This window comes from Triticum aestivum, chromosome 5B (genome assembly GCF_018294505.1).
Source record: "Triticum aestivum cultivar Chinese Spring chromosome 5B, IWGSC CS RefSeq v2.1, whole genome shotgun sequence".
Classification (NCBI taxonomy): domain Eukaryota; kingdom Viridiplantae; phylum Streptophyta; class Magnoliopsida; order Poales; family Poaceae; genus Triticum; species Triticum aestivum.
This window is the reverse complement of record NC_057807.1, coordinates 510,724,511-510,796,599: the sequence shown is the minus strand read 5'-3', so window position 1 is coordinate 510,796,599 and position 72,089 is coordinate 510,724,511. Positions and strand designations below refer to the sequence as shown.

At 43.9% G+C, this 72,089-nt stretch overlaps 1 protein-coding gene across 1 annotated transcript; it reads right to left on the bottom strand.

Moving 5' to 3' along the window:
• Nucleotides 1-21,270: 21,270 nt before the first annotated feature.
• Nucleotides 21,271-22,505, bottom strand: LOC123112836 (chlorophyll a-b binding protein, chloroplastic). The gene is made up of 2 exons (XM_044533939.1): nt 22,243-22,505; nt 21,271-22,141 (listed from the first exon to the last, which is right to left on the bottom strand). Exons 1-2 carry the CDS (start codon nt 22,380-22,382, stop codon nt 21,490-21,492), a joined length of 792 nt encoding a protein of 263 aa, XP_044389874.1. The 5' UTR covers nt 22,383-22,505; the 3' UTR covers nt 21,271-21,489.
• Between the last annotated feature and the right edge of the window lie 49,584 nt (nt 22,506-72,089).

Genomic DNA, 72,089 nt, shown 5'->3' with positions numbered 1-72,089 from the left:
AGTTGTGTCTGGGTTAGCAAGTAGCCCAAGCTTGTGTCTAAACCCAAGTTGGGGGCTGTGTCTTGTTGAGCACAATTGCATGTTGAGTTGGACGTGAAGTCGGTCTTTAAGAGTATAATGTATATTTTAAGAAATGATCAACAAAAGATGCACATTGTGCCTCAAAACATATGTGTGTTCTCAACATGGTTCTTCCATTGACTATAGAATGCGGAATGAAATTGAACATGGAGAAGATGGTGTGATCATTGTTTTGAGCTCTTTGACCTTGAGCTCAGTCGTGGTGTTCAGGTTGTCATCGAGGCGAAGTTGGTCGAAGGTGCCTCCCGGGTAGACCTTGTAGAGGCCCTTGCCGATAGTGTTCCCACCAATGTTATAACCCTCGATGAAGCCTATCAGCATCAAACTTGAGACCCACTTCAGGAAAGACCTATTTTTGTTACTCGAATATTTTAAGCAAGACAAGCGGGTAATCCAGCTATCCCTGGATGTTAAAATCACCCCCTTAAACCCACAAAATGCCCCCCTCACCCTTTTAAATCTCTAGATCACGAGCAGTGCCTTGCCAACTCGAAGATGCCTTCTAGGGAACACGGCTTCCAACAATGAGCGGGAGGAAAATATTTAGCTTTTAACAATAGCTCCATGCACAGTTAATAAAAAATCTCCATGCATGTTGTCTAACCATGCATAATTAACCATTCTCAGATCCTGAAAACATTTTTTTCTCTATGACCATTGGTTTAGCGGTCTTGTCCCATTGCCCGCCAATGAGATTTACAACATTCATTTTCAACCCCCGCCAGAAATTACGAATCAAATGAATCAAATTCTAAAGAACCCCACTAACACATGTGGTCAGATTTGTCATGTTATTAGACTTAACATACATTGATACATAGCTACAAACTTGACTTCAACAACAAAAGAAGTGTCTGCCTAACTAGTTCTCATGAAAATTCACTCATGAGACCGAAATTTGTCATTCATACAAAGCACAAGTATGCATGTGATGCAAGGTGATTGTCGGTGTGAAAACCAGCGGATCTCGGGTAGGGGGTCCCGAACTGTGCGTCTAGGCGGATGGTAACAGGAGACAAGGGACACAATGTTTTTACCCAGGTTCGGGCCCTCTCGATGGAGATAAAACCCTACTCCTGCTTGATTAATATTGATGATATGGGTAGTACAAGAGTTGATCTACCACGAGATCAGAGAGGCTAAACCCTAGAAGCTAGTCTATGGTATGATTGTTGTTCTTCCTACGGACTAAAACTCTCCGGTTTATATAGACACCGGAGAGGGCTAGGGTTACACAGAGTCGGTTATAATGGGAGGAGATCTTCATATCATATCGCCAAGCTTGCCTTCCACGCCAAGGAAAGTCCTATCCGGACACGGGACGGAGTCTTCAATCTTGTATCTTCATAGTCCGCGAGTCCGGCCAAAGGTCATAGTCCGGCCATCCGGACACCCCCTAATCCAGGACTCCCTCAGTAGCCCCTGAACCAGGCTTCAATGACGACGAGTCCGGCACGCAAATTGTCTTCGGCATTGCAAGGCGGGTTTCTCCTCCGAATACTTCATAGAAGATTATGAACACAAGGATAGTGTCCGGCTCTGCAAAATAAGTTCCACATACCACTGTAGAGAGAATAATATCTACACCAATCTAATCTGCTGACGTATTCCGCAGTGTGACATCACGCCACGGCCAAGCCTTTATTCGAATCGTCTTACTGTTCCACCTCAGCCCGTTTAGCGAGGCGGTTTCCTTGGCACGTCTTGTCAAAGCAGAGATCGTGTCCCCTTATTCCGGGATTCTCATCAATACGAGCGTGGGTAACCCAACCGTGCCTTTAGTATGACTCCCTAATTGAAAGCGAGTCCCAAACGGTTACGAGGAGGGCTCTTGGTATTCGACCTCTTTATAAAGAGACCAAGGCTCGACTCCTTTCTTTTCAATTCAATCGAATCCGCCCCTCCCCTCGAGTTCCAACACCCAAAGCTCCAGTTTTAGGCGCTTCAGACCTTCGATGATGTTCGGCTCCGACCTTCAAGGCCGGTGGATGCCTTCCTCCGTTACGGAAGAAGACGTGCGAAAGCTGAGAGATGCCAGGTATCTAACCGGCGAAATCTCGCATAGGCTGCCTGCTCAAGGGTAGGCCATTCCCATTCCCCAGCCCGGTGAGAGCGTGGTGTTCACATCTCACTTTCTTCGGGGGCTAGGCTTCCCGATGTGATCCCTTCGTGAGGGGGCTACTGTTTTATTACGGGCTGGAATTCCACGACTTAGCTCCGAAGTCCATCCTCCAAATCTCATCATTCATTGTCGTGTGTGAGGCCTTCCTCCATATTACTCCTCATTTCGGATTGTGGCTAAGAACCTTCAAGGTGGAACCGAAGATGATCAAGGGGCAGCACGCTGAGTGCGGAGGAGCTATCATAAGCAAGGTGGTCGACGCTCCATGGCCCGAGGGCTCTTTCCAAGAGGAGTTCGGCTTATGGCAACGGGACTGGTTTTACATCACAGCCCCCAGGGGCACCAAATGGGTGGCGCCTCCTGTTTTTCGCTTGGGTCCCCCACCACGGCGAGCATCATGGGTCAATGAAGGGCTTATCTGGGGGCCGTCCAAAGACGTGCCCCTACTGTAGGACCGCATTCGAGATCTCCTAGAAAGAGATATTAACTTGACCGTAGTGGCGCAAGTTATGCTGATTCGCCGCATGCTGCCCTGCAAACGCTGCCCTCTCCGCCTGTGGGAATTTAATCCGGAGGGACCGCGAGTCCTCCAACATTTTATGGGCGCGACGCCCGTGGAGATGTACAAATTGTTCTTCGGATCACAAGCAAGGTGTCCAGACTTGTCCGAGGACGCGGGTCTGAGCTGCAATCGCCCGGATGCTCAAGTAAGTAGCCCCGTATTTGGACACGCCATCCGTATTTTCATCGTAAAATTTCCCTTTAACAGAGCTATCCTCTGAACAGTAGTGGATAGCGAAGGCAAAGCTTATCAGGTGTCCAGCCCCCCTGCCCGAGACCGTGTCGGATCCCGTGTTAACCAGGATGCTGGAGATTATGCTTTCGGCAGAGGGCGAAGAGGGGAACCAAGGAGCTACCGCCTCCGCGAAGGAGGCTGTCAGGAAGGGAGGAATCGAGAATTCCGCCAACCTGGGAAAGAAAAGGACTGCCTCTGAAGACCCGGAGGGGATGGCCTCGAAACGGGGGAAGAAATCTTTGCCAGAGGATCCGGCGCCGGAGAATGCCCCGGCTGATTGCGCCATCAAGGGGATCAGCTCTCCTCCGAGCCGTAAGTAAAGAAAGGGTTATAAAATGAGTGGCATCCCTATTTTATTTCTGAGGAAGATAACCGAAATATTACCTTGCAGTTCGGATCTCAACCCTTCTCAGCAGAGCTCATCTTCAGGGGATCTTCATCCGGATATGATGGAGAGTGAAACGCCTCCCCTAGCTGCACCGTCTTACGAGGCAGGCGACCCCGAGGTGTCGTCCCGGAGGGTTTTTCCAAGTCCAGACCCTGAAAAAGGTCGTCAGGCTAGTCCGGCACCCTCTGGTGCGCAGTCGGAGGGGCTGAGGGATCTGCTCGGGCGAGCGTCCATCTCAGAAGAACACTGTATGTTGATGAACACGGTGATAGGAAGGATTTGATCCGCGGAAAGCGGATTGTACGAGGCCGCCAGGAGTTTACTGACAGGCTTTGAGGTACGTGAAAAAGTGTACCTTTTGGTAGAGCCGCATATAAAATGTGCCCTGTATAAATAGTAGCCCCTGAGACTCTGTGTGTCGTCAAAAGTGACGGCGCACAGAGGATCATAACCCCAGGTGTAATATGTCACCTTTTTATGAAGGTGGCGAGGCGTTCGGTGGCTAGCCGGACTGATGAATCTGCCGAGCTAAAGCGGCAACTTGACGTGGCGGATGCCGACATCGCGCTTGTAAATAAGCGGCTAGACGAGGCACAAGGTATGCTCCACAGACATCTGATAAGAGGAGTTCGATGCTCGTGCCTTATAAGATATGTGCTTAATGTAGATGGTGCTGCTGCTGTGGAGAACCTTCGGGCGGAACTTGCCCGAGCCAAGGAGCAAGCAAGGAAAAGTGATGTGGCTGCCGTTAAAGCGGCTGAAGAGCTAAAAGCCGAACAGGCTGCTCACTGCCAGAGCAAGAAAGTAATAGCCGAGATGGCTATAAAATTGAAGGATGCTGCCGACCACTGTAAATTTCTTGAACAAGAAGATAGGGCGGCTCAGAAGGACCTTGAAAAGAGGAGGCCAAGGATACTTGCTCTGCAATGAGAGCTATGAAGGAGGAGTTGCGCCAGGCCGGAGATGTCACGGCTGGAAAGCCCTATATGCTGCGGATGAAGTTCGGGGATCCTAAGTATGCTCCGTTAGACCGGCAGTGGAGTGCGGAAAACACTTATCTGGATTTGGCAGTGAGTGCGGCAGACGCGACCGAACACTTCCGGGGTCGAGGTGACCATGAATTGGAAGAACTTTTTTGGTCACAGTTCCACAATCCAGAACGCCCACTTTCGGTATCCGACCGTTTGGCCGCCTGGGCGGAGCTGAACAGGTTATCTGGACTCGCCATGAGGTATGTTGCGAGTCGTTTGTGGCCGGAAGGGCCAGCGCCGAAGAGTTATTTTAGGTTGGTGCAGCAGTTCCTTGGTTCGGTGCCGCATGTTGATGCAATGAAGAGGTCGGCATGCATAGAGGGTGCACAAATGGCTCTTGCCCGTGTCAAAACATACTGGGCGGATATGAAGGCCAGTGTTGTTGCATCCCAGGATTCGGACGAAAGCCGAGTACCTGCTAAGCACTACTTTGAGGAAGTTCTTCCGGGCGCTTGTTTAATAGAGGCGCAGTGCTCGAAGGATGTTGTGTACGAATAGCATGTGCTATTGTAAAAGGAATATTTTGATAGAATATAAAATCTTTCTATAGTTGTGCTTGCAAGAATTATAACACCTCATGTGCGGCCGTTAATGTATATGTGTATATGACCTGAAAGATGGTAGTCGTTGGCTTCAACCCCCACGCATATAATGCAGGGGTGTTCGTAAAAGGCGCCTTTTCACACTTAATCCAACGTCTTGGTCCTACAAAGGAGGTGATAGCGCAGCGAACTAGGCAACCGGACTATAATGCTTTATCACTTTCACTTAGCCATAGGAGTTTGATAGTGGGGCTACTTAATAGCCCCTAGGAGCACCGCGCTCGCCCGAATTTGAGGCGCGTGTGTGCCTGACCGGGAAGCGGCCCTTCGTTAATGCGGAGGAATCTGAAAGATTCCGAGAGTCATCGAGTGGTTGACCAGTCTCTCGCTATATCATGATTGTCAGTTTTCGGCTTTCTCTACTGAGGTGCTCGCCTGGCCGAACCGGGGCACAATCGCACTAGTTCTCCTAGTGCCGCCTTAGCCGATATAGTGGAACATAAGGCAGCAAAACACAGGAGCCGGGCAAACCCAACATTTGACCCAAGACATGATTCGGAGCTGATGCATATAAGGCCAAACTCGCGACGCCGAACACTCCCTAAGGTTTTCGGTCTTTATGAAGACGGGCCGAACCAAGGCCCTTAGTAAAAAAGCCCCTGCTGTCCAGGTACGCGCAAGATTCTGGCGTGGCCACATGCCAAGACGCCAGCCTCCTCCTCGGTTATAGCAAAAACCGGGGGATGTTTATCAACAAGAGACAGTAAAAAAGGTTTACGCAGGGTAATCTGAAAAAAATCCTTAAAACGGGTCCCTACTGCACGTCTGCGCCTGTGTCTCCATTGTGCCGTATCCTGGACGGGCGTAGCACGGTGTTCGTCTGCGAAAGAGAGGAACTTAGTAAAAAATAATCGTGCGAGAAATCTATATTAAAATAAACAAAATATAGTACAAAGACATGAGAAAAATTGAGCCATATTGTCTCCTGTTGTAAACACACGGAGCCCCTTGTATAGGGTTATGCGGCTATTAAGCCTTTGTATGTTTACGCCGGACTCGTCGAGCCGTGTCCGTGATAGTAGGGCTGGATTAGTGTGTGGCTGTCCAGGCGGCCGCACCATTACCCGTACTTTTGGGGATCAATTGATATTTCCCTTTAATGAGATGATGCCTCGTGGACCGGGCATTTTGAGTGTAAGGGATGCATAATGCGGTATTGCGTTAAAGCGAGCGAAAGCTTCACGCCCCAGTAGCGCTTGATAGCGACTTATGAATGGGGCGATGTGGAAGGTTAGCTTTTCACTTTGGAAGTTGTCGGGTGAGCCGAATGTGACTTCTAACGAAAGGGAACCCATACTCTGGGTATCTGGGCCCGGCGTGACTCCTTAAAAGGAAGTGTTGCCATGGCGAATTATTGCTGGATTGACCATCAGTTTGCGGATTGTGTCCTGATATAACAGGTTTAGGTCACTGCCGCCGTCCATAAGGACTTGTGTAAATTGGAGTCCGTCAATAATCGGATCCAAGACCAAGGCAGTCCAGCTTGCGTTCTGGACCCCTCTGGAGTAATCCTGATGATCGAAAGTGATTGGTTGTAACAACCAGTGGCGGTGCTCCTCTGGGGCAGGCCGTATGGCGCGTAGCGCCGTTCTATTTTTCCCTTTTGTCATCTGAAGTGAATTTACTATTTTGACTTCTTGTGGGAACTTCTTTTGTTCTCCAGTGTTCTGCTTGTGGGGTACATCGTCATCCTCGCTTGGTGTGTCGAGCCCCTTGTGTTCGGCGTTGAGTTTGCCGGACTGCTTGAAGACCCAACAATCTCTGTGGGTGTGGTTCGCAGGTCTCCCGGGGGTACTTTGGATTTGACATATTTGTCCAGGATTTTGTTGAGGTTAGATAGCTCGTCCCTGTCATCTTTGGGGGGCGGCTTTTTCTGATTTTGCCTAGAGCTTTTGAATCCGGCATTTACCGTCGTGCTCATCGGGCTGTTATCCTTGATCCGGCGATGTTCTTTGTTACGGCGCGGTTTCTCGTTTCCATCTCTGGGTTCGGATGTTCTCGGGTCGCTGGTGCTGCTTCTTGCCAACCAGCTATCCTCTCTTGCGCAAAAGCGGGTCATGAGGCTTGTTAATGCGGCCATTGTTCTTGGCTTTTCTTGGTCGAGGTGTCTGGCGAGCCATTCGTCTTGGACGCTATGTTTGAAAGCTGCTAGGGCCTCGATGTCCGGACAGTCGACTATCTGATTCTTTTTAGTAAGAAATTTGTTCCAGAGTTTTCGGGCTGACTCTCTGGGCTGCTGAGTTATATGGCTCAGATCATTTGCATCCGGAGGTCGGACATAGGTCCCTTGAAAATTGGCCCGGAAAGCATCCTCGAGCGCTTCCCAACTTCCCATGGTGTTTTGGGGAAGGCTTTTAAGCCAATGTCGGGCTGGCCCTTTGAGCTTAAGGGGTAAGTATTTTACGGCGTGAAGGTCATCTTCTCTGGCCATGTGTATGTGGAGGATATAATCCTCGATCCAGACTCCAGGGTCTGTTGTTCCGTCGTATGCTTCTATGTTTACGGGCTTGAATCCCGCTGGAAATTCATGATCCAGTACCTCATCGGTAAAACATAGGGGATGTGCGGCGCCCCTGTATGTAGGTGTGCCGTGATGTTCGGGTATTTGTTGCGTTGCATTGCTCACTGGAGCTTGCTTTCTTGGCCCATAGATGGATCTGGTTGGACTGGTTTTTTGATGTGAATCCTTGGGTGGATCGCGTGCCGTATTGAGTGCGGCGCCCTTTGTCGCTTGAGATCGATCATGGGGTTGTCTATCCGACCTGGTGGCTTCCTTGTTTTTTGACTGTGGGGGCTCTAAGGCCTCTTCATCAAATTCCGGTAGTAATTTCCGCTTCGGATAGCTCTTTGTGTGATGACTGTTGTCGTACTTGTGTGCGGTATTGAGTACTTTGCCCCATCTGATTCTGAGTGCATCTTCCGCTGTTTTGAGCTTCCGCTTCTGCTTTTTCAGGCTACGTGCAGTGGCAACGAGCCTTTGGTGGAGGTTATGGTGTTCTAGCAACTTGTCCGACGTGAGGTCGTCCGGACTATTATCTTTCCTGGGGACGGATTGTTCGGTTTGTCCGCCCTGTTTGGACGGTTGCTCGATGGCATGTTCGTCTTCCGTTGATTCGCCCTGCTCTATGGCTGGGTCTTTGTCGAGGTGGGGCTTGGCGCGGCGCTTACGCCGCCGCTTTGATTGTTTTTCAAGGGAGCGATCCCTGGTTGCACCCTTTTGATCCTCGTCGTTGTTTCTTTTAGGTGTGTCCACCATGTATACATCGTATGATGGGGTGGCTTTCCAGTGCCCTATAGGTGTTGGTTCTTGGTCGTCTCCTTCATCGGAGTTCATACCGTTGATGTCTTCGGAGTCGAAGTCGAGCATGTCAGTTAAATCGTCGACAGTGGCTACAAAGTGGGTGGTGGGTGGGTTTCGAATTTCTTCGTCGTCTGCATACCAACCGGGCTGGCCATAGTCCGTCCAGGGCTCTCCTGACAAAAAGAGAGAGACTTTAGTGAATTCAGGATATCGCCAAAGGGCGAGTGCTGAAAGACGTCCGCGGCGGTGAACTCCATGATCGGAGCCCAATCGGGTTTGATCGGAAGGGGTGCGGAAGATTCGCAGTCCGGCACGGAGTCCGGCACCTTGGAGTCACGGGCCTTGCAAAGGACTAGGCTGCTATTCGGCTCTATCGCCGTAGAGATTGCGGCTCCTGGGACGGCGTCCAACCGTCCGTCCCCGACTGGCGCAGTCGGCTCCGAGCTAACGGTCAGAGCGGACACATGAGCGACGCTCTGGGCGCTGTCCGGCGGCAGAGCTGGATCATGCCCATCGTGACAGTGCGACGCGCTCGGCCGTGGCTCGAATCCATCGAAGATCAAGTCCCCGTGGACGTCGACCGTGTAGTTTAAGCTTCCAAACCTGACCTGATGGCCAGGGGCGTAGCTTTCGATCTGCTCCAGATGGCCAAGCGAATTGGCCCGCAGTGCGAAGCCGCCGAATATGAAGATCTGTCCGGGGAGGAAAGTCTCACCCTGGACCGCGTCGTGGTTGATGATCGAAGAAGCCATCGGGCCTAAGGGTGACGACATAGAGGAACTCTCAATGAAAACACCAATGTCGGTGTCAAAACCGGCGGATCTCGGGTAGGGGGTCCCGAACTGTGCGTCTAGGCGGATGGTAACAGGAGACAAGGAACACAATGTTTTTATCCAGGTTCGGGCCCTCTCGATGGAGGTAAAACCCTAATCCTGCTTGATTAATATTGATGATATAGGTAGTACAAGAGTTGATCTACCACGAGATCAGAGAGGCTAAACCCTAGAAGCTAGCCTATGGTATGATTGTTGTTCGTCCTACGGACTAAAACTCTCCGGTTTATATAGACACCGGAGAGGGCTAGGGTTACACAGAGTCGGTTACAATGGGAGGAGATCTTTATATCGTATCACCAAGCTTGCCTTCCACGCCAAGGAAAGTCCTATCCGGACACGGGACGAAGTCTTCAATCTTGTATCTTCATAGTCCGGAAGTCCGGCCAAAAGTCATAGTCCGGCCATCCGGGCACCCCCTAATCCAGGACTCCCTCAGTGATTGTTGAACCCACACACATGAAAGGCATATTGTCCATGGAAGAATGATAAATGGGTGATTCAACAATTTAAGGACAACATCCTCAAAAGTATTTTGTAGTATAAGATTTCTATTTAGCGAATTGATTACTAAATCTTTTATTACTTACACCTCATATAGAAAACAGTGCATTCCCGAAACCACTATAAGCTATATAGTTAGGGGAAGTAAAATAGGTTCAAGCACACAAGTATATAGAGATTGGCAGTCTATATAGAGATTGGCGGTTTCATTCTGGGCATCCGGAGTGGGTTCCCCGACTGTCACACCTGTTCAATGTCGGGCACGCGGATGGACGGGCAACCGACTTCAATGCAGTAGGAAGCCGTCCCTCGCCTATTCCGGTCGTGTCGATCTGAGTTGATATTGAACACGGCGCGGCGGCGCTCTCGACCGGCAAGCCCCTTCAATGCTAGCGTGCTATCAAGCTAACTGCAGTTGCCGAATCGAATAACAAACTTGATCATTTATGTGATTGGCTCAAGTTACTTTAATTGAAGTGACCAGTTTTTCCTGAGACAATGTTTTAGTGTGAGGATGCGCCATGGGTGTTCAACACTGGGTATGAGGCAAACAAGGACATCTCCTGCGCCATGGGTGTTCAACATGCAGACCGACGTGTCCGGATTTTTTTTTTTGCCACCCAACGCAGTGCGTAAAACGTCCGCGGATGCGTCCACTTGTTCGAATTCCCGCAAACAGGACAAGGGGGGGGGAGGGGAGGGTTGCCAACTTGCCACCGGCTGGACTCGTACCACGTACACGTCCGACAACGCAGTCGCACTCGAAAAACCTCTCGCATGCCCGCTTCTCTCATGCGCGACTGCTGCAACCGTCGTTCTGAGAAGAGGCGCCACATTCATGCCGGTCCAAAGCGAACACCAATTCAGTCGATTTTGGCCTGGTGATGGTGATGTCGCTGAGGCAGAGGTTGACCATTTTGGGCGAGGGATGGGCCCTCGGTGGCGGAGACGACGCAGAGGGGGGATATGGCAGCGGTGACGGCGAGATGATGTGTGACAGTGAACAGGTTTGTGGGCACCAACCGCATTTTTCTTTTGGCTTTAATTTTGAATCTTTTATACCTTTTGAACCAAAAGTTCAAATACGTTTTGACATGTTTCCATAACGTCAGCAAGTTTCAGCTGCTGATACATAGCATGAACATACGTCAAAGTCATCAAGCTTCACAAACTAAAGCTTAAACCTGTGTGCGGAATGCAACGACTTTACGGATCATGATGCAAACCTGCAGCCGGACTCGGCTAGGCTGGTGCGTGCCCGCGCACCTGCATGCCAGTGGGGATTTCCCTTGCATCAATCAAAACTCACAAAAATTGATCAACTACAAAAATTTTGTTGCTACTACTGCTGCACTTGAAAAAAAATCCACTTAGACAATCGACCAGTTTGGCGACTAATCATGTTTCATTCATAATTAAATCGATGTGCATTACAGTACAATTTTGGACAAAGATTGAGATGGTTTGAAGCGGAAACAAAGAGTGAGATTATTTAGGAGGCGTTTGCGTTCCGGCAGGTTGCTGCGGGTTCAGTTCAGATGCTTCAACATCCTCCAGTAGGCGGAGGACTCCATCTTGTCCACGAACGCCTCCATGTCGGCGCACAACGCGTCCACCATCGCCGCGCGCTCCGTCAGCGCCTCGGCGAGCCCCTGTTCCTCGCCCCCGAAATCCGCCGCCCCTCGCCTGAGCCTCCCGGCAATTTCGGCGAACTCCTCCACGAAGCGCGTGGCCGCGGGGCCCTGGACCTGTGCCTGGGCCCTCGCCGCCGCCATCTGCTCCGCCGGGGACGAGGCGACGTGGGGCATCTCCTTGAACACGTGCTCGATGTAGTCCACCGCCCCCAGGCAGACGATGTCCTCCGTCTCCGCCGTCGCCACCGTCCCGAGGCACGTGTGCCGCAGGCGCCGCGCGCCGGACGCGATCTCCTCGGCCTCGGCGCGCCTGGCGTCGTACCACGCGGCCTGGCCACGCAGGGCGTCTGCCAGCGGCTGCTCGCCGGCGAAGAGGGCGGCGCCGCGCCTGCACTCGTCCCCGTCCGCCGCCAGGAACTTGACGACGTCGAGGGTGCTGTCCTCGAGGCTCTCTGACCAACCCAGCTTCTCGAAGGCGTCGTCGTGGGTCGGAGATTCCATCTCTTCAAGGGTCCTCGTCAGCTCTGAACGGAAGAGGGGTAGCTTCTCCTCGAACTCTCGATCTACACCTTCATCCACCATAGACCTGAAGTGCTCCTCCTCTGTCGCCATCGTCATGCTCCGGATGTTATCCGCCTCCTCCACGATCGATCTCTCTTTCTCCTCTCTGGGACTGGAAGGAAAATATGTACGTACCCAGACTGCTCGAGCTCTCTTTCTCTCGGCAATGTGCCCTGATGGCCTTATATAAAGAAAACAAGGTCCTCTTCTCCGTCTCCCGACTCGACTCGGCCTGCCGGCGCTGAATTCGGATCGGTGTGAGTTTTTTTTTTCTTTGAGAAGATCGGATCGGTGCGGCTGTGGCCGTGTGGCCTGCCCCAGAAAACAAAGCCCACACCTCCAGAAGCTCCATTGCGGCCACTGGCCTTCACGTGCATTGCATTTCTGTAAGCATTTTTGAATTTTAGTTATTTTTTGGGCGTTTTCGGTTTTCGTCTTTTTTGCCATGTTTTCTCTAGGTTTTGGAGAAAAAAAATTACGCAATTATTTTTCTTCCGCAAGGGGCACATATTTACTTCTCGTGGTGGCATATGTTTACTGTTGTGAGAGACAAAAGTGTGTCTCGCCGAAAGGAAAAACACGTTTTCTCTTCCATGATAGGCACAAATTTGCCTCTCGGAAAGGGAAAAATCATGCTTCCTGCTGGGTTTTTTCTGGTTTTTTTCATGAAAAAAAATTCGTCGAAACTTATTAACATGAGATCTAGTTTTGAAGATCTCAATGCGAGAAATCCAACTATGAAAACGGTTCATGATTTAGACATTCTGTTTAAGAGATAAATGCACTACGCGACTTGTCGCAACATAGGAAGATGTGAGTGACCTTTGCAAGGGGCACCCTTAAGTAATGATTTTGCTGCAATTGGAGACCTCGATGGTTGGCGCACACTCGTCACTAACTAATCAGCCAATTTTCACAATTTTTATCTAAAGCACTAAGATTCCATGCTATGCTACAGAACCACTAAAAACAAGAAGGTAGAACATAGCTTACTCAAGTTATGCATGCTCAAAAGCGCAATATCCACAAGTTGAGACATTTTTTCTTTCAAGATCATGATCCATCAGCTTCGCATAAAAAAAGATCATGATCCATCAAGAGGATTGTATCATCATCATATTGAAGGATGGACAAAGTTATCGTCTACTCCGCTGAGGAGTACAATATGAGGCATGACCCCGCTGATGTGACCATCTGCTTCAGCATGTTCAGTGAGTGTTGTCTACATGTTTGCCAAAATATTGAACATGATGGGAGAAAGCGGACCTGTAAAGTAAACCTTTCTTTCTCCAGAAGGAATGACCAACATCATTATTGACTTTTATGGCACTGTGCTTCCTCCGGCAACAAAGCTTTGTATCCACTAACACCACCTCGGCGAGAAACCTTTCATAAGTAGCTAATTCCCAAGGAGCCTTGAATCATGTAGAGCACAAATAGTTGAACGCCTTTGGTCAACACGACACAATGAAGAAGTATTGGCAAAAATTTAAGATATGAGCTACAAACTTGGCCAGTTATCTCATGCTCAGGCGGTATGATCTGCAAAGTGCTTCAATACGTGAAAGGAACGCTCGACTATGGTTGCATCTACACTAAAGGAGAAGATGACCTAAGGCAATATGGCTACTCAGTGACACATAAATGATTTGGATTGTATGATATTCACATCGGGCATGTTGTCTTATACGTTATTGTCTGGAACTCATATAAGCAAAAGGTGGCCCACTTTCATGCTATGAAGTAAATTACATAATTTCATGAACGTCAGCTTGTCAAGTTGTGTGGCCCAGAAGATTGTTAGTTTGTCTCAGGAAGAAGAAGCATAAAAAGCCGGTGATCAAGATAGATTACCAACTCATTACACAAGAACCCAATTCATAACCAAAGAAGCAAACACATTGATATGTATTTTCGTTAATAGGTAGTGCATGGAACAATTGAGGTCCAACGTGTATGGACCAACGACTAGCTTGCGAACTTCCTCACAAACCTCTGCGAGACAGAATTATTGAGATGCAGAACCGGGATTGGATGAGAGAGAGAGGGGGGGGATGCAATGAAGAAGAAGCAAGCTTGGGAAGGAAAAATAAAAAAAAATTGCTGTTCAATGCACAGAAGATCCTAGAAGTAGAATGCATCACACCACGATCCTAAGTTCCATCCATATGATTGTTTGTGGCTAGTTGTTAGATAGTACAAGTAGTTTTTGATTCACGGTTTGAGTTGTGTCTGGGTTAGAAAGTAGCCCGAGTTTGTGTCTAAACCCAAGTTGGGGGTTGTGTCATGTTGGGCACAATTGCATGTTGAGTTGGATGTGAAGTTAGCCTTTAAGAGTATAATGTATATTTAAGAAACAATCAACAAAAGATTCACATTGTGCGTCAAAACATCTGTGTGTTCTGAACAAGGCCCTTCCATTGACTGTAGAATGCAAAATGAAGTTGAACATGGAGAAGATGGTGTGATCGCTGTTCTTGAGAACTTTGACCTTGAGCTCAGCCGCGGTGTTTAGGTCGTCGTCGAGGCCAAGTGGGTCGAAGGCGCCTCCCGAGTAGACCTTGTAGAGGCCCTTTCCAATAGTGTTTCCACCAATTTTATAACCCTTGATGAAGCCTATGAGCATGAAATTAGAGACCCACTTCAGGCAAGACCTACTTTTGTTACCCAGGTATTTTAAGCAAGACAAGCGGGTAATCCGGTAATACCTGGATGTTAAAATCACCCCCTCAAACCCACAAAATGCCCCCTTACCCTTCGAAATCTCTAGATCATGAACAATGCTTTGCCAACTTGAAGATGCCTTCTAGGGAACACCGCTTCCAACAATGATCGAGAGAAAAATATTTAGCCTTTAACAAATTGATTGTGCGACGCAAGAGATTTTTTGTATTTGATTGCGGGGTTGTTTGAGAGAGATTGTCTTCATCGTACACCTCTGACGGACTGATAAACCTTAGGTAATCCACTTGAGGGAAATTTGTTGCTGGCCTACAAAACTCGGCACTTGGAGGCCCAACAGAGTCTACAAGAAGAAAGTTACGTAGTGGACATCAATGTGCTCGATGTAGTCCACCACCCCATAAGAAGAGGATGTCCTACGTTTCCGCCATCAGCACCGTCGTGACGCATCTGCATCGCAGGCACCGGGCCCCCGACGTGATTTCCTCGGCCTCGGTGCGCTTGGCATCGTACCACTCAGCCTAGATACGCATGGCATCTGCCAGCGTATCATCGCGGCTAATAGGCGGTGCCCCGCCTGCACTAGTTCCCGTCCGCTGCATGGATCTTGACAATGTCGATGGTGCAGTCCTCGGGGCTTTCTGACCAGTCAAGGTTTTTAAAGGCGTGCAAATTGTCCTGGTCATAGGCTGGAGATTTCATCTCCTGAAGGGATCTTGTCACCTCTAAAATTAGGGAAAGTTGTGGTGGCACAACTATACCACTACACCACTTATCCTCACTACCCACATGCGCTAAGATTCCTACTGCCAGTCCACCTAGTTTATTAGTCTTTGATTAGCCGGCGGTTCCAGTAGACCTATAACCAAGAAAACAGTAAACATGATAGGGTAGGTCGGCAAAGGCTATTATCCAATTGTCCTTTCTGACTATCATTTTTGTGTTGTTGCATATTTGTTCGGCATGTATCTTTCATCATGTGTATTGAAGGTTGCAAGTATGTATTTAATTTATTATGCCATGTCATTTTTTCAGGAAAATTACACACCCCCATGAAGCTTAGCTACCTAGAGGGATATGGGAGCATGCAGGTACACCACAAATGCGAAAACAAGTTGCAAGGGATTCAAGCTTCTTTACACCAGTGGTGCAAACAGAGTCTACCGCCGTTCCTATCAAGATAAACATACTTACGCACGACCATCCTATCAAATACAGCAGCACGGTGTACTTGTTCAGCTATCATTTTTCTGAAGAATCGAAGAGGTGAACCTCACTGCTACTGGCGTCCTTCTGGAGAATCAAGATGTGAATCAACTAGTCTCTAGACCTGTGGTGGTGGCGGATGTGGAGGTGGATGTGCCATGGGGTGACCATCACAATAATGGGAGAACTTGTTCACCAGGAAGGTAAGCGACAGTCGATTGAGGTTTCCAAGGTGCAGTAAATCGGCAACCTATTACTTGCCATCGAGATGGTTGCGGTCCGCACTGGTCCCCATCTTGCACTACAGCTCAGCAGTGGCAACCTTCAGATTACTATCTTTGAGCACCTTCTTAGGAACGCCTAGTGGGAAAATAGGTGTACATTCTGTCCCTCGCGATCCTCCGGAGCTTCGGACCCCATGGTTTTGCAGTTGCAACCATCCATGCAAAGAAAGACAGTACACGTTCATGACAAAGAATGCCAAATGTGTAATCACCATGCTACAAATTACAATCTATACTTGCACTAGAAAGTGCCTTGTTCATTAGCATGTAATTATATGTATTGTCAGGACCAGTTACAATCCACTTAAATGGAAACATCACACATTGCCGACAACATCAACGCAAATATAGAAGAGTAAAGACAACAATATCCATATAAATCCTACGGTAGCTCGGACAGACCATTCACATTGATGGCAGAGTATTTTATAAAGATAGATGATATATATTCAGGAAGAGTCTGTCTTATTAACATTACAATCACATAACAAAATTAAGATCAAGAAATGGAATTAGTCACCTAAAAATATATATTTTTATACTAAACTTTTATACTTCTAAACATGTTATTTATCAGACTACAATTTAAAAAAGTATGTTGACGTTCTGCACTTAGTGTTAATCACACAACAATATAACTAATATTAATTATTCTATTGTTAACAAAAGTTCATTTTAATTCATATTTTTACAATTGCATAGATTATATAGTGTATATGTCCACATTTTTTGTGCGGGGTGTGTGTGCTTGTGTTTATTTTAATATCATTAAATATCATCATAGAGCTTTGTAAAACATGTTTTCTAACAAAAATCTTTAAAGTGGGTTCTAGTGTATTATTAGGTAAGTATATTTGTAGAAATTTATAGTGTATAAATTGACTAGTTGACAAATGGATCTTTCAAATCAAGTTCAATATTAAATTGACAATATGCGTGTGCTCTTTACTAGATACTTTTTTGCGGGGTTCTTTACTTGATACTACTTGATACTGAAGTAGCAATGCTTATAGTAATCACTTGTGTAAACATAAAAATGACGTCAATTCAATTTGTGCATACTTATTTGATTATTTGATATGCACTATGTAATGTGTTTGGATTTATCTAGTGTAGCTATCGGTCTTTCAAATCAAAAGTTGTGCATTAAATTACATGTATAAATCAACTTAACATAGCGTTCATTACAACTTGAGACACCCATTAGAAAGAGTCTAACTAAACTTGATGTTACCAGTGTTTTGTTTATATGTGGTGCATGCTATTAGTTTGAAGTGTGGACTTTGTTCATCCAAATTGAGAATTTTGCCCCCCCCCCCAATAGTATGATGGTTAGTACTCCCTCCGTCCCACAATATAAGATCGTTTTCAAGCTAACATAGCTTGATAAATGATCTTATATATATTATGGGATTGAGGGAGTGGTATAATTTAGTGTTTGGGGCCATCATCCTTTTAGGGCCTAGGGCAGTTGCCCTATTTACCCGGCCTATGGGTTGGGCCCTGCTCCTACTTCAACGGCGGTGGAGGGATGTCATGTTGCTGCTTCAGAGGCTGTGCAGGGGTTTCCTCCTACTCCCACTCCAGGTTCGGCTGGAGCAAAGTCGCGCTCGTGCAGGCTGTGGCTAGGAGCGCCAATGTGGGAGCACAATGCACGTCTCCACCTTCGTAAACCTTCGGGGTTTGTGCTCCAGCCGCCCCTTCATTGACCGTTGGTCGCCTGCAAAAACAAGCAAAGAAATCAAGAAAAATCTCATGAACACTCTGCAAACGAAACAAAATAGAAACCTCAATTACCAGGTACGAAGTTAGAGGAAGAGCCACCCGCGGGGTCGTGGTGTGTCGTGCTCATGTAGACATGTCCTGTAGGTGGTGGCGTATGTGGAAGAAAACCCGTCAGACCTGATAGAGAATCAATCACCGACAAAAAAAGCACACGGGGAAAACTATCCATGTGATTGTCTTTGGCTAGCTAGATAGTACAAGTTGTTTGTGATTTACAATTTGAGTTATGTCCAAGTTTCCCAAGTTTGAGTATAATATATATATAGTAAACAAACGATAAAAATGCACAAGAAACATCTATGTGTTCTCCACAAGGCCCTTCCGTCGACCGTATCCTGCACAACGAAGTTGAACATGGAGAATATGGTGAGATCGTTGTTCTTGAGCTCTTTGACCTTGAGCTTGGCGACAGTGTTAGGGTCAGCATTGAGGCAAAGTGGATGGAAGGCTCCGTCAGGGTAAACCTTGTGGAGGCCATCACTCACAGTGCACCACCAATGCAGTAACCCTTGATGAAGCCCATGAGCATCAAATTCGAGACAACTTCAAGCAAGACCTATTTTTTTGCCCAAAATTTGTAAGCAAGGCGCATGGGAAATCCAATTATCCCTCTGGATATTAAAATCGTCCCCTAGTAAACTTTCAAAAAATGACACCCCTTTCGAAAGCTCCATACCATGAGGAATGCCTTGCCAACTCGAAGATGCCTTCTAGGGGAACACCGTTTCCAACAAAGAGTGGGAGCAAAATATTTAGCTTTTAAAATAGCTCCATGCATGTTGTCTAACAAGCGGTGCTTGATTAAACATCCTGAGGTCCTGAAAACCAATTTTTTCTATGACCTTTAGTTTAACGATCTTGTCCCATACCCACCAAAGAGCTTTACTACCCCCCTTTCAACCCCCAGCACAAATTACGATCAAATTATCATAGAGACCCATTAATATATGTGGTCAGATTTGTCGTGTTATTAGACATAATATACATTAATACATAGCTAGAAACTTGACTTCAACAACAAAATAAGTGTGTGACTAACTAGTTTCACTACCATTCATTTGTGAGACCGAAATTGGGCGTTCACCCAAAGCACAATGTATGCATGTGATGCAAGCTGATTGTTGAACCCAGGCACAAGAAAGGCATATTTGTCCATGAAAGAAAGAGAAATGAGTAATTCAACAATTTTAGTACAAGATCCTCGATAGTATTTTGTAGTATAAGATTTCCATTTAGCACATTGATTACTATATATTTAATTTACTTACTTCTCATATAGACAACAATGCATTCTCGAAACCTCTATAAGCTATATAGTTAGGGGAAGTAAAATAAGTTCAAGCACATAAGTATATCTCCAATTCATTTGAGTGGCACAAATTAATGTGTGATGACATGCGGTTTCACACGCTTCTTACTTTTCTCTAATATGGAAACCTTTTTGTTTAACGTATGTTTTTTCTAAGTGTTAGTGTCTCATAAATATAAATAACTAATAGCACTTCATTTGCATTATTTGCTTCAAATTACTGCAAGTGAATTTTCTTTAATCAGTGTTAAAGTTACATAATAAAAGTTTAGTGTATCTTAATCTTGTTTGCATTATTACATGGTAATTTTTTCTAACTATAATCAAAGTTGCAGTTGTAAAATTCATATGTCGAGGAAATGTATTTTGTTTACAAGTAAAAAATGTTTAATATAATAAATCATAGTCGTGGATATGACAACATATACGGTTGGAACTGTTTGTCCAAAAATAATAGAAACAATCCCGGTTAAGAAACAAAATGAGATGGGACAAAGAACAATTTCTGAACGAAAATGGAAGACACATGGATAGACTTTTACATATCTATTATGACATATGATACGACGATGGTGGCGGCATGGTACACCATGGCCATGCTAAAGTGTGGTTGGAATTGATAGCAGAACTCTTCTCAAAGGGAGATGCAGAGGTGATGGAGCGATATCCCCCACCAGTGATGGATTATTCAACCTCCAATCTAAAGGAAAACAAGAAGAGGCTGCAATTCAAAAATCGAACAAACAACATGATCATTGCACGAACCTACACGGGCTAGAGATGCATCGACAAGAGATTTATGTTTGTTTGACGTCGGCTCTTCGGATCTTGAGTTAGTCAAGTACTCAAATATGGGGATCTGTTGTGCCAGAACATAGTTCATCACAAAATAAACAAACATATTGGCATGTATTTTCATTAGCATGTGAATAAATGAAAATTTGACGTCCTACACATATGCACCAATGACCATCTTTCAAATGCTGATATTTTTTAAATGCGAGAATACATGCAAGAAAAGAAGTAATGAAGAGGCACCAAGCATGAGTAGGCGAATGTTAAAAACAATCTTGTCGTTGTATGAGCAGAGGATCTGAGAATTTGGAGTGCTTCACGTCGCCAACATGACATCTTCCATCAATAGGATTGTCTGTGGCTGGTTCCTAGATAGGAGAATTATGTTTGATTTAAAGTTTGTGTTAAATTGGGCTCTGAATCCTATTATTGTGTTGAACAGAACAGTGGCTCATGCTAGAAGTAGTGTGACTTGTGTGCAACTTCATGTTGGTACCATACTCATTTTCTTGTCCTTCAAGGACTCTTTGTATTGCCCTCTATATAAGTCATGTACGAAAACCGAAGATTGGAGCCCAAAGCCCCAAAACCGTAAAACCTGAAATAAAAAATGTATTGACTTAAATGTAGAAGACTGAACTAATTTCGATGAGCTAGGTCACTGTTGTTTGTTAACCAGCTTCCCCTAATTAACGGGACAACATGCGTGCATATGGCCCAAAATTAACCAAGGCCCATTTGCTAATGATTCAAAATTTGCCAAGGCCCAAGTGCAAATGATCCCAAACTTGCCAAGGCCCAGTGTATAGTCTACATCGCGAGTTGCTGGAAACCTAGAACTTGGAAGGTTGAATGCCTGAATCTGCACGTAAACATACAGTTCACCGGCTAACCCTAGCCGTTGGCGGGTGGCATGGCGGCACTAGAAAGGGCCACGACAGCTGAAGAACGATGTCATGGAATCCTCATGGGCTCCTGGCTTCTATCTTGCCGCCGGTTGGTGCTCACCTAATCGGTTTGTATGGTCGTGACCGAAAGACCACCTCGAAAAGACCGATGACAAAACAACGAAAAGGTCAAAGACCGAAAATGTTTGTTCATGCGTTTTCGATGACCAAATTTCTAGAAAACTTAATAGACCGCCCCAAACATGCCAGACGTCAGCTTCCCTCCATATATACCTAAGTAGTTGCACTTAAAAACTACTACCTCTCTGTACCTAAATACTTGTAGTTGGGGTTCCCCAACTACAAATATTTAGGTACAGAGGGAGTATACTTGTAGCCTCGTGCTTGTCATCTTCTCTGTTGTAGTGCATATATACCGTATACGCGCGCGCCATGCCAGTTGATGATCTTGAGTAATGACACACGATTCTTCCATCCATTCCCTCGTGCACACGTTGGGCTTAATTAATTTACATTGCGCACAGCCAGAGAGAGGACCTCTCGCTCGCTCGATCATGGTACAAATAAACACACAAAGTACGTGCAGCTACACGTTGATCCACGACGTACAAGTACACATGCATATCTCGTCCGATGGACGGACGGACGGACGGATGGCTAAACACATTTAGCTTCCGGGGGCGAAGTTGGTGGCAAAGGCCCACGCGTTGTTGTTGACCGGGTCAGCGACATGGTCGAAGAGGTTCTCAACGGGTCCCTTTCCGGTGACGATGGCCTGCACGAAGAAGCCGAACATGGAGAACATGGCGAGGCGGCCGTTCTTGAGCTCCTTGACCTTGAGCTCCGCGGCGGTGTCGGGGTCGTCGGCGAGGCCAAGCGGGTCGAAGGCGCCGCCCGGGTAGATGATGTCGAGGCCCTCGCCGAGGGGGCCGCCACCAACACGGTAACCCTCAATGAAGCCCATGAGCACCACCTGAACCGCCCAGATGGCCAGGATGCTCTGCGCGTGCACCAGGTTGGGGTTGCCCAGGTAGTCGAGGCCGCCCTCGGAGAAGATCTGGGCGCCGGCCTTGAACCACACGGCCTCGCCGAACTTGATGCCGTTCTTGGACAGGATCTCCGGGAACACGCAGCCCAGGGCGCCGAGCATCGCCCACCGCGAGTGGATCACCTCCAGCTCCCGGTTCTTGGCGAAGGTCTCTGGGTCAGCCGACAATCCGGCGGTGTCCCATCCGTAGTCGCCGGGGAACTCGCCGGTCAGGTACGACGGGGTCTGCTCGGAGAACGGGCCCAGGTACTTGGGACGGTCAGGGCCGTACCTACACATTCATCCATCCATCAGCAAGGTGCATTAGTCCTGTGATATATGTTCGGCGGGGGGAGAGAGAAGAGAAGCATGGGACATGCTAGCAGTACGTACCAGATGCTCTGGGGCGCGCTCTTGACGGTCCGGCGCATGGTGATGCGGCCGCCGAAGTCGCCGACGCTGCGGACGAGGTCATCGCGCCGCGGGGCGGTGCCGAGGAAGCTGGTCGTCTGGTGCAGCGCCGACGCGGCCATTTCGCTGGTGGCTAGGGCTGCCTGCGAGCTCAGTGAGATGAACTGGTGGATGGTGTGTGTTTGGGTGGAGATGTCCGGTGCGCGAGGTGGATCTTTATACGGCGACTGAGGTGCGCGGGGCACAACTGGTGGATGCGGGGCGCGACACGTCCTCGCGACCCCATTGGCCGCCGTGATGCCTCCGGATATGGGTCGGCATCCAGCGTCCCCAGCGTGGCCAGTCGCCGGCTGCCACCTGGAGGCAAACCGGATTTGCTCACCCACGAAAAATAAGTTAGAGATTTACATGCTCTTCGGTACATACAACATGAAAGTCTATCGTTCCTTCGCTAATGTGCTCATGTCTCATGATAAAAAACACACTAGTCAAAAACACACACGCGCGCGCGCGCACACACACAGAGAGAGAGAGAGAGAGAGAGAGAGAGCACATGGATGCTGGAAGCAACGTTTAGTGCAAGTGCAGATTCGTGTTTGTATGAGGCTATGAGCATATAGTAAAAGGATATAAGTTTTAGGGAGATATAAGGTTATCGTCCACACAGTCAGTGAAAAGGAAATAATATTTGTTACAAGAATGAAATCACATAATGGTTAGCACTAGGAACAATGCTACACATAGGGACGACATCTTAGGGAATCAGCTAACGGGCTTGCCTGGCATTTTTTTGGTTGGAGGGAAATCATGGGAGAGGGTCCTCAGTTAAATTCGGTGGCGGTAATTGGTTAGTGGGAGGTCTCCACAAGTTAATTGCGTAGGTAGCCTGTAAGTGTAGACAACACTTTAGTGAAGACAAGTTATCACAGATAGGGGTGCAACAATGCTCTCCGAGATGGAAGATTTAATAAATCCTAACACATGACAGGGCGATGAGGCTCTTATTCGCGATGTTTTCTCACCTGTTGATGTCTACAAGATCCTACAAATCCGTTTGAATGCTCATATGATAGAAGATTTTATAACTTGGAATTATACACGATCAAGCATTTTTTCTGTACAGTCTGCTTACCATAAGGAGTTCTAGCATCAACACAGAACGCGTGTAATGAGAGCTGATTGTCAAGATAGAGAACAAGTTAACTATGTTTGGAAGGATATGTGGAGGCTGAAAATACTAGGAAAGATTAAGAATTTTGCATGGAAGGTTTTGCACGGCAAATTCCCATGCTTGTGGGTACTAGCAAATCGGCACATTCTCTGCTCACCTCAATGCCCGGTGTGTTCGATCGGAGATGAAGACATCCAACGGCGTTTGTTTAAATGGCGAAGAGAACTAAAAGATTGGGATCAGTTGGGCTTGTTGCAAGTCATTCAGACGGCTGTAATAGAGGATAGATCGGGATCTATTACCATGGAGATTATCTCGAAACTACAAGGCGCTGATGGAGATTTACTAAGGGCGGATCTTGCCGTCATAGCGGCATGGTATATATGGTGGCAACGGCGCAAAATAGTGAGGGGGGTTCAAGTCCAGACGCGTGAGAAAACTGCACTATCTATCAGTGTTTTGGCGATGAATTACCTAAGACCAGTCATACCCAAAGGTCCAACTAGGAAGAGTGATCATATGTGGAAAAACGTTGATGCCTCCTTTCATTATGAAACACTCTCAGGTGCTTGTGGAGCTGTGGCTCGTGACGACCAGGGTGATTTCATAGCCACATCAAGTTGGTTTGTGCCCAATATTCGTGATGTGGATTATGCAGAGCTAATTGCAATAAGGAACAGACTATACTTGGCGGGCCATATCGACTGTTCTAAGGTGGAAATTGAGTCTGATTGTTCCTTTGCCTTTGATACTATCAACCAGAATGAGCACTACTTAGGTCCTAAGGTAGCAACCATCACAGAGTGCAAACAACTGGTTGTGCATTTTACAAAGATATCCTTCAAACATTGTTTCAGAGAGGCAAATCAGGTGGCAGACAAAATAGCAAAGAACTCCTTTTGCAATAGATTTTCAGGTTCATAGGATGATGAAATCCCTGATTTTACTTCTCATTTGCTTGTAAATGACATGTCCATTATTTTAGGAATAAAATCGATTTGATGTAAAAAACACTTTAGTGAAGACAAATTTCCTACCTCACTTTAGATCCTTGTGATATCATATAATTTGCACAAACAACAAAACATAGGGAGCACAACATGCACTTTATCCTTGTGCTATCATAAAGTCTGCACATGATGGCATGCTAAATATTGCATCCTCGTACTAATATACAATTTGCAATTGAACGCGTGTACTATGAGTTGCACAAATAAAACATGAGTATGTTATTGTATCAAGACTTAGAATCACAATTGTTGTGAAAAAATATCTAAAATTGCTAAAGGTGGAATTAATGGCAGCCTACCACAACTATACATTTGAAGAAACTTTGCCTGGATCTTCAAGCATGGGATCATCTATTACACACCAAAGAAGACCACAACATGATGTACGACAAGCAAGACTTGCACATGATATCAAAAAGCTTGTTAGCTATATTGTTTCCAGGCATAGAGATAGGAGTACTTTGTTCACGCATTGACATGTACACAAAGCCATCGATAACAACCTCAACATGAATTGTGGCAACATCCTCTGTTGAAGAATAAGTGGCATCAAGAATTATACTCAGTGCAAAAGTATCTTCCAGCATCCATTTCTCAATGTTGCCATCGTCGGCTCTCCAAACCAAGAATCTAAATCAAGGCGATACTATATTGGTATTGGGGCTTTACGTATCATTATTGAATAATAACGTTCTCACACATATCACCCGATATTACTCATTTAAAGGATGTTGGAGTACCTGCCTCTTAGGGTATTCGCACCCTCACACACCCTCCGCCCCTTTAGTTCCAGCCGTGGCGCGCACTGCTGCCTGACTGGCTGAGGGAGTCCTGAATTCGGGGGTCCTCAGGTATCCGGCCTAGGAGTATGGGCCGGGTTGGATGGGCCGTACAAGATCAAGTTGAATATTATCCTCCGTGTCCGGATGGGACTTCTCAATATGTGGGCGGTAAGATTAGAGTCCGGAAGCTTCCTTCCCTGATGAACCGACCTTGTACAAACCCTAAGCCCCTCCGGTGTGTATATAAACTGGAGGGATTAGTCCGTAGAGGCTATCTTCTTCACCGTCATTGGAATACTCATAGGCTAGACATCTAGGGTTTAGCCATTATGTTCGAGGTAGACCAACTCTTGTAATCTTCATACTCGTCGAATATAATCAAGCAGGAGTAGGGTTTTACCTCCCTTAAGAGGGCCCGAACCTGGGTAAACACTGTGTCCCCTGGCCTTCTGTTACCATTGATCCTTACACGCACAGCCTTGTCCCCCCTACCCGAGATCTGCCAATTTCAACACCGACATTGGTGCTTTCATTGAGAGCTCTGTCATGCTGTCAGCAAAAAGCGGTCTATGGCTCGCCTAGTCATCAGCGATAATATCACTTCTGGAGGATGCCTAGCTTCTAGGCAGACCCTCTAGTTCGGCGGCTTCACCATAAGGGCTTGCACGACCGTCAAGCCTACAACTGCCCCCATGGTCGTTGGACATCGTCTTCACATCGTCCCTAACTACTCCAAAAAGTTGGATCCGACGGATGTTTCGTCTTTGAACAAACTGCTGGACCGCATCGCCGCCCTGGGAGTCTCAACAGACTATGATCGGATCGGGCTCAAGCCTGACCAGAGGGAAATTAATCGCTCGCCGATCACCCACCTCGTAGCAGTCATTGAGGAATCGGACAACGACACTTCCCTCCCCATGTTGAAAACCAAGTATGTTCGGGTCTCCGAATCCCCTGAGTCGGATACTTCCCCTCCGGACGGGACCTTACGCCCTCCGGACTCTAGTTCTAGCATAGGATTGTCGGAGCCCTTGTGCCTAACTGGACTCGAACCGGTTGCCTCGGAAACCGTCCTTGCTCCAAACACAGATGTGGGACAAGATGCAAAATTTAGTCCACCCACCCACCCCAATCTATATTCCCCAAGCAACTCAGGTCCTCTAGATATATACAACCTGATGTATGTGCGGCAGCAGCCTCAAGAAAGGGTCCACCACTTTTGGTCCAGATTCCTGCTTGTTAAAAACAGGATCAAAGACTGCTCGGGCGACGACGTAATTTTGGTTTTCAACCGTAACTGCACCAACCAGGGAATACTGAATGCCCTCGACCGTCGCCACATACAGAGTTTCACGGAACTATCACAAGAAGTACAAAAGTACTATGCGATGGAAAACACATGGAGGGCCCAGAATACTCAACTGGAGCCCGCAGCCTTGAAGCAGTGTGCGGCCCAGGCTAAACGGACACATCCTGGCGGGTCACCCGACCACCAGTCTACGTGCAGGAAAAATAAACCCTTCACGGAACACAGGTCCGTTCTTGACGAATTGCTGGACAAGCCATGCCCGATTCACGCCACTCCACACACAGTCCCAACCCATAGCCTCCGAGCATGTTGGGTACTCTAGCAAGCAGCAAAAAGTGGAGAGGCCATCCTCACCGCAACTCCAGAAAAATACTCTCCGAAGAGGGACAACTTTAACGTCCTAACAGTCTTCGAGACCTTCTCTTCAAACAATCGGCGTAAACGGGTGCTCCACGACCTCACCGAAGTCCACCAAGTTACCGCACTGAGCCCATGGAATGACACGGCAATAACCTTTATGGCCGAAGACGAACCAAAGGTTCGGTCAGTCCGAGCACCTGCCGCCTTAGTGTTAAACCCCATCGTTGATGGTTTTTGGCTCACTAAAGTGCTCATGGACGGCGGCAGTGGACTTAACCTCATCTATGAGGACACGCTCGACAAAATGCGGATGGATAGATCACGCATCAAGCAAAGCAATACCACCTTTCGAGGTATTGTCCCCAGTCGAGAAGCACACTGCTCGGGAAAAATTAAACTGGATGTGGTGTTCGGCACGCCCGAGAACTACCGATCCGAAGAGTTGCTCTTTGAGCTGGTCCCCTTCAATTGTGGGTATCACACCATCCTCGGCTGGGACGCTTTCTCACGCTTTCAAGCTATACCCCATTATGGGTATATGAAACTCAAAATGCCCAGTCCTAATGGAATTATCACAATCTCGAGCGACCCGGACAAAGCCCTTCGTACCGAAAAAAAACTATGTCCTTGGCCCTCGAGACACTATCTGAAGCCCTCGCGGCAGAGGAATTAGCCACCGTACAGTCAATGGTGGATAGGGGCGATGTGATTCTCGATAAGAGATCCAAATCCACCTCTTTCAAGCCAGTCGAAGAAATAGTCAAATTCCAAGTGCACCCAACGGACCCTCATAAAACAGCATCTATCGAAGCACAGCTGGATCCGGCAGTGGACGCCGCCCTACGCACATTCCTGCAAGAGAATCGGGATATCTTTGCCTGGCACCCTTCAGACATGCCCGGCATCCCACGAAGACTAGCCAAACACAGTCTTAATGTAATCAAGGGATTCAAACCCATGAAGCAAACACTACGGTGATTCTCCGAACCCAAGCGTCAAGCCATGGGAGAAGAGCTAGCCAAATTGTTAGAGGCTGGGTTTATTATGGAAATTAAACATCCAGATTGGTTAGCCAACTTGATTATGGTACCAAAGAAAGACAAATCCTGGCGCCTGTGTGTCGATTTCAAATACCTCAACAAGGCTTGCCCTAAAGACCCCTTCCCATTGCCTCGCATGGACTAAATTATTGACGCAACTGTAGGGCACGACTCTTTGTGTTTCCTCGACGCCTATTCTGGATACTATCAGATTAAGATGAAGGAATCGTAACAGGCCGCAACCGCGTTCATCACCCCTTATGGTCCCTTCTACTTCAACACTATACCCTTCGGACTCAAAAACGCTGGGGCTACCTACCAGCGCATGATTCAAACTTGCCTGGAAAAGCAAATAGGCAAAACGGTCGAAGCATACATGGACGAAGTGGTCATCAAGACAAAGCACGTCGAGACACTGGTGGACGATCTTCGCCTCACCTTCGACACCCTCCGAACATACGACATACGGCTTAATTCAGAAAAATGTGTATTCGGAGTTCCGGCGAAAAGCTGCTCGGGTTCATTGTTTCCCATAGAGGAATTGAAGCAAACTCAGCCAAGATCCGAGCGTTGTCATAATTGGTCATACCAACAGACCTAAAGCAAGTCCAGAAACTTGCTGGGTGCGTCGCGGTCTTAAACCGCTTTATCTCCAAATTGGGAGAAAAAACGCTACCACTCTACAAGCTATTGCGACACACAGACAACTTCAAATGGAAGGACGATGCCACGGCCGGACTGAAAGAAATTAAAACCCTTCTTGCAAGCAACCCAATCCTAGCTGCACCAGGTGTTGGAGAGCCCATGTTACAGGAGGCAGACACTGTTGGCACAACCTCAACTAGCAGCCTCCATGGTTGTCTCCCGAGCTACATATGATTTTTCTACTTCTTGTTACTGAATACTTTGTTATAATGGGGCTGAACTAGGCACCGTGCGCCAAGGCCATGTCGATAGGCAAACGTTTATTGTATACTACAATGTTTATTTACATAGGCAAATTGGCGTTGATCGGCGATTGGAATTGGAAAATATGCTTCCAGGGGTATCACCCGCCATGATGTACTGCATTATTGGTTCTCATTTTGCGTATCTATCGAGGTTGCTATCTGATCGTCACTAGCCTTTTGTATAAATGCCTTGCTTTCAGTATTTTGTGTTATTCGGCTGCCTTGTAATATGCTACTTAGCCTTCAGCCCCTTCCTGTGTAAACGACTTGCTCTAATTATTATTGGTGGTCTTTTGACTTGTGGGATGTGTTGCTTTTTATATAAATGACTTGATGTAATCTTGATCCATCAAACTGTCTCTTTTTGTCTATTTATTTGTGACAAACTTGATGCATCTCAATCATACGTGGAAATATTTACTTCACCTGGACTCATAAGGTCAAATATTTTGTGAATTGCCTTTTGGCGTAGAACCATTCGCTATTGTGTTGTTTTATAGCTCGCGATTGGACCGAGCAATGCACACTCCCTATCTACTTAGTTACAATGGGAGAGGGGGAGGGCGGTGCCCCCCCCCCCCAAACACTCCCTGAGCCTGGGAGACTTTGCTTGATTTTTCTTCTGATTTGATCTATTGTTGTTATATAATGGTTTATTTAATGTAGACACTATCATGGAAAACCCCTGTTTGAAATGCGCATCAAATTGACTAAAAATGCGGGCCTTTGTCAGATTATATGGGCAATTATGCCTGAATCTCAGACCAACCCTTAGCTTTGTCATCATCACTAGTATCTGATTCATTTGCCTAGCCCTATAATATTCGGCGCCTCTTTGTCGGGTCATAATGGGTCTTGGAGGCATAGTAATTGCCATAATCATACCTCAGGTGGTGCTCATCGCCGACGGCTTCGTCCGACATGTAGCGCTTGGAGATGTAACGTGGTCGTTCAGCCAACCCTCCAGGGCGATCAGGTAAAACCTGGGGCACTCCCATATCCCTGTGCCAACCAGATGAAGTGGTTAGTCGCACATCATGTACTAGCGACATGTGCATGTCAGGTACCCTCCCCTTGCCGCACACCCCTCCGCTATTTTTAGACTTAGATAGAAGAAAGTTGTCTCATTTGCGCCCACGCTCCAGCCGAAATAACCATATTTGTTTTGGTGCCAAACAATTTGGAGTACGGTTTTGTTTTAGAAACGGGCTACATTGCGTTCTAGTTCTAGAACCAAGCTGACCTACATTGTAAGAGAAATGGATGCCAAATTAACATGATATATTATTACGAGAAAAAATTAACATTGAAGCAAAAAACAATTCTTATAACCATATCAACATGCAGCAATCCATGCAAAGGCACACCTCAATATTCAACCATATTAGTTATAATGGGAAGGGGGAAGGGGAGGGCGGTGACCCCTACCCCCGAGCCTTGGAGACTTTGCTTGACTTTTTTTCCTAATTTGAACTGTTGTAGTTATAATTGTTTCCTTAATGAATATACTATCATGAAAAACCCTTGTTTGAAATGACTAAAAATGTGGGCCTTTATCAGATTGTATGGGCAACTATGTCTAGATCTCAGCCAAACCCTCAGCCCTGTCATCGTCGATGGTGTCCAATTCATTCGCCTAGCCCTGCAATATTCAGTGTCGCTTTACCAAGTAGTAAAAGGTTTTGGAGATATAGAAATTACCGTAATCGTATCGTAGGTGGTGCCCGTCGCCAGTGGCTTTGTTTGACATGTAGCACTCAATGTTCCGGTCGTACTTTTGGATGGCGTAGTAGTCGTACAAATGATCTAGGTTTTGGGTGGAGCCAACGAGAAGAGCGGTTTGGGTGGGTTTTTTTTGGGGAGGGGGCGTGTCTGGGTTGACCTGGCAAACAGACCGGACGACCCATTTCTCTCCCGCAAATGGGCTAGCTATGGAGAGACCTGACAGTTCACACATTTGGGCCACCCCACGAGTGAACTAGAAGAAGATTCGAGACTGAAAATCTCTTCATGTGGCACTCGCATAGAAATGTTGGGTTGCTCTCGACATAATGAGATGCTCGAATACCCTTTCGAAAAGGAAAGGAAGATCTTTGGGATATCTTAGATAAAGCGCTTTCGTTCCCTCTGTCCTTCATGTAGCCAACTTGGTTCGTGTAATTGTTTAAAAATATGTTCTTTACCAATCAGGTATGCAAGATGATTTTGGTGTACGAGCATGTTCGGACGGACATATAGGCAAGAAATGACGGGATAGGATTTGGGGCACGCAGGTGCAGGGACACCTAGTCTCTCGCGCGTGTTTTTTCTTTTTGGCTTTTGATTTTCAAACTTTCATACTTTTTGAATAAAAGGTATAAATTAAGTTATGTTTTCATATTCGTGTTTTTGGTGGCGAGAGAAATGATCCATTTTTAATACGTTTTGAAGAATTTCGAAAAAAATGTGAAGTTTAAAATCACTACCAATAAAATCACGACTTCATTACCAGCGACAAAAATCGCTTAAAATTCAATTCTGAAACTTGATACTTGCGACTGAGAAAAATAGAATTTTCAGAGGCAAAATTGTAAGTTTCAACAATTAAAATTTAAAACTTACTGTGCCCTCGTGCGGGATCCAACTAGGTTGCGAATCGCGAGACAATCGAGCAGCCCGCCAGAGCTTGGCAAGTGCGTGCCCCGAAGAAATGACCTATCCATTGAAAATTCCCTGGGCTCACGGCCATTTCAAAATGTGGATAATTATATCCGTGGAGGTAATTGTCTGGGGGAACTCCTATGTGCCGCTCGCTGCGGCAAATTGCTGAGTGGATGCACAGGCAACTCCAACTGGGCCGGCCCATTAACGCAACACAGTGAAAATCGCAAAAAATAAGTGATCAAGGGAGGGATCGAACAAGGGACATCCTGTTGTTATCGCGAGTGGCTAGCCAACGGGATAAACATGCTTTGTTTGATTAAGATGGCGCGCGAAACTATAGGCGATGTCAGATCCGAACATTTTGTCAAATTCCAAACTCGAACAATATTTTGAAAAATGTAATTTTTTTACAAGCGAATAATTCTCAAATTTGAGAAGAAAAATCAAAAACTTGAACATTTTATGAATATGTGAACAAAGTTTTGATAAAGGGACCATTTTTTGAATATGTGAACAATTTTTGATAAAGGGAACATTTTTTTCTAACTCTGAACAAAATTTGAAAACATGAATAGTTTTTAAATCCGTGAACGATTTTTGAAATGAAACCATTTTTTCAAACTCGGAACAAAATTTGAAAATGAGAATATTTATTAAGTTTTCGAACATTTTTTTGAAAAACATGAAAAAAAATTATGTAATTACGACCATATTTATAACTGTGAAATTTTCTTAAAACGAAAAAGAACAGGAGAAAATAAGCAGAAAAAAGAAAAAAAAGATAAAAAAAACTGGTAAGAAAACCTGAACAAGCAGTAAAGAAATTTGTGATTATTTTTTCAAAATGGGACCAATTTTTAAAATCACAAACAAAATTTGAATTATTCGATTTTTTTCGAAATGGAGAATTTTTTTTGAAAATCCCAGACAAAATTTGAACACGAACAATTTTTTAATACGTGAACAAAATTTTGAAAATAATTTTTTTGTAAATTTGTGAACAGTTTTTTATAGGTACATTTTTTTTAAATCCCGATCATTATATGAAAAGTCCTGGAAAAATTGAGCAAAAACATTCCAGACATTTTTTAAAAAGGGAACATTTTTTAAATCAGAGAACATTTTTTTAAATGCGAACATGTTTTGAAGTTATGCTATCTTTTGGAAAACACAAACATTTTTTTTGAAAAATCACGTTTTTTTAAAATTGAGAACATTTTTTTAAGTTTACAAACAATTTTCGAAACATGCACTTTTGTCGAAAAAACTAAACTTGAAAAATAAAAAAGAAACGAAAAAAGAAACAAAAAGGAGAAAATAAAGTAGAAAAATAAACAGAAAAACGTAAAAAGGAAAAATCAAAAACCAAAAAGAAAGAAAAAATGGTACAGGGAACCTTCTAGAAGCTTCCCAGAACCTGAAAAAACCGGCTCGGAAACTCTAGAAGATTCCCAAAACCGGAAACGCGGACACTGTTAATGGGCCGGCCCAATTCACCATTCGATCGCCAGCTCTTGTGCGAAACCTCGACAGCTTGACGCAGAGATCGTCAAATAGGATATTCCATTGTCTTCTGGAGTCTGGACTCGATCAGCGTGATCACACGAGCTGCACGCTCCACGCCAACAGATTATACCTAAGTTGACAGGGTAGCCGGAATGTGTGTGAGCCCAGCTGTGCCCACGCACAACAACGACCTATCCAACAACGACACGCGTGCGGTATCTATGTGGCAGAAGGAAGCCACGAGGAAGCTCGTTGCATTTGCCGAGGGCGTATACCATATTTGATATGGCAGTGGGAGGAGCTGGGTCTCCATGGTCTTCCGTTTCAAAAGAGAAAAGGTCCACACGATTTAGCTTGTTGTCATCTACTGCAACCACCCATGGAAAGAAGAAAAAAGGCCGTGGTGATTCATGACACTAACAGACGTCTCCATCGTCTATGTCATGTTAACCCCTGAAAAGACAAAATCAATCGAAAGCAATCACACTCGCTGAAGAGCTACAGAGCTAGTTTGCCTTGACAAAGTGAGACGGTCATAATTCAATCCGCGATGCACACACATGAAAAAAATGCCGTTCAAAATTAAAGTATATATAGGCCTCTCAACGCATGAAACATGTTGGGGTCCAGCAAAACTTCAATATCCTAACCAATTGATCCCTCACAAGAGATCTCGAGGAAAAAAAAAACCACCTTACGCTCACAGATCATCGAACGGCTATTGCTATGGTCGATAATCTTTTAAGCACCAACTAACATAACAAGCTCATCAACATAAGCACCAACTAACATAACAAGCTCGGCGACGAAATAAGAGACCACTCACCAGCTTCCCTGCGTCCCAACGCCGCCCCATTCCACTGTCTCCGCCGGCATCCATGAGAAGCCAGCTGAGGAAGCAGTTCCTCGTCTCCCTGTTAACTGTTGCCTTCGTCGTTGCCTTCGCGGTCTTGCTGGAGCCGGCCAGCCCGCTGCACGTCGATGTGGAAGTCGTCAACGTGGATTTCGTCAAGCTTTTTCTCGCGGAGGCATGCACCCAGACGACGCACAGCTGGATGGGGACTTGCTTGATGTTTCTTCTAATTTGAACTGTTGTTGTTATATTGGTTTCTTTAATGGAAAACCCTTGTTTGAAAATACCCATAAATTTGTCTAAACACGTGGGCCTATATCCGATTATATGGCTACTATGCCTGGATCCCAGCCCAACCCTTAGCTTCGTCATCATCAACAGTGTCCGGTTCATTGGGTGTACTCCTAGCCATGGGCAGCCCGGCCCAGCCCGACCCGAAAAAGGCCGACCCGGCCTGGCCTGATGCTGCTCCTGGGCCGGGCTCGGGCCTAGATTTTGAGCCCGATGGCCAAGCCGGGCCGGGCCCAGGCCCATCGTTTTTGCCCTTTTTTGAAGGGGCCCGGCCTGAGGCCCGACGGCCTTTTACACGTTCGGGCCGAACTTGGGCCCAAAAACCAGGCCCGGTGGCCGGGCCGGGCCGGCCCTCGGCCTAGGTTTTTTGCATCGGGCTTGGCTAGGCCCGGCCCGAGGTTTGGCCAGGTATAATTGGGCACCATTATATCTCGCATTCACCGATTCTAGCTTTCGACTCGCTGAAGGGGCGAGCAAGATGGGCCGGCCCACTTGCGCGGGAGGCGGCATCCTCTTTTTTTATTGTTTTTTACGTTTTCTGTTTTCATTCTCTGCTTTATTATTGTACTTTTGTGTACATTTAAAATTATATATATATATATATGTGTGTGTGTGTGTGTGTGTGTGTATGTGTGTGTGTGTGTATTACAAAAGACATTTAAAAAATATTGAACAAGTATTTGAAATATGTTGAACATGTATTTAAAAATGTTAATTAACCATTCAGAAAAATGTTAAACGCGTATAGAAAACTTGTTGATCATGTATTAAAAAATGATGAATTTTTTTATCATGTTTACAAAAATGTTAGTCAAGAATTTGAAAAAATGATGAACAAGTATTTGAAAGTTCAATCGATCAATTGGGAAATGTTAAATCTGTATAGAAAAAATGTTGACCATGTATTAAAAAATGATGAAAAAATTTAATCATGTATATAAAAATGTTAATCAAACATTTGAAAAAATGTTGAACAAGTATTTGAAAAATGTTAATCAAGCATTTGAAAATGTTAAATGTGTATAAAAAACATTGACCATGTATTAAAAAATGATGAATTTTTTTGGTCATGGATATAAAAATGTTAATCAAGCACTTGAAAAAATGTTGAACAAGTGTTTGAAAAATCTTAATCAAGCGCTTAGAAAATGTTAAATGTGTATAGAGAAAGTATTGACCATTTATGCAAATAATGTTCATCTTTTTTATTTGAAAATTATTAATACAGCATTTAAACAATTAAAATGTATAAAAATGTGGACCATGTATTCAATAAATGTTAATCGTGTATTTGAAAAATGTTAATCAAATATTTAAAAAACTGAAAATATGTATAGAAAAACGCTGACCATGTATTAAAGAAAATTTAAATTCGTATTAGAAAAATGTTAAACATGTATTGGAAAGATGTTGTTGACATATATACAAAAAACCTAGAATAAAACTTAAAATAAATAAAGAAAACAAAAAATAGAAAACAAACAAAGATACAAAATAAATCAAACAAAAAAGAAAATAAAAAATAAAAAGGAAGAAACAAATGGAAAAAAAAAAAGAGAAAAGGAAGGAGACCCAGAATCCCATAGTCCTACGCGGAATCCCACGGCCACGTCGGACTGACAAAGGGGTCCCACGAGGGATCGTCCGAAAACCCGGCGATCCGACGAACGTCTCCTCCGATGGGGGCAGAGTGTGAACGCCGCGCGGTGCCGCTCCTACTCGCCTCCCGAGGCCAAATTTGGCTATTTAACCCGGCCAATGTCCCCTAACCCTAGGCGATCCACCTCCTCCCTCTCCGCGCTGCCAGCCCGAGCCCATCCACCTCCTCTCTCCCACTTTGCCGCTCTTCCCACGCTCTTCAGCTTCGCCATGGTTCGGCAAAAAATAATCACCTATGCTATGCTCACGCCGGAGCGCTGGTACCAGATCGAGCAGGCGATCCGGGCGAGGCGCGCTGCGCGCGCCACCGGCATCGCTGCCGGGCTGCCTCCGGACTCGCCGGATCTAGAGGAGGAGGAGGAGGAGGAGGGAGAGGAGCAGCGGGCTGCTCCGATGGAGGTGGAGAAGGAGGAGGCGGACGATACGGAGCAGCCGGAGCAGGAGCTGGCGCCGGCTGCGAGCTTTAACATGGAGGACGCGGAGGCGGAGTCCGCACCCAAGCGGACGAGATGGCGGAGCAGCAGGCCATCCTGGGTCCATCCGGGACGAGGCCTATGTACAGGCCAACCGGCAGTTCATTCGACAGGAATGGGCAGCGACTGACGTGCTCTTCGACAAGGTCGAAGCGGAGATGGATGTGGAGGCCAACGCGGAGGAGCCAGAGCTGCGACTACCGCCCACGTACCCGGGCCGGGCATGGAGATAACATCTCCCAGGAGGACTACGATAGTTCGTGTTTTTTTTTGTATGTTTTTGTATGAATTTAAGATTTCTAGTATGAGGTATCCAGATGCAGATAAGCAAATTTTAGGACTGACCGGGTCAGTGCCAGCAGACACGCCCGAACACGCCCGTGGGTGTTTGAGAACACGGATTTGCCTAGTCAAAGTTGTAGATGCTCTAATTGCGTGCGCTCAATCAGCGTGGTCACACGAGCTGCAGCCTGCCTGCAGGCTCCACCCCAACAGATTATACGTGAGTTGACAGGGTCGGCGGAATGTGTCTAAACCCGAAGAGTGACAAGCGGCAACAGTGGTTCGATCACCTTTTTCATCAACTGCACCACGAGCACAAGACGCTGAATTCTGTGATCGAAATGATGACTCGTCACGTCGCGAAAGACCAAGAACACTGAGGAGAATCATAGGAACGCCGAGCAAAACGCACCAAAGCTCTAGTCGAGATCAAACCATTCCGCAAGAGTGTGACGGGAAAAAGAATCAGTTTCGGGTCAAGGAAGATAAGCAGTTGTTGTGTCATCCGTCACCTCGGCAGCCACAACTGCACCAAATAATTGCGCTCTCCCGCCGCGTCCCTCTCTCATGATCGTCTCCATCTGGGATAGAATTCCATGCCGATCGCTACGTCCCTCCGAACGCCTTGGATGCGTTCAGAATTTCAGATGCGTTCGTATTTTAGGACGAGGTCAGTCTCACTCCCAACGTTTTCTTTTTCTTGCATGGACATAATAATTTTCTTGTAGCTATATTAGTTCCCGTTTGCAAGCACCTGAGGACGTACTGTACGGGTGTTCTCGTTTCTCTGTGTCGACCGGGTCGTCGTCCATGCAAGCATGGTGGGTTGCCAGCTCGCTCGATATGGAATCTTCTGCCCGCAGAATTGCCATGGCATCTCTCCACCGATCACGAGGCTCACTCGCCAGTCGAGTCGTGGCCCGGTCAAGACGGGAGCCGGCCGGGCCGTGCCGTGGGTAGGTTGGGCAGACAGCCGGGCCCCGCGTGCGCGCCCGGTTCCAATCCAGCCCGTGTGGTTCCACGGGCGTCGGCATCGTCTGGCCTCGTCGCTGTCGTCGTCTCCCAGATCCACGAGGTTTACACGTAGCACCGTAACAGGGATACAGGCGTACAGCAAAGAAGCAACGCTGTCTGAACTTCACCAAAACCACGGCACTCTACTTCAGTTTGGGGCACGAAACCCTGAAGTTGTTTTTACAGCATTACGTCAATCAACATAATTTGGGTCAGTCGACTGACCCAAAGTTGTTTCTGTCGATTGAGCCTGGCCTCGACATCGCACTTGTACCACACATTTCATTCTCTGAAACCTGGGCCAAGTCCCAACGATGGCCCGCACATCCATACACTTCTTCCGTCACCCTGTGCCTTCTCAGCCATCTGTTTCCATCACACACACACACACACACACACACACACACGTGTTATCAGACACATGCATGGCTGTCTGAATAATTGGGGCGAACGTAGCAGCATAATGGCCCAACAAGCAATGTACATGTATAGTTTCAGAGAAAACCAGTGTAGTGCATGCATATGGGAATTTCTCAAAAAAAAAACACGCATATGGGAGTATCCCTTAAAAAGCATGCTGGGTTACCAGGACCTTGGTGACGAACGCAACACACATGCCCAAATTGAAATACGGACCGACTACAGGAATTTGCACTAGTCGACTGACGAAATTCTAAAAATTACGGTGGTGTCACCTTAAATAAAATAATGACAAAATCTGCACATAATCTACACAGACATTGCGCTTCTATAATATGAAAGATTAAAAATATAATAGTGAAATTTTTACCAAAAAAAAGTTTTCTAAGAAGAAATGAATTTGCAACAAAAATAAAATCCAAATAATGAAAATTTCTAAGAAATAATGAATTACTGTCATTGGTTTATCATTTAAGAATAAAGAAAATAAAATAAATAATGACATAATTTGCACACAATTTGCATGCAAATTGCGTGTATTTATAATACGTGAGAGTATCATTGGCATTAAATATTACCCTTGAAGAAGAAAGAAAATAAAAAAAATCAGAACATTGACAATACCCTTTAAGAAGAAAGGCAATAAAAAACAAGTAACGGCAAAATTTGCACGCAATTTACACAGAAATTGTGCTTTGTTATAATATGCAAAACAAAGGTATTACCATTAAAGAAAGAAAATTAAATACAACTAAAATTAAAATGAAAAAATAATAAACTTTTCTAGAGAAGAATAAAATCTTTAAGAAGAAAGAAAATAAATCAAAAAAATAATAAAATTTTCTAGGGAAGATTCAAACCCTTTAAGAAGAAAGAAAATTAAAAAAAAACAACGACAAAACAAAATAATGAAGTTTTTTAGGAAAGAATGAAACCCTTTAATAAGAAATAAAAACAAAAACAAAATAATGAAGTTTTCTATGGAAGAATGAAACCCTTTAAGAAGAAAGAAAATTAAAAAATAACTTGCACACAAGTATGCCCAGAAATTGCACTTTTGTAATATGCCAAAAATAAGCATATACAGTGCAATTTTGCCTCCCTACTACTCCCTCCGTCCCAAAATAAGTGACTCAAAAGTGAGTCAACTTTGTACTAAAGTTAGTACAAAGTTGAGTCACTTTTGAGTCACTTATTTTGGGACGGAGGGAGTATAATTTACACACATGGTGTATCATACTTGCGTGTATACTTACTTACAAACACAAAAATAAAAGTAATTTTTTTAAGAAAAATGAAGTATAGTGGCATTGGTACCACCTTCTAAGAAGAAAGGGATTCAAAAATAATAATGATGCAATTTGCACACAATTTACACATAAAATGCAGTTTTTTTAGTTATCTAAGGATAAACATATAATAGTGAATTTTACATACAAACGAAGTTTTTAAACAAGGAACGAATAAATGGCATTGGTATCATCCTTAAAAACAGGAAATTAATTAAAAACTAAACATAATAAAACAAATAAAGTTTTCTAAGATGGAATAAATTAACGACATTGGTATTACTCTTAAGAAGAAAGAAATAAAGAAAAAACTTGCACACAACTTTGCAGTGAAATTGCACTTTTTATAATATGCAGCGAATACACATATAATAATGCAATTTTAGCAGTCTAGTATAATTTACAAACATATTTTATAGTACTTTCATGCATACATACACATAATAATAGAAACATGTATTTACTTAACAAAAAATAGCACAAAACAATTAGCATTGGTATTACCCTTAAAGAATAAAGAAAATAAAAAAACATTTTTTTCCACACAATTAGCACAAAATGCACTTTTTACAATATGTATAATAAATATATAAGAGTGAAGTTTCGGTACTATAATGTAATTTATACATGTAGTACTTGCATGTATACATTTTCACGCACTCGACATGCACAAAATTGAACTGGAAAATAAAAAAATCTACACGTGCAGAAAACAAAAGCAAACACATGGCAAAAAAGCATGCACACACCAAAATTCAGCCTAATATCAAAATCGACTGACCCAAAATAGGTGTCAACCGAATCCAAACAGCCCAATACCACCAGCAAAACATGACAGAAAAAAGAAAACAACACAAATCTTAAAGCCCAATCCAAGGACCAAAAAATCGATTGACCACAAAACAAAAATTCAGCTAACTGAAATCTAGATAAAGTGATATTCTAACGTTCTCAGCCATCATCTCCCATCTCGCATGATATCGTGTCGATCTAGTAGAATAGAGTTCCATGTCGATGGATACGCCAACCTGAACGCGTTGGTTGCATTCAGATGTGTATCCAGGGCCGTCTTAAGAAATTTGAGGCCCCGGTGCGACATACAACATGGGGCCCTAATTTTCTTTTAAAAATTTATAGCCTTAGACAGACTCTTAAAGTATACACTATGCTTAATCATAGAACTTTGTCCAATATTCTGAAATATATCAAATATTGACGCTAACAAGTAAATGTAGGGCTAAAATTAATGCATATGTGCACAAAATATGATAATAATAATAATAATATAAAAATATTCAGTATAGTGTTTGCCAAGATTAATATATGAGAAAATTTAGTTATTTAATACACAGTGTTACCAAGATAAATATGTATAGACATTGATATAATTATCCAATAGAAAAAGTGACCTAAATTAAACTGATCGGTGATTCCTCATGCCAGGTTGGAGTCGTGAATTATCATATCAGTACTGTCTCACTCCCATCCATGTAGCGGCTCCCTCTCAAAAAAAAAAATCCATGTAGCGGCAGGTACTATGTCGTACGAGACTTGTTAAAGCCACTGACATTCTGTTCCATCTGACCCTGGCTCGATTCTTGAGCAGCCAAGGGACGTGCATGCGTACGTACGAGCTGAAAGCGATGAGAGAGTTGAGGCGGCGATGGATCCACAACGCAACGAGAGAGAAACGGCAGCGACCAGAGGTTGGCATGGCTGGCTGCGCGACCCCGAAAACGACGTCAAGTCCTCAAGATCACGGCACCAATGGCAAGAGCCATAGCAGATAACCTCTCTTCGTTTCTCCGATTTTATACCCATGACGACGCCCAAGTCACTGAATTTTCCTCTAGATAATTTCCGTTCTGTAGCAATCACGTTGTACTCCTCGTCGATCGACCTGGTCGTCGTGCATGCATGGAATCTTCTCTTCCGTCCACGTACAGAAATGCACTTTCAGCGATGTCGAGGCTCGCGAGCTATTTCAACCCTCGGTTGGTTCCAGCCAGCCTGTCCAGTCGTGCCGAGGTACTCCTACGTGAAGTGAATCGTCATGTGGCTCCAATGACCCAACCAACTACTCACTTCACACGTGTCTCTTTCTTTTTTGTGAATAATTCTTGTATTAGTCAAAAATCAGGAGTTACAGTCACGACATACAATGTCAAGTACTTCTTCAGGTCCAGACCCAAGCCATACAGCAGTACGAACTTGTGCCCTCCCGAAGTTGGCCATAGAATGACTAGCTAGATTTTGACTACGTCGTATATGAGTAATATAAAAACCACGTTTCTCTAAATTATCGCTAATCTCCTTATAACTAAGAAAAAAACATATTTTTGACCTATTTGTTTCACCACTCTGAATCATTCGCACGGCTTTCAGACAATCAAACTCAATTTAGATTGGTAGATTGCTCCATTGTGACGCCAACATCAAGCCTTCTTTGATAGCCAGTATCTCTGTTTCCGAAACATCCACACAAGAAAATAGATGTCGACAAGAGCTGAAAACAATAGACCCAACATGGTCCCTGAGAATCATACCAGCCCCGGCAATTCCACTATGGATTGACCCATCCATCAGCTAGCTAGACTCGTCACCGTCGCCGAGGAGGTTTATACGTAGCAGTGGAGATGGGGTACAACCAAATATAGCTCGGCCATGTGGCTAAATCGATACAATAGGGACACGTTTGGTTGCCCGTGGCGATTTTGCCTGCATTGCATGCGCATCTCAGTTAGTTCTGGTTGAAAAAAAAAACTGGCAAAAAATCATCGGCCGCACATGTTTGGTTGTGTGCATGTAGACTGTCTGCATTAGGAGAGCAATTTCGATATGATATTTGGTGTCCTGCATTGACTGTGTTAGTGCAACTACACGGTGTTTGGTTTCATACAAAGGATATGATTGAGAGTTAACAGTTACACATAACACATAGAGTTACAGTACAGTGCCATGGCGACTGTGGTGGACAGTGGCCGTCTGCGGCGTGGCAAACTACTTGATATGTCATCGCTGCAGAGAAAGTCCGTCCGGAGGGACAAATAGGAGGGCGCTGAGGCAGGGGATGGGGGACGAGAAATACAGTGCCATGGCGGCGGCGGCGCATTAGGATGCGGATATGAGGCCGAAAGGAATGATGCCGCCGGCAATTTAGTAGGACACAGGCGAGGAGGCCGAGAGGAACGATGTCGAGGGTGGAGCCAGTGTAGTAGTGTAGCAGGACATGGGAGACAAGGGCGGGAGGAACGACCCTGACGACCGCTCCAGTGTAGTAGGACGTGGGAGAGAATGCTGAGATGAACCACGGTGACGACGATGCCAGTGCAGCAGGATGCGGAGAGGAGGCTGGGATGAACCACGGCGAGGACATCAGTGCAGTAGGACGCGGGAGATGAAACCAAAAGAAATGACGCCGACGGTGGCGCCAGTGTAACAGGACGTGGGGCAGAGGCACAGAGGAACAATAATTAAGGAGTGTCATTAAACCAGACCATGGAAATGCATATGTACAGTCACGAGAAAGATATAGATCTGCATGTCTATGATTCTCAAAACAAAAAACGTGCTACACAAAAGTCGTGTGGAACTGCAAGATGAATCTACTGATCAAGAAAAAATTCAAACTGTCATGATGAATTTTTAAAAAATTCATCCAAAATAAATCCAAACAAGAACACGAAATTAAAGTTTACAATGGACGAAACTACGAACCGATCGCTTAAGTGGAACCACAACATCAAAGTGCTTCTTTTTCGTGTTGATCTTATCTCGAATTGAAGCATTGTTGTGTGGATTAGAAGAGACTAATAAATGAATGAGATTAAGAGTTAAATGAACATATTAACCTGAGATGTTTATAGTATCAAGCTTGGATGTTAATTATGCAATTATATATCCTTATTGGGACTAACCTATTAACCTAGTGTCCAGTGTCAGATGTTGTCTTTTGCTTGTTTTTGGCTTTTCAGAAAATCAATATCAAACAAAATCCAAACGCTACGAAAAATTCTGACAATTTTTTCTGGACTAGATGGGACACTAGAAGCTCCGAGAGAAAACCTGAAGAGTACCCCGTGACTTGTGGGCCCCTCATGGCACCTCTTCACCTAATTTCAACTCTATAAATTCCCAAATATTCCCAATACATTAGGGAGCCATCCAAAATACTTTTTCCGCCGCCACAAGTTTCTGTTATCGCAAGATCCCATCTGGAGGCCTTTTTCGGTACTCTGGCAGAGGGGGAATCGACCACAGATGGCTTCTACATCAACCTTGATGCCCTTTCGATGATGTGTGAATAATGTACCACAGACCTACAGGTCCATAGCTAGTAGCTAAATGGCTTCTTCTCTCTCTTTGATCTTCAAAACAATGTTCTCCTTGATGTTCTTCGAGATCTATTCGATATAATCTTCTTTTGTGGTTTGTTTGTTGGGATCCGATGAATTGTGGGTTTATGATCAGATTATCTATGAATATTATTTGAGTCTTCTCTGAACTCTTTTATGCATGATTATTATAGATTTGTATTTCTCTTCGATCTATCTATTTGGTTTGGCCAACTAGGTTGATTTATCTTGCAATGGGAGAGGTGCTTTGTGATGGTTTCGATCTTGCGTTGCTCAATCCTTGTGACAACACTACAAGGGAAAAGCTTATAAGCAGACGCTTACTAGTAGCGCGGGTTTATAACCCTCGCTACTGCTACTTACTAGTAGCGCGGGTTTTTACCCCTCGCTACTACTAAGTTGATACTAGTAGCGCGGGTTTTTAACCCGCGATCTCTACCATGCCCTCCCGGGACATGCCATAGTAGTAGCGAGGGGTACAAACTTCTACGTCTTGAGCTTGCGTTGGTTTTCCCCGAAGAGGAGAGGGTGATGTAGCAAGTGTAGCGTAAGTATTTCCCTCAGTTTTGAGAACCAAGGTATCAATCCAGTAGGAGGCTCCTCAAAAGTCTCAAGCACCTACACAAACAAATTGAGAACTCGCAACCAACGTAATAAAGGGGTTGTCAATCCTTTCACGGCCACTTGCGAAAGTGAGATCTGATAGAGATAGTATGATCAGATAAATATATTTTTGGTATTTTATAATATAGATGCAAAAAGTAAAGATGCAAATAAAAGTAGATTGAAAGCAAATATAATAAGAGATAGACCCCGGGGCCATAGGTTTCACTAGAGGCTTCTCTCAAGATAGCATAAGTATTACGATGGGTGAACAAATTACTGTCGAGCAATTGATAGAAAAGCGCATAGTTATGAGATTATCTAGGCATGATCATGTATATAGGCATCACATCCATAACAAGTAGACCGACTCCTGCCTGCATCTACTACTATTACTCCACACATCGATCGACTCCTGCCTGCATCTAGAGTATTAAGTTCATAAGAACAGAGTAACACATTAAGCAAGATGACATGATGTAGAGGGATAAACTCATGCAATATGATATAAACCCCATCTTGTTATCCTCGATGGCAACAATACAATATGTGTCTTGCAACCCTTTTTGTCACTGGGTAAGAACACCGCAAGATTGAACCCAAAGCTAAGCACTTCTCCCATGGCCAGAAAGATCAATCTAGTAGGCCAAACCAAACTGATAATTCGAAGAGACTTGCAAAGATAACTCAATCATACATAAAAGAATTCAGAGAAGATTCAATTAATATCCATAGATAAATCTGATTATAAACCCACAATTCATCGGTTCTCGACAAACACACCGCAAAAAGACATTACATCGAATAGATCTCCACAAGAGAGGGGGAGAACATTGTATTGAGATCCAAAAAGAGAGAAGAAGCCATCTAGCTAATAACTATGGACCCGTAGGTCTGTGGTAAACTACTCACAACTCATTGGAGGGGCAAGGGCGTTGATGTAGAAGCCCTCTATGGTCGTTTCCCCCTCCGGTAGAGTGCCGACGAAGGCTCCAAGATGGGATCTCACGGATACAGAAGGTTACGGCGGTGGAAATTGTGTTTCTTGGTGCTCCTGGCTGTTTTCGGGGTACGTAGGTATATATAGGAGGAAGAAGTACGTCGGTGGCCGCCCGAGGGGCCCACGAGACAGGGGGCACGCCCTACAGGGGGGGGGCGCGGCCCCCTATCTCGTGGGGTCCTCGGGAGCTTCTTTACTTGCACTCCAAGCTCTCCAGATCACGTTCGTTCCAAAAATCATGCTCCTGAAGGTTTCATTCCGTTTGGACTCTGTTTGATATTTCTTTTCTTCGAAATACTGAAATAGGCAAAAAACAGCAATATGGGATGGGCCTCCGGTTAGTAGGTTAGTCCCAAAAATCATATAAATGTGTAAAATAAAGCCCATAAACATCCAAAAGGGGGTAATATAATAGTATGGAACAATAAAAAAATTATAGATATGTTGGAGACGTATCAAGCATCCCCAAGCTTAATTCCTGCTCGTCCTCGAGTAGGTAAATGATAAAAAGAGAATTTTTGATGTGGAATGCTACCTAGCATAATTCTAAATGTAATTTTCTTTATTGTGGCATGAATGTTTAGATCCAAATGATTCAAAATAAAAGCTTATAAAACGTAAAAATAATAATACTTCAAAGCATACTAACAAATAATCATGTCCTATCAAAATAACATAGCCAAAGAAAGCTTATCCCTACAAAATCATATAGTTAGGCCATGCTTCATTTTCATTACACAAAATACTCCCATCATGTACAACCCTGATGACGAGCCGAGCAATTGTTTCATACTTTTTAACGTTCTTCATCTTTTTCAACTCTTACGCAATACATGAGCGCAAGCCATGGACATAGCACTATGGTGGTAAATGGTGGTTGTGAGGACAAAAAGGGAGAAGATAGTCTCACATCAACTAGGCGTATTAATGGGCTATGGAGATGCCCATCAATAGATATCAATGTGAGTGAGTAGGGATTGCCATACAACAGATGCACTAGAGCTATAAATATATGAAAGCTCAACAAAAGAAACTAAGTGGGTGTGCATCCAACTTGCTTGCTCACGAAGACCTAGGGCACTTTGAGGAAGCCCATCATTGGAATATACAAGCCAAGTTCTATAATGAAAAATTCCCACTAGTATATGAAAGTGACAACATATGAGACTCTCTATCATGAAGATCATGGTGCTATTTTGAAGCACAAGTGTGGAAAAAGAGATAGTAGCAATTGTCCCTTCTCTCTTTTTCTTTTTTCTTTTTTTTCTTTCTCTTTTTTTTCTTTTTGGTGGGCTTCTTTGACCTCTTTTATTTTTATAAAGTCTGAAGCTCCATCCCGACTTGTGGGGGAATCATAGTCTTCATCATCCTTTCCTCACTAGGACAATGCTCTAATAATGAAGATCATCACACTTATATGGATTTACAACTGAAAGCTAGAACAAGATATGACTCTATACGAATGCCTCCGGCGGTGTACCGGGATATGCAATGAATCAAGAGCGACATGTATGAAGATTATGAAGGTGGCTTTGCCACAAATACGATGTCAACTACATGATCATGCAAAAGAGCAATATGACTGATGAAACATGTCATAATAAACGGAACTGTGGAAAGTTGCATGGCAATATATCTCGGAATGACTATGGAAATGCCATAATAGGTAGGTATGGTGGCTGTTTTGAGGAAGGTAAATAAAGGGTTCATGCTACCGGCGAAAGTTGCCCGGTAATAAGAAAAGCTAGCAAAGTGGAAGAATAAGTGTGCATATGTCCATGGACTCGCATTAGTCAAAAAAGAACTCATATACTTATTGCAAAAGTCTACTTAGCCCTCGAAGCAAAGTACTACTACGCATGCCCCAAGAGGGATAGATTGGTAGGAAAAATTCCATAGCTCATCCCCGACTGCCACTCATAAGGAAGACACTCAAAAGAGCACCTCATGCAAAAAATTTGTCACATAACTTTTACCATACGTGCATGCTACGGGACTTGCCAACTTCAACAAAAGTATTTCTCAATTTCATAATTACCCACTAGCATGACCCTAACATTACTACCTTTATATCTCAAAACAATTATCAAGCATCAAGTTGATCATAGCATCCAATTCTTTTTCTATGATAGTTTTTATTATACCCAACTTGGATGCTCATCATTCTAGGACCAACTTTGTAACCATAGCAAATACCATGTTGTTCTAAGAGACTCTCAAAATAATATAAGTGAAACATGAGAGACTAGCAATTTCTATAAAATTAAGACACCACCATGCTCTAAAAGATATAAGTGAAGCACTAGAGCAAAAACTATCAAGCTCAAAAAATATAAGTGAAGCACATAGAGTATTCTAGCAAATTCTAATCAAATAGGATTCTCCCAAAAGGTGTGTACAGCAATTATGATTGTGGTAAACTAAAAAGCAAAGACTAATATAATACACGACGCTCCAAGCAAAACACATATCATGTGGCGAATAAAAATATAGCTCCAAGTAAAGTTACCAATGAACGAAGACGAAAGAGGGGATGCCTTCCCGGGGCATCCCCAAGCTTAGGCTTTTGGCTATTCTTGAATATCTTGGGGTGCCTTGGGCATCCCCAAGCTTAGGCTCTTGCCACCCTTTATTCCATAGTCCATAAAAGCTTTACCCAAAACTTGAAAACTTCACAACACAAAACTCAACAGGAAATCTTATAAGCTCCGTTAGTGAAAGAAAACAAAACCACCACATGAAGTACTGCAATGAACTCATTCTTTATTTATTTTGGAGTTAAACCTACTGTATTCCAACTTCCTTATGGTTTATAAACTAATTTACTAGCCATAGATGCATTGAAATAAGCAAACAACACATGAAAAACAGAATCTGTCAAAAACAGAACAGTCTGTAGAAATCTGTAACTAACGCAAACTTTTGGAACTATAAAAATCCTACCAAAATAGGAAGTACTGTACAATTTATTTATTGATCAGTAGAAAAAAGAATCAATGCAAAATCTCGTTTCTGTGATTTATTGAATTGTTTCTCGTGAGCGCAAAGTTTCTGTTTTTCAGCAGAATCAAATCAACTATCATCATAGTTTATCCTATAGGTTCTACTTGGCACAAACACTAAATAAAATATGAAAACACATCTAAACAGAAAGTAGAAACAAAATTTATTACTAAACAGGAACAAAAACAAAGAACATAAAGAAAATGGGGTTGCCTCCCAACTAGCGCTATCGTTTAACGCCCCTAGCTAGGCATAAAAGCGAAGATAGATCTAAGTAGTGCCATCTTTGGCACTAAATTCATACGTAGCACGCATGATAGATTCATAAGGTAATTTGACTTTCTTTCTTGGAAAGTGCTCCATGCCTTTCTTTAAGGGAAATTGGAATCTAATGTTCCCTTCCTTCATATCAATAATCGCACCAATCGTTCTAAGGAAAGGTCTACCAAGAATAATAGGGCAAGAAAGATTGCAATCTATATCAAGAACAATAAAATCTACGGGCACCAAATTTCTATTTGCAACAATAAGAACATCATTGATCCTTCCCATAGGCTTTTTAATGGTGGAATCCGCAAGGTTCAAATTTAAAGAGCAATCTTCAAGATCATGGAAACCTAGAATATCACATAAAGTTTTCGGAATCGTGGAAATACTAGTACCCAAATCACACAAAGCAAAACACTCATAATCTTTAATTCTAATTTTTATAGTAGGTTCCCACTCATCATTAAGCTTTCTAGGTATAGAAACTTCCAAATTAAGTTTTTCATCATAAGATTCCATCAAGGCATCAAGAATATGTTTGGTAAAAGCTTTGTTTTGACTATAAGCATGAGGAGAATTAACAATGGATTGCAGCAAGGAAATACAACCTTTTAAAGAACAATTACCATAGTCAAATTCCTTGAAGTCCAAGATAGTGGGTTCAACATTATTAGAAGTTGAGTATTCTCCAATCTCACTTTTACCTAATTTAGCATTAAGATCTAAAGACTCCGAATTCTTGGGACGCCTTCTAGGAAAAGTTGATTCATCCTCAGTCCCATAATCATCAAAATTCATATTGCAAAACATAGATCTAATAGGAGACGCATCAATAACTTTAAGATCCTCATCGTTATTTTCACGGAAACTAGAAGAACACGCTTTTATAAAGCTATCTTTCTTAGCACGCAATCTAGCGGTTCTTTCTTTGCACTCGTCAATGGAAATTCTCATTACTTTGAAAGACTCACTGATATCATGCTTAGGAGGAGAAGGTCTAAGTTTAAGAGAATCAACATCAAACGAAAGTCTATCAATGTTCCTAGCCAAATCATCAACTTTGAGCAATTTTTCTTCAAGCAAAGCATTAAAATTCTTTTGAGAAATCATAAATCCTTTCACACTATTCTCAAAATCAGAGGGCATCTTATTGAAATTACCATAAGAATTATTGTAGGAATTTCCATAATTATTAGAGGAATTACTAGGGAACGGTCTAGCATTAAAATTTCCTCTATAAGCATTGTTTCCAAAACTATTCCTACCAACAAACTTCACATCCATAGATTCATTATTATTCTCAATCAAGGAAGACAAAGGCATATCATTAGGATCAAGAGGAGTATTTTTAGTAGCAAACATCTTCATAAGTTCATCCATCTTTCCACTCAAAACATTGATTTCTTCTATAGCATGCACTTTTTACTAGAAGATCTTTCGGTGTGCCATTGAGAATAATTAGCCATAATATTATCAAGAAGTTTTGTAGCATCTCCTAACGTGATTTCCATAAAGGTGCCTCCCGCGGCCGAATCTAAGAGATTTCTAAAAGCAAAGTTCAAACCTGCATAAATTTTTTGTATGATCATCCATAAATTCAAACCATGAGTAGGGCAATTGCGAAGCATCAATTTCATTCTTTCCCAAGATTGGGCAACATGCTCATGATCAAGTTGTTTAAAATTCATAATATTGTTCCTAAGAGTGATGATCTTAGTGGGAGGAAAATACTTAGAGATAAAAGCATCTTTGCACTTGTTCCAAGAATCAATACTATTTTTAGGCAAAGACGAAAACCAAACTTTAGCACGATCTCTAAGTGAAAACGGAAATAACTTCAATTTGACAATATTGTTATCCATATCTTTCTTCTTTTGCATTTCACACAAATCAAAATTGTTTAGATGAGTAGCGGCATCCTCACTAGGAAGGCCGGCGAATTGATCTTTCATAACAAGATTTAGCAAAGCAGCATTGATTTCACAAGACTCAACATTAAGAGGAGCAATCGGAGTACTAAGGAAATCATTATTATTGGTATTCGAGAAATCACACAATTTGGTATTATCTTGCGCCATGGCAACAAGTAATCCAACACGCAAGCAAACAAAAAAACGACAAGCAAAAAGAGAGGAGGAGATTGGGAAAGAGAGGGCGAATAAAACGGCAAGGGTGAAGTGGGGGAGAGGAAAACGAGAGGCAAATGGCAAATAATGTAAATGCGAGGGAGATGGGTTTGTGATGGGTACTTGGTATGTCTTGACTTGAGCGAAGACCTCTCCGGCAACGGCGCCAGAAATCCTTCTTGCTACGTCTTGAGCTTGCGTTGGTTTTCCCCGAAGAGGAGAGGGTGATGCAGCAAGTGTAGCGTAAGTATTTCCCTCAGTTTTGAGAACCAAGGTATCAATCCAGTAGGAGGCTCCTCAAAAGTCCCACGCACCTACACAAACAAACTGAGAACTCGCAACCAACGCAATAAAGGGGTTGTCAATCCCTTCACGGCCACTTGCGAAAGTGAGATCTGATAGAGATAGTAAGATAAGATAAATATATTTTTGGTATTTTATAATATAAATGCAAAAAATAAAGATGCAAACAAAAGTAGATTGAAAGCAAATATGATAAGAGATAGACCCGTGGGGCATAGGTTTCACTAGAGGCTTCTCTCAAGATAGCATAAGTATTACGGTGGGTGAACAAATTACTGTCGAGCAATTGATAGAAAAGCGCATAGTTATGAGATTATCTAGGCATGATCATGTATATAGGCATCACGTCCATAACAAGTAGACCGACTCCTGCCTGCATCTACTACTATTACTCCACACATCGACCGACTCCTGCCTGCATCTAGAGTATTAAGTTCATAAGAACAGAGTAACGCATTAAGCAAGATGACATGATGTAGAGGGATAAACTCATGCAATATGATATAAACCCCATCTTGTTATCCTCGATGGCAACAATACAATACGTGTCTTGCAACCCTTTCTGTCACTGGGTAAGAACACCGCAAGATTGAACCCAAAGCTAAGCACTTCTCCCATGGCCAAAAAGATCAATCTAGTAGGCCAAACCAAACTGATAATTCGAAGAGACTTGCAAAGATAACTCAATCATACATAAAAGAATTCAGAGAAGATTCAATTAATATCCATAGATAAATCTAATCATAAACCCGCAATTCATCAGATCTCGACAAACACACCGCAAAAAGAGATTACATCGAATAGATCTCCACAAGAGAGGGGGAGAACATTGTATTGAGATCCAAAAAGAGAGAAGAAGCCATCTAGCTAATAACTATGGACCCGTAGGTCTGTGGTAAACTACTCACAACTCATTGGAGGGGCAAGGGTGTTGATGTAGAAGCCCTCCATGGTCGATTCCCCCTCCGGCAGAGTGCCAGCGAAGGCTCCAAGATGGGATCTCGCGGATACAGAAGGTTACGGCGGTGGAAAAATTGTGTTTCTTGGTGCTCCTGGCTGTTTTCGGGGTACGTAGGTATATATAGGAGGAAGAAGTACGTCGATGGCCGCCCGAGGGGCCCACGAGACAGGGGGCGCGCCCTACAGGGGGGGCTATCTCGTGGGGTCCTTGGGAGCTTCTTGACTTGCACTCCAAGCTCTCCGGATCACGTTCGTTCCAAAAATCACGCTCCCGAAGGTTTCATTCCGTTTGGACTCTGTTTGATATTCCTTTTCTTCGAAATATTGAAATAGGCAAAAAAACAGCAATATGGGCTGGGCCTCCGGTTAGTAGGTTAGTCCCAAAAATGATATAAATATGTAAAATATAGCCCATAAACATCCCAAAGGGGGTAATATAATAGCATGGAACAATCAAAAATTATAGATACGTTGGAGACGTATCACAAACCCGCGCTACTACTAAGTTGATAGTAGTAGCACGGTTTTATACCCCTCGCTACTACTAAGTAGGAGGTAGGTGAAATCCCCATATCCTCGGTCGAATCTCTCCTCTCTCCCTCACTTTCCCCCTCTCTCACTTTCCTCCTCTCTCCCTCGTACTCCAGCCACCGGTGGTACACTCTACTTTCTTCCCCTCCCTCTCTGAGATCCCTCCAGTGGGATGTCGCCGGAGCTCCTCGCCGCAGCCAAGATGCGGAACTGCGACCTCAACATCCTCCTCCTCGCCGCCTTCGCCGTCTTCTACTCGCTCTAGGTCAGCCCTCCTCCTCCTTCCCCCTCTCCAATTTGATCCGGAATCCTAGCTGACCCATCCCCCTCCTCCTCTGGCAACACGAGGGCGACTTCTCGTTTCGGGAGGCGTGGTACCACCTGTCGGACGACAGGTTCCCGATCAAGCACGACGTGGACCACCTCCCGCCCCCGCTCTTCACCAACCTCAATGGCGACGGCTGCCGCGAGGTGCTGCTCCCCAGGCATGACGCCAAGATCCAGGTCCTCCAGCTCCCGGCCCACGCCGGGTTGGCCTCCACGGCTGCCCTCGACAGCTTCCACGAGGCGTGCGTCATGGACGAGATCTCCCTGCTCCCGGCCAACGTGCGCATTGCCGCCGGCCGCCGCCCCATCGCCATGGCCGTCGGCGCCGTCGACCAAACCATTAACACCATTGATAGCACGCACAGGGTTGAGATTTTTTTTTGATTTTTCAAATTAATAGTAGTAGCGCGGGTCACAGACACGCGCTACAGATAGTTAGTAGTAGCGGGTGTCGAACCCGCGCTAGTACTAACACACGTACTAGTAGCGCGGGATGCACCGCGCTACTACTACTAGTTAGCTGTAGCGCCGTAGTAGTAGCGCATGCACCCGCACTACTAGTAGCTTTTAACACGCGCTACTACTAGGTTTTTTCCTAGTATTGCAGAAAGGGAGATCACATGTGTTTGCATTGTTGCCATTAAGGATAAAAAGATGGCGTTTATTCATATTGATTGGGTTCACTTTGTCTACATCATGCCATCTTGCTTAAGGGGTTACTCCGTTCTTTATGAACTTAATACTTTAGATGCACGTTGGATAGCGATTGATGTGTGGAGTAATAGTAGTAGATGCAGGCAGGAGTCAATTTACTTGTCTCGAACATGATGCCTATATACATGATCATTGCCTTGGATATCGCCATAACTATGCACATTTCTATCAATTGCCCAACGGTAATTTGTTTACCCACCGTATGTTTATTGTTCGAGAGAGAAGCCTCTAGTGAAAACTATGGCCCTCGGTTCTATCTTTATCACATATAAAATCCAAAAATACCTTGCTGCAATTTATTTACCGTTATTTTATTTTGTGTTTTTGTTTATCTATCTATCACTATGATATTTGATCCTTGCAATTAACCATCAACGGATTGGCAACCCCTTGTTTGTATTGGGTGCAAGTATTTGTTATTTTGTGTGTAGGTGTTGTTCACGAGGTCTTGCGTGGTGATACGTCCATTTTGCATCATGCTTTTATATCAATATTTATTGCATTATTTGCTATTATTACACATTATATCTCAATACTTATGGCTATTCTCTCTTATTTTACAAGGTTTACCATGAAGAGGGGGAATGCCGGCAGCTGGAATTCTGGCTGAAAAAGGAGCAAACGTTGGAAACCTATTCTGCACAACTCCAAAAGTCCTGAAACTCCACGAAACCACTTTTTGGATTTATTAAGAATTTATGAGTGAAAGAAATAGGCCAGGGGGGCCACACCCTGTCCAGGAGACAGGGGGGCGCCCCCCTATAGGGCGCGCCCCCTATCTCCTGGGCCCCCTGGTGGGCTTTCGGTGACCATCTTCTGCTATATGAAGGGTTTTCTCCTGGAAAAATTCTTGGGCAAGCTTACGGGACAAAACTCCGCCGCCACGAGGCGGAACCTTGGCGGAATCAATCTAGGGCTCTGGCGGAGCTGTTCTGCCGGGGACACTTCCCTCCGGGAGGGGGAAATCATCACCAACGATCCTCTCATCGGGAGGGGGTCAATCTCCATCAACATCTTCACCAGCACCATCTCCTCTCAAACCCTAGTTCATCTCTTGTATCCAATCTTGTATCCAAAACCACAAATTGGGACCTGTGGGTTGCTAGTAGTGTTGATTACTCCTTGTAGTTGATACTTATTGGTTTACTTGGTGGAAGATTATATGTTCAGATCCTTAATGCATATTATTCCACCTCTGATTATGAACATGATTATGATTTGTGAGTAGTTACTTTAGTTCCTGAGGACATGGGTGAAGTCTTGCTATTAGTAGTCATGTGAATTTGGTATTCGTTCGATATTTTGATGAGATGTATGTTGTCTCTCCTCTAGTGGTGTTATGTGAACATCGACTACATGACACTTCACCATTATTTGGGCCTAGAGGAAGGCATAGGGAAGTAATAAGTAGATGATGGGTTGCTAGAGTGACAGAAGCTTAAACCCTAGTTTATGCGTTGCTTCGTTAGGGGTTGATATGGACCCATATGTTTAATGATGTGGTTAGGTTTACCTTAATACTCCTTTTTGTAGTTGCGGATGCTTGCAATAGGGGTTAATCATAAGTGGGATGCTTGTCCAAGTTAGGGCAGTACCCAAGTGTCGGTCCACCCACATATCAAATTATCAAAGTACCGAACGTGAATCTTATGAACGTGATGAAACTAGCTTGACGATAATTCCCAATGTGTCCTCGGGAGCTCCTTCATTATTATTAGAATTTGTCCAGGCTTATCCTTTGCTACATAAAGGATTGGGCCATCTTGCTGCACCGTATTTACTTTATTTAGTTTTGCTCGTTACTATTTATCTTATCACAAAACTATCTATCACCTACTATTTGAGTGCTTGCAGAGAAAACCTTACCGAAAACCGCTTATCATTTCCTTCTGCTCCTCGTTGGGTTCGACACTCTTACTTATCGAAAGGACTACGATAGATCCCCTACACTTGTGGGTCATCAAGACTCTTTTCTGGCGCCGTTGCCGGGGAGCGTAGAGCTCTTGGTGAGTGGAACTTGGTAAGGAAACAATTATATAGTGTGCTGAAATTTTTTGTTACTTGTCACTATGGAAACTAATCCTTTGAGTGGCTTGTTTGGGGTATCTTCACCCCAACCAGAGGAGCAAAGAGATGTTCCTCAACCTACTGAACTTTATGAAAATATTCACTTTGAGATTCCTTCGGGTGTGATAGAAAAACTGCTAGCTAATCCTTTTGTAGGAGAAGGAACTTTGCATCCCGACTTACACCTTATCTTTGTGGATGAAGTTTGTGGATTATTTAAGCTTGCAGGTATTCCCGATGATGTTGTCAAAAGGAAGGTCTTCCCTTTATCTTTGAAGGGAGATGCAATGACATGGTATAGGCTATGTGATGACACGAGATCTTGGAATTATAAGCGATTGAAATTGGAATTTCACCAAAAGTTCTATCCTATGCATCTTGTTCATCGTGATCGTAATTACATATATAATTTCTGGCCTCGCGAAGGAGAAAGCATCGCTCAAGCTTGGGGGAGGCTTAAGTCAATGTTATATTCATGCCCCAATCATGAGCTCTCCCGGGAAATGATTATTCAGAATTTTTATGCTCGGCTTTCTCTTGATAATCGCAACCTGCTCGATACTTCCTGCACTGGTTCCTATATGCTGAAGACTATTGATTTCAAATGGGACTTATTGGAAAGAATTAAACGCAACTCTGAAGATTGGGGTTCCGATGATGGTAAGGATTCAGGTATGACACCTATGTTTGACTGTGTTAAATCTTTTATGGATATCGATGCTTTCCGTGGATTTAGCTCTAAGTATGGACTTGACTCTGAGATAGTAGCTACTTTTTGTGAAACTTTTGCTGCTCACGTTGATCTCCCTAAAGAGAAGTGGTTTAAATATAATCCCCCTGTTGAAGTGAAAGTAGTTGCACCTATTACAGTCGAAGAAAAGACTATTACATATAGTGATCCTATTATTCCTACTACTTATGTCGAAAAACCTCCTTTTCCTATTAGGATAAAAGATCATGTTAAAGCTTCGACTGTTGTTCGTAAGAGTAATATTAGGACTTATACACCTCCTGAGAAAATTAATATTGAACCTAGTATTGCTATGATTAAAGATATCTTGGATGAAGACTTAGATGGGCATGTTATTTCTTTCGTGGGTGAAACTGCTAATATTGCTAGACCCGATACTAAGACACGTAGACCTGTTGTAGGCACGCCTGTTATTTCTGTTAAAATAGGAGATCATTGTTATCATGGCTTATGTGATATGGGTGCTAGTGCTAATGCTATTCCTTACGATCTTTATAAAGAAATTATGCACGATATTGCATCTGTTGAATTAGAAGACATTGATGTTACAATTAAGCTTGCTAATAGGGACACCATTAAACCTATTGGGATTGTTAGAGATGTTGAAGTCTTGTGTGGAAAGATTAAATACCCTGCTGATTTTCTTGTTCTCGGTTCCCCACAAGATGATTTTTGTCCCATTATTTTTGGTAGACCTTTCTTGCATACTGCTAGTGCTAAGATTGATTGTGAAAAGAATATTGTCACTGTTGGCTTAGATGGTATGTCTCATGAGTTTAATTTCTCCAAGTTTAGTAGACAACATCATGAAAAGGAACCATCTAGTAAGGATGAGATTATTGGTCTTGCTTCTATTGTTGTTCCTCCAACTGATCCATTAGAACAATATTTGCTAGACCATGAAAACGATATGTTTATGAAGGAAAGGGAAGAAATAGATGAAGTGTTCCTTAAACAAGAACCTATGCTAAAACATAATCTTCCCGTTGAAATTCTTGGGGACCCCCCTCCACCCAAGGGTGATCCCGTGTTTGAACTCAAACCCTTACCTGATAACCTCAAGTATGCTTATCTTGATGAAAAAGAAATATATCCTATTATTATTAGTGCTAACCTTTCAGAGAAAGAAGAAGAAAGATTATTGAAAACTCTGAAGAAGCATCGAGTTGCTATTGGATATACTCTGGATGATCTTAAGGGCATTAGTCCCACATTATGTCAACATAAAATTTCAGTGGAGAAAGATGCCAAACCTGTTAGAGATCCTCAAAGACGATTAAACCCCAAAATGAAGGAAGTGGTAAGAAAGGAGATTCTAAAACTCCTTGAGGCAGGTATTATTTATCCCATTGCTGATAGTGAATGGGTAAGCCCTATCCATTGTGTCCCTAAAAAGGGAGGTATCACCGTTGTTCCTAATGATAAAGATGAATTGATCCCGCAAAGAATTATTACAGGCTATAGGATGGTAATTGATTTCCGTAAGTTAAATAAAGCTACTAAGAAAGATCATTACCCTTTACCTTTTATTGATAAAATGCTAGAAAGGCTATCCAAACACACACATTTTTGCTTTCTAGATGGTTATTCTGGCTTCTCTCAAATACCTGTGTCAGCGGGGGATCAATCTAAAACTACTTTTACTTGCCCTTTTGGTACTTTTGCTTATAGACATATGCCGTTTGGTTTATGTAATGCACCTGCTACCTTTCAAAGATGCATGATGGCTATATTTTCCGATTTTTGTGAAAAGATTTGTGAGGTATTCATGGACGACTTCTCCGTCTATGGATCCTCTTTTGATGATTGTTTGAGCAACCTTGATCGAGTTTTGAAGAGATGCGAAGACACTAGTCTCGTCCTGAATTGGGAAAAGTGTCACTTTATGGTTAATGAAGGCATTGTATTGGGGCACAAGATCTCCGAGAGGGGTATTGAAGTTGATAAAGCCAAAGTTGATGCTATTGAAAAGATGCCATGTCCCAAGGACATAAAAGGTATAAGAAGTTTCTTGGTCATGCCGGTTTTTATAGGAGGTTCATTAAGGACTTTTCTAAAATCTCTAGGCCTCTGACTAATTTATTGCAAAAAGATATTCCTTTTGTCTTTGATGATGATTGTGTAGACGCATTTGAAACACTTAAGAAAGCTTTGATCACAGCACCTATTGTTCAGCCACCTGATTGGAATTTACCTTTTGAAATTATGTGTGATGCTAGTGATTATGCTGTAGGTGCTGTTTTAGGGCAAAGAGTCGATAAGAAATTGAATGTTATCCATTATGCTAGTAAGACTCTTGATACTGCCCAGAGAAATTATGCTACCACTGAAAAAGAATTCTTAGCAGTTGTGTTTGCATGTGATAAGTTTAGACCTTATATTGTTGATTCCAAAGTTACTATTCACACTCATCATGCTGCTATTAAATATCTTATGGAAAAGAAAGATGCTAAGCCTAGACTCATTAGATGGGTTCTCTTGCTCCAAGAATTTGACTTGCATATTATTGATAGAAAAGGAGCTGAGAACCCCGTTGCAGACAACTTTTCTAGGTTAGAGAATGTTCTTGATGACCCACTGCCTATTAATGATAGTTTTCCTGATGAACAATTAGCGGTTGTCAATGCTTCTCGTACTGCACCTTGGTATGCTGACTATGCTAATTACATTATTGCTAAATATATACCGCCTAGCTTCACATACCAGCAAAAGAAAAAGTTCTTCTATGTTTTAAGACATTACTTCTGGGATGATCCACACCTTTATAAAGAAGGAGTAGATGGTATTATTAGACGTTGTGTGCCTGAGCATGAATAGGAAGAAATCCTACGCAAGTGTCACTCTGAATCCTATGGAGGACACCACGCTGGAGATAGAACTGCACACAAGGTACTACAATCTGGTTTTTATTGGCCTACTCTTTTCAAAGATGCTCGTAAGTTTGTCGTATCTTGTGATGAATGCCAAAGAATAGGTAACATCAGTAGACGTCAAGAAATGCCTATGAATTATTCTCTTGTTATCGAACCGTTTGATGTTTGGGGCTTTGATTATATGTGACCTTTTCCTGCCTCCAATGGTTATACACATATCTTAGTTGCTGTTGATTACGTTACTAAGTGGGTAGAAGCTATTCCAACTAGTAGTGCTGATCATAACACTTCTATTAAAATGCTTAAAGAAGTAATTTTCCGAGGTTTAGAGTCCCTAGATATCTTATGACTGATGGTGGTTCACACTTTATTCATGGTGCCTTCCGTAAGATGCTTGCTAAGTACGATGTCAATCATAGAATTGCATCTCCTTATCACCCGCAGTCTAGTGGTCAAGTAGAGTTGAGCAATAGAGAACTCAAATTAATTTTGCGAAAGACTGTGAATAGATCTAGAAAGAATTGGTCCAAAAAACTTGATGATGCATTATGGGCCTATAGAACTGCATACAAAAATCCTATGGGTATGTCTCCATATAAGATGGTTTATGGAAAAGCATGTCATTTACCTCTTGAACTTGAACATAAAGCATATTGGGCTATTAAAGAGCTCAATTATGACTTCAAACTTGCCGGTGAGAAGAGGTTGTTTGATATTAGCTCACTTGATGAATGGAGAGCCCAAGCTTATGAGAATGCCAAGCTCTTCAAAGAAAAATTCAAACGCTGGCATGATAAAAGGATACAAAAGCGTGAGTTTAACGTAGGAGATTATGTGTTATTATTCAACTCTCGTTTAAGATTTTTTGCAGGAAAACTTCTCTCAAAATGGGAAGGTCCCTACGTTATCGAGGAGGTCTACCGTTCCGGTGCTATAAAAATTAACAACTTTGAAGGCACAAACCCGAGGGTGGTTAATGGTCAAAGAATCAAGCATTATATTTTAGGCAACCCTATCAATGTTGAAACTAATATTATTGAAACCATAACTCCAGAGGAGTACATAAGAGACACTTTCCAGAACGTTCCAGACTCCGAAAAGGCATAGGTACGTGGTACGGTAAGTATACCGACTCCAAAACAACTCTAATGGCAATTTTCATCAGTTTTGGATTATTTAAGAATTTTAGGAAGAAAGAAGTAGTCTGAAAGGGACACGAGGCTCCCACGAGAGAGGAGGGCGCCCCCCTGTAGGGCGCGCCCCCCTGTCTCGTGGGCACCTCGTGTGCCTCCCAGACTCCATTTTCTTGTATGTTACGTATTTTGGTCGGTAAAAATTCATTATATATACTCCCGAAGGTTTTGTCCACCGTATCACGAAAATATCCTTTGTTTTCGTTTCGAGTTGTTCCTGTTGCAGATTCGGAACAAGATGTCGTCCCAAGATTCGGAGGGAGAGAGTTATGTGGCTGATTATATTGCAAATCCAAAAGTATATGCAGATGTGGAACATTATGGCTGGACCACAGAGGAAGAAGAAGACTATGATCCAAAGAGGAAGGAGGAGACAAGCTCCGATGAAGAGGATGATCCACTTCCTCAACCTGGTGATATGCATGTGGAGTTCAAGAGGTCAAGCCTCGCTAAGGTCCAATCTATCCCACCATGTTTTTTGCAGGACAGCAAGGCAGCACTATGCAAAAAGATAATGAAACTTGAGCTCGAGAATGAAGATCTGAGGGAGGAAAACTTTAGCCTCAGACGCAAGCTAGAGAAGAAAAATGCAACAATTCCCACTCCAACACCTCCGAAGAAATAATCACATGGGTATGGGCACTCCCCTTGGCAACTGCCAAGCTTGGGGGAGGTGCCCCGATATCGTATCACCATCACACTCCTATCTTTACCGCTTTATTTAGTTCGATGCTTTTAGTAGTATCTTGATCTATTAGTTCGAAGTTTTGATATCAAGTAGTTTTGAGTTTTCGTTGTGATCTCTTTTTGTAAGCGAGTCCGTGTGCTATCTATAATAAAGATTAGTGTTGAGTCAAGGGCTTTGCTATGTTGCTATGATCTTGAGAAAGTAGAAAGAACAAAAGAGTTCATATTGATCTTATGGATAGTGATAACTTCACACATAGAAAGTATGAGGCATAAAAATTGTTGAGAGTTGATGAACGTAGCCTTGGTCATCGTTGCAATTAATAGGAAGTGATAAGGAAAGAGGGGTTCACATATAAATATATTACCTTGGACATCTTTTATGATTGTGAAGCACTCATTAAGTATGACATGCTAAAAGAGTTGACGTTGGACAAGGAAGACAACGTAATGGTTTATGTTTTCCGACATCTCAGTTAAAGTATATTGTCAGTGACCTTCTGAACATGTCGAGCTTGCCTTTCCCCCTCATGCTAGCCAAAATTCCTTGCACCAAGTAGAGATACTACTTGTGCTTCCAAATACCCTTAAACCCAGTTTTGCCATGAGAGTCCACTATATCTACCTATGGATTGAGTAAGATCCTTCAAGTAAGTTGTCATTGGTGCAAGCAATAAAAATTGCTCTCTAAATATGCATGACTTATTAGTGCAGAGAAAATAAGCTTTGTACGAACTTGTTGTGGAAGTAATAAAAGCGACGGATTGCATAATAAAGGTCCACATACAAGGGGCAATATAAAGTGATGTTCTTTTGCATTAAGATTTTGTGTATCCAACCCTAAAAGCGCATGACAACCTCTACTTCCCTCTGCGAAGGGCCTATCTTTTACTTTATGATTTACTTTATGCTTGAGTCAAGGTGAACCTCACCTTTCCACTTTTTCATTTTATCCTTTGGCAAGCTCCTCGTGTTTGAAAGGTCATGTTACATATATCAAATTGAATGTAAGTTGGCATAGGCTATTATTGTTGACATCACCTAAAGGTGAATACGTTGGGAGGCAACACAATAAGCCCCTATCTTTCCCACTGTCCGGCTGAAACTCTATAACCACAAGTATTGCGTGAGTGTTAACAATTATGGGGGACTACGAGATAGTTGAGTATGTGATCTTGCTGAAAAGCTCTATTATTGACTCTTTCTGATGTTACGATAAATTGCAATTGCTTCAATGACTGAGATTATAGTTTGTTAGTTCCCAATGAAGTTTATGAACCATACTTGACATTGTGAATTGCTTATTACTTGAACATAGGAAATCATATGACAAAAAATCTATATATATGTTGCTGTTATTAGAATGATCATGATGCCCTCATGTCCGTATTTTATTTTTATCAACACATCTATCTCTAAACATCTGGACATATTTCTCGATCTCGGTTTCCGCTTGAGGACAAGCGAGGTCTAAGCTTGGGGGAGTTGATACGTCCATTTTGCATCATGCTTTTATATAAATATTTATTGCATTATGGGCTGTTATTACACATTATATCTCAATACTTATGGCTATTCTCTCTTATTTTACAAGGTTTACCATGAAGAGGGGGAATGCCGGCAGCTGGAATTCTGGCTGAAAAAGGAGCAAACGTTGGAAACCTATTCTGCACAACTCCAAAAGTCCTGAAACTCCACAAAACCACTTTTTGGATTTATTAAGAATTTATGAGCGAAAGAAATAGGCCAGGGGGGCCACACCCTGTCCAGGAGACAAGGGGGCGCCCCCCCCTATAGGGCGCACCCCCTATCTCCTGGGCCCCCTAGTGGGCTTCCGATGACCATCTTCTGCTATATGAAGGGTTTTGTCCTGGAAAAATTCGCGGGCAAGCTTATGGGACGAAACTCTGCCGCCACGAGGTGGAACCTTGGCGGAATCAATCTAGGGCTCTGGCAGAGCTGTTCTATCGGGGACACTTCCCTCCGGGAGGGGGAAATCATCACCAACGATCCTCTCATCGGGAGGGGGTCAATCTCCATCAACATCTTCACCAGCACCATCTCCTCTCAAACCCTAGTTCATCTCTTGTATCCAATCTTGTATCCAAAACCACAAATTGGTACCTCTGGGTTGCTAGTAGTGTTGATTACTCCTTGTAGTTGATATTTATTGGTTTACTTAGTGGAAGATTATATGTTCAGATCCTTAATGCATATTATTCCACCTATGATTATGAACATGATTAGGCTTTGTGAGTAGTTACTTTAGTTCCTGAGGACATGGGTGAAGTCTTGCTATTAGTAGTCATGTGAATTTGGTATTCGTTCGATATTTTGATGAGATGTATGTTGTCTCTCCTCTAGTGGTGTTATGTGAACGTCGACTACATGACACTTCACCATTATTTGGGCCTAGAGGAAGGCATAGGGAAGTAATAAGTAGATGATGGGTTGCTAGAGTGACATAAGCTTAAACCCTAGTTTATGCGTTGCTTCGTTAGGGGTTGATATGGACCCATATGCTTAATGTTGTGGTTAGGTTTACCTTAATACTCCTTTTTGTAGTTGCGGATGCTTGCAGTAGGGGTTAATCATAAGTGGGATGCTTGTCCAAGTTAGGGCAGTACCCAAGTGTCGGTCCACCCACATATCAAATTATCAAAGTACCGAACGCGAATCTTATGAACGTGATGAAACTAGCTTGATGATAATTCCCAATGTGTCCTCGGGAGCTCCTTCATTATTATTAGAATTTGTCCAGGCTTATCCTTTGCTACATAAAGGATTGGGCCACCTTGTTGCACCTTATTTACTTTATTTACTTTCGCTCGTTACTATTTATCTTATCACAAAACTATCTATCACCTACTATTTCAGTGCTTGCAGAGAAAACCTTACTGAAAACTGCTTATCATTTCCTTCTGCTCCTCGTTGGGTTCGACACTCTTACTTATCGAAAGGACTACGATAGATCCCCTACACTTGTGGGTCATCACGTGGTTCTTCTACTAGATTGATAACTTTGGTTCTTAACTGGGGGGCATATTTATCTCTACTGTACTGCATCATCGTCTCCTGTTCGAGGAAACCCCAACGCAACTCACATGTAGCAACTTGCAAGTGGGACAACCATGATCCTATTTGCGAATCAAGGTAGGACTTGCAATTGGAACAATTATGAGCCTATTTGTGAGTCGAGGGTGGACTTGCAACTGGGATAAAAAAACTAAAAACCCAGTTGCGAGTCGAGGATGGACTTGCAACTGGGAGGGAAAAACAAACTATGGGCCTAGTTGCGAGTCGAGAGTTAACTTGCGATTGGGACAACTACACAAAACTATGATACCAGCTGCGAGTCAAGACTGGACTTGCAACTGAGATGAAAACAAACTACGAGCCTAGTTGCGAGTCGAGGGTGAACTTGCATCTGGGACAACTACACAAAACTATGATACCATTTGCGAGTAGTGAGTGGACTTGCAACTAATACAACAACAAACTACGAGCCCAATTATGAGTTGGACATGGACTTGCAACTCGGATGAAAAACAAAAAGCGTGCCCAGTTGCAAGTTGAGGGTGGACTTGCAAATGGGACGACTACAAAACTATGCGCCCATTTGCGAGTCAAGGGTTGACTACAATTGGGATGAAACAAACTATGCCCCGGCTGCGACTCAAAATAGTGGGCTTGCAACTGGGATGGAAACAAAAACACATGCTCCAGTTGCGAGTCGAGGGTTGACTTGCAACTCGGACAACTACGAGCCTAGTTGCAAGTCGAGGGTGGACTTGCGACTAGGACAACTACGAAAATTGCAAGCACAGTTGTGACTAAAAGGGTCAACTTGCAACTTGGATGAAACAAACTACGGGCTCGGTTGCAAGTCGATGATGGACTTGCAGCTAGGTTAAAACAACTATGTCGCAAGATTGATACGTCTCTGTCGTATCTACAATTTTTGATTGTTCCATGCTAATATTATTCAACTTTCATATACTTTTGGCAACTTTTTATATTATTTTTGGGACTAACATATTGATCCTGTGCCCAGTGCCAGTTCCTGTTTGTTCCATGTTTTATGGTTCGCAGAAACCCCATATCAAACGGAGTCCAAACGGGATAAAAACGGACGGAGAATATTTTTGGAATATTTATGATTTTTGTGAATAAAAATCAACGCGAGACGGTGCCCGAGGGGGCCACGAGGCAGGGGGCACGCCCCAGGGGTGTGGGCGCGCCCCTGACCCTCATGGGCACCCCGTAAGGTGGTTGATGCTCTTCTTTCGCCGCAAGAAAGCTAATTTTCGGAGAAAAATCATGGCGAAGGTTTCAATCCAATCGGAGTTACGGATCTCCGTGTATACAAGAAACGGTGAAAGGGCAGAATCAGGAGCGCAGAAACAGAGAGAGAGACAGAGAGACAGATCCAATCTCGGAGGGGCTCTCGCCCCTCCCACGCCATGGAGGCCATGGACCAGAGGGGAAACCCTTCTCCCATCTAGGGAGAAGGTCAAGGAAGAAGAAGAAGAAGGGGGGCTCTCTCCCCCTTGCTTCTGGTGGCGCCGGAACACTGCCGGGGGCCATCATCATCACCGCGATCTAAACCAACACCGCCGTCATCTTCACCAACATCTCCATCACCGTCCCCCATCTATATTCAGTGGTCCACTCTCCCGCAACCCGCTGTACCCTCTACTTGAACATGGTGCTTTATGCTTCATATTATTATCCAATGATGTGTTGCCATCCTATGATGTCTGAGTAGATTTTCGTTGTCCTATCGGTAATTGGTGAATTGCTATAATTGGTTTAATTTGCTTGTGGTTATGTTGTTGTCCTATGGTGCTCTCCGTGTTGTGCAGGCGTGAGGGATTCCCGTTGTAGGGTGTTGCAATATGTTTATGGTTTGCTTATTGTCTGTGTTGCGTGAGTGACTGAAACACAAACACGGATAAGTGGGTCATGGCGTATGGGATAAAGGGGACTTGATGCTTTAATGCTATGGTTGGGTTTTACCTTAATGATCTTTAATAGTTGCGGATGCTTGCTAGAGTTCTAATCGTAAGTGCATATGCTCCAAGAAGAGAAAGTATGTTAGCTTATGCCTCTCCCACATAAAACTTGCTATCGGTCTAGTAAAGTAGTCAATTGCTTAGAGACAATTTCACAACTCCTACCACCACTTTTCCACACTCGCTTTATTTACTTTATTGCTTGTTTATCTAAACAGCCCCTACTTTTTATTTACGTGCCTTTTACTATCTTGCAATTCTATCTAGCAACACCTACAAAGTCCTTCTAGTTTCATACTTGTTTTAGGTAAAGCGAACGTTAAGCGTGCATAGAGTTGTATCGGCGGTCGATAGAACTTGAGGGAATATTTGTTCTACCTTTAGCTCCTCGTTGGGTTCGACACTCTTACTTATCGAAAGAGGCTACAATTGATCCCCTATACTTGTGGGTTATCAAAGATGCGGATCGAAGGATGGGAATACAATCGGGAAGACAACAACACTCTATGGGCCCAGTTGCAAGTCGAGGTGTCGACTTGCAGGTGGGACAACACGTACTACGGTAATAGTTGTGGGTCAAAGGGGGTTGCAACTAGGATAAGAACAAAAAAACTAGGAAAGATGTGGGTCGAGGGTGGGATTGCTATCAGGAGGATAAGAATACCTACGAGGCTAGTTGTGAGTCGATGCTGGACTTGCAAGTGAGACAACACGTACTATGGGGCCAGTGCAAGTGGATAGGGTACTTGCAACTAGACAAGGACAAAATTTACAAAGCAAGTTGTGGGTCGAGGGTATGGGCTTGAAACCAGGACAACAACAATACCTGCGGGCCCAGTTGCGAGTCGATGATGGACTCACAACTGGGTTGGAAACAACTATAGGAAAAGTTGTGTGTCGAGGGGTAGACTTGCAACTTGGAAGACACCACCACCTATGGGCCTAGTTGCAAATTGAGGGGTGGACTTGCAAGTGGTACAACACCTACTACGAGCATAGTTTCGAATCAAGGGGGAATTTGCAACTAGGACAAGAACAAAAACTACAAGGCAAGATGTGTGTCGAGGGGTGGGCTTGCAATCACGACAACAACAACAACAACACCTACGAGCCTACTTGTGAGTTGATGGTGGACTTTCAACTAGGTTAGAAATGACTATGACCAAGTTCTAGTCGAGGGGTGGCTTGCAACAAGGACAACAACAACACCTATTTCCCAAGTTGCGAGTTGAGGAGGCGGACTTGAAAGTGGGACAACACTGAGTACGACCCCCAGTTGCAAGTCGAGGAGAACTTGCAACTGGGACAAGAACAAAAAGTACATACCAAGATGCGGGTCAAGGGGTGGGCTTGCAACCGGGACAACAACAACACCTATAGTCTTAGTTGCGAGTCGATGGTGGACTTGCGACTGGGTTGAAAACAACTCCATGGAAAAGATGCAGGTCGAGTTGTGGGCTTGCAACCGGGAAGACAACAACACACATGGTCCCAAGTTGTGAGTCTACGGATGGACATATAGGTGGGACAACACCTACTACGTGCCCAATTGCAAAACGAGGTGGGACTTGCAACTGGGAGAAGGACAAGTATGGGCCCAGTGGCGAGTAGTGGGTGGACTTGCAACTAGGTTAAAAACAACTACGAGCCAAGTCACGAGTCGAGTGGTGGGATTGAAACCGGGAAAACAAGAACACCATGCGGGCACGGTTTGTGGGGTCGATGTGTGGACTTGCAAGTGGGACACCACCTACTATGGCCAGCCTAGTTGAGAGTTAGGGGGGACTTGTGACTAGGACAAGAATAAAAGGGTACGGGCCAAGAGGCGGGTCGAGGGGTCGGCTTGCAACGGGGATGACAACAACACCTACGGGTCTAGTTGCGAGTCGATGGTGGACTTGCAACTAGGTTGAAACAAACTATGGGCCAAGTTGCGAGTTGAGTGGTGGGCTTGCAAACGGGAAGACAACAACACCCTATGGGTCGAGTTGCAATTCGAGGGGGTGGACTTGCAAGTGGGACAACACATACTATGGGGCCAGTTGCGAGTGAACAGGGGACTTGCAACTGGGACAAGAACAAAAAGGCTCAAATGCAGGTTGAGGGGTGGGTTTGTAGCCGGGACGACAACAACACCTATGGGCCCAGTTGTAAGTCGATTTTATACTTGCAACTTGACACGTCTCCAACATATCTATAATTTTTTATTATTCCGTGCTGTTTTATTATCAATCTTGGATGTTTTATAATCATTTTATAGTCATTTTATATCATTTTTTGGTACTAACCTATTGACATAGTGCCAAGTGTCAGTTGTTGTTTTCTGCATGTTTTTTACATTGCAGGAAATCAATATCAGATGGAGTCCAAATGCCACGCCAATTTACGATCATTTTTTATGGGCCAGAAGGAACACAACGGGCCTTAGTTGCACCTGGGGGGAGTCCCGAGGAGGGGACAACCCACCATGGCGCGCCAGGAGGCCCGGGCGCGCACTAGTGGGTTGTGCCCACCTCGGGTGCCCCCTGGACCGACTCTTTGCTCTATAAATACCCCAATATTCCAGAAACCCTAGAGGAGTCGACGAAATTTTCATCCAACCGCCGTAGAGTCCAAAACCACAAGATCTAATCTAGACACCATCAGGGAGGGGTTCACCACTTCCATTGGTGCCTCTCCGATGATGCGTGAGTAGTTCTTTGTGTTGGGAAACGCGGTAATTTCAAAAAAAAATCCTACGATCACGCAAGATCTATCTAGGTGATGCATAGCAACGAGAGGGGAGAGTGTGTCCACGTACCCTTGTAGACTGAAAGCAGAAGCATTATGACAACGCGGTTGATGTAGTCGTACGTCTTCACGATCCGACCGATCTTAGTACCGAATGTGCGGCACCTTCGCGATCAGCACACATTCATCTCGGGGACGTCCCTCGTACTCTTGATCCAGTTGAGGCCGAGGGGGAGTTTCGTCAGCACGACGGCGTGGTGATGGTGATGATGAAGTTACCGGCGCAGGGCTTCGCCTAAGCACTACGACGATATGACCGAGGTGTGTAACTGCGGAGGGGGGTACCGCACACGGCTAAACAATGTCAACTTGTGTGTTCTAGGGTGCCCCCTGCCCCCGTATATAAAGGAGCAAGGGTGGCACACCCAGTCCGAGCATCAGGGCGGGCATGTTCGGAAGTCCTCTGGCTTCTCAAATCCTATCTCCAGCAACGGAGTCCAATTGAACGGGTCAACTCCTGGTTTTCGAACTGAGAAGCTGACTAAAAACTATGTGCAAAATCGAAGGAGGCGCGGAATTGGGAAAACCTGGCTCTACAGAAACTGCGAAGCAGGATTTGGAAAGAATTGCTGGCCTATGCCACCGCCAAGTGACATTGCGTACCGGTTCACGAGCGACTCGTTGTCTTCTCTCTATCGCTCCTGACTCTTACGCCATCCCCTCTTCTCTTCTTGTTGGGCTAAAGAGGAAAACTGAGCCTATTGGGCTGCATGGCCATCTCTCTCAGACCAAGCCGCTAATGATGGGCTTGCAGCCCATGCGAGTGCTAATGATCGAGAAGCTATCGCCCCGAACGCTTTTCGAAGGAAAACCCTATTTACCGCTCGCTGCGGCGAAGTGTCGGGGATTCGCACAGGGCAAGCATGCATGGGACAGGAGATGGGCCGGCCCAGTTCGAGCTTTACACAGTACGCCCAAATATGAACCCAGTTTTTCCCTGTGTATTCTGTTTTTTTCGTTCTTCTTCTTCTTTTTCTGTTTCTGTTTTTCTCTTTCCTTTGTTTTATAGTTTTCTTTTTTCTTTTTTCTTCTTCTGTTCGTTTTTAGTTATTTCTGTTTCTTTTTTCTTTTTTCGATTTTTCTGTTTGTTTTCTTTCTTTGGTTTTTTATTTCTTTTTCCTTTCCTTTTCTTATTTTTTTATCAAAACAACTTCAAAATATTCAAATTTTGTTTGTGTTTCCATAAAATGTTGAGGTTTCAAAAGAAGTTCTCAAGATTCAAACATTGTTCTCGTTACACAAATAGTTGAAAGTTTCGAAATGCAGAAATGTACCGGATTTCAATTTTTTGTTCCCGTTTTCATAAAATGTTCGCACTTCCAAATTTGTTCGGGATTTTTCAAAATTTGTTCTCAAGATTAAAAAAATGTTCGTGCTTTAAAAATATGTTCGCGCTTCCAAATTTGCTCGGGATTTTTCAAAATTGTTCTCCGTTTTAAAATTAGTTCTCAAGATAAAAAATGTTCGTGCTTTATAAAATTGTTCGCGCTCCCAAATTTGTTCTCAAGATTAAAAAAATGTTCATGCTTCCAAATTTGTTCTCCGTTTCGAAATTTGTTTTCAAGATTCAAAAAATGTTCGTTCTTTAAAATTTGTTCTCCGTTTCAGAAAATGTTTGAAACATTTCAAAAAATGTTTGTCATTTAAAAAAACATGTTTACAAATTTGTTCTTGTTTCTCAAAAATCTTCTGAAATTTAAAAAACTGCGTGTCATTCTAATTATTTTTATGCAATTCAAAAACTGTTCGCGTTTTCTAAAATGTGTGCAACAATTGAAAAATCTGTACGCTACAGCAAATATGATCCTGCAAATCTTCACGGTATACTATCACAATATATTAAAGGTGATGCGCTCAGGAAATTACCATGAACTCCCAGTTGGTGTGGTGGATAGCATCTCGTGTAATCAACTGTCTGGCGTGAGTTCGATCCCTATCCGCTGCACTTATACTTCTTTTTGGGGATTTTTTTGCGCTATACATGGGCCAGCCCAGTCGGAGCACTCCTGTGCGGGCGGCCGACTGTTTGCCGCAAGGAACGGCGCATAGGAGCTCCCGTTTTCGAACCCCAGGAGTTTTACGAGAAGCTAGCATCTGGTTACGGGCCGAGGAGTCGAGGAGTTTGAGGTTGTGGAGGACTACCGAACAAGCCCACAACACAGTGGCCCAGCAACGGAACCCAACTCCACGGCTTAGCAACCCAGCTGGACACCTAATAAAGACAAGATTCTTAAAAAAACTAATTAAGACAAAAAGGAACATGAATCTTGATGTTATAATTGAACGATGGAGACATTAGATGTGAGATTTCGATCCCTAGCCGCTGCACTTATACTTCTTTTTGGGGATTTTTTTGCGCTATACATGGGCCAGCCCAGTCGGAGCACTCCTGTGCGGGCGGCCGACTGTTTGCCCCAAGAAACGGCGCATAGGAGCTCCCGTTTTCGAACCCAGGAGTTTTACGAGAAGCTAGCATCTGGTTACGGGCCGAGGAGTCGAGGAGTTTGAGGTTGTGGAGGACTACCGAACAAGCCCACAACACAGTGGCCCAGCAACGGAACCCAACTCCACGGCTTAGCAACCCAGCTGGACACCTAATAAAGACAAGATTCTTAAAAAAAACTAATTAAGACAAAAAGGGACATGAATCTTGATGTTATAATTGAACGATGGAGACATTAGATGTGAGATTTCGATCCCTAGCCGCTGCACTTATACTTCTTTTTGGGGATTTTTTTGCGCTATACATGGGCCAGCCCAGTCGGAGCACTCCTGTGCGGGCGGCCGACTGTTTGCCACAAGGAACGGCGCATAGGAGCTCCCGTTTTCGAACCCAGGAGTTTTACGAGAAGCTAGCATCTGGTTACGGGCCGAGGAGTCGAGGAGTTTGAGGTTGTGGAGGACTACCGAACAAGCCCACAACACAGTGGCCCAGCAACGGAACCCAACTCCACGGCTTAGCAACCCAGCTGGACACCTAATAAAGACAAGATTCTTAAAAAAACTAATTAAGACAAAAAGGAACATGAATCTTGATGTTATAATTGAACGATGGAGACATTAGATGTGAGATATCCATATCACATCTAGATGTGATGTAGCAAATATGTTTTTATAAACCCCAGCTTGTCATTGTCGATGGTGTCCGATTCATTCACCCAATCCCACAATTCGGCCGCTGCTTCGCCGTATCCTAGAAGATTTTGGAGGCA

Bases quoted from the DNA above. Each gene is read 5' to 3' on its own strand.
- LOC123112836 (XM_044533939.1), bottom strand. From the start codon at position 22,382: ATGGCCGCGTCGGCGCTGCACCAGACGACCAGCTTCCTCGGCACCGCC. The intron at 22,142-22,242 runs GTACGTACTGCT...ATGAATGTGTAG, and splicing joins AGCGCGCCCCAGAGCATCTG to GTACGGCCCTGACCGTCCCA.